Genomic DNA, 70,324 nt, shown 5'->3' on the forward strand with positions numbered 1-70,324 from the left:
GTTTCAGGCTTGTTGCTTGGGCCAGTGGCAGCACAGCTTCCCACGGCGGGTGCCCGTTCACAGGGAGAGGAAGTGAGAGAGGGAGGGCAAGAGGCTGGGATCCTCCCGTCTGCCTCAAGGACACACTCAGTGAACTAGTACCTCCCACCTCGGCAAGGCTGCCACCCTTCCGATGATGCCACAGGCTGCGGACGCAGCCTTTACCACATGGGCCTTCGGGGACTCTCCAGATCCAAGTCTAGCAGTGTCCTGAGGACACCTGGGCATCCGGAACCTGGTGAGGGAGGAGGGGTGGCCCAAGGTGAGGCTAGAGGGTGGTCAGAAACTGCGGGGCCACCGTGGAGGTTGAGAGGGACGCATGGCACTGGACACCAAGGTCATCCAGGGATTTGGAATGCTCCTTTGAGCCAGTGCGAGGGGTACATAAGGAAAGATGCCCGGGCACCGAGCTCAACAGGAGAAGGGCAGCGGCCCGTGGCCCCGGCTCGGAGAGCTCGTTCCTGGCCCTCTGCGTGCCCGGGTTTGCACCTCTGTGGCTGGGGCGGTGCCTGAGTGCAGGTGAGCCAGCTCTGAAGTCGCCGGAGAAAATCTCTCCACCTGTTACCGCGACAGAACAGACGCCAAAAAATATCTCCTGAACTCCTACCAGCAGTCCGTCCTGAGCAATGAACTTGCCAAGTAATACTCTCAGGGCTCTATCCTGAACCCTTTGGTGATGGCTAATAGTGGGTGACCACTTGGCTGGACGTACACATCGTTCTCATCCAACACTTTTCCACCTGTTTTAAAATTTTTTTTCATAAGTTGCTATTTTTTTAAATTTATTTTTATTCTAATTTGTTGTACATGACCGCAGAATGCATTACAATTCATATTACACATACAGAGCACAATTTTTCACTTCTCTGGTTGTACACAAGGTCTTCATACATGTACCTAGGGTAATGATGACCATCGCATCTTTCCTACTCCCATGTCGTCCCCTCCCTTCCCCTCCCTCCCCTGTGCCCTATCTAGCTTCAATGTTTATAGCAGCACAATTCACAGTAGCTAAACTGTGGGACCAACCTAGACGCCCTTCAGTGGATGAGTGGGTAAAGAAAATGTGGCATCTATACACAGAGGAATATTATTCAGTATTAAAGAGAATAAAACCATGGCATTTGCAGGTAAGTGGATAGAGTTGGAGAATATCATGCAAATGAAGTTAGCCAATCCCTCCAAACCAAATGCTGAGTGTTTTCTCTGATTTAAGGGGGCTGACTCATAATGTGGTTGGAGGGCTGCGTGGGGGGGATTAGGTAAACTCTTTTCCACCTTTTTGGAAGGTGTTTTTAAAATGAGATGAGATTTTGGGTAAAGCAAAGGAAGGACTGTCCACTCTGTGTGTGAACCTCAGCCAATCAGCCCAAGGTCTGAAGGGAAAGAGAATGACCCCCTGTTCTCCCCAAACAGGAGGGGCTATGACAGCAGATGGCCTGTGGCTCCAAACTGCTTCACTTCCTGGTTCTCCGCCTGCTGCCTGCAGATTGTGGACTGGCCAGCCTGCCCAGCTGGTTCCTTAAACTGCATCCCCTCTCTCACTTCCTCCCTCCATCTTCGTGTTTCTCTTTCTCTGGAGAACCCTAATACACACCTGACATCTACCCATTTATGCCCATCTGACAGAGGAGGAGACTGAGGTTCAGAGGTGTTCAATACCATGCCCAGGGGCACAGAGCAGTGAGCAGGGAGCCAGGATGCCGGGGCAGGTCTTTCTGGGCCACCACACAGCACAGCTTCTTGTGTGTTCATTTATGAATGAGAACGCAGCAGCCTACCTGTAACACACTGCGTTTCCCATGAAGTACTTTCCTTTTTTAGTGATTCACAAACCACCGTGGCATCTCATGGCGCATGAGAATCGTCAGTGTTAATACCTTATCAACCAGGCAACAGGCAAAAATGCCCGACAGCAGAGAAGGTTGCCCAACAGCACGGTGTGTAGAGGCTTCCCTTCACTTTGCTTAGCATATTTAGGACCCTATAGATGCTCCTTATATTCATAATTTAAAAAAAATACTCAGAGTACCCATATCATTTCATACACATCTCAAGCACCATGAGAGGGAATGACACTTTAACACTTTAAAATGACACTTTAAAATTAGATGGTCACACTTTAAAATTAACCTGTTTTGCTGGGTGCGGTGGCGCACGCCTATAATCCTGGTGGCACGGGAGGCTGAGACAGGAGGATTGCAGGTTCAAAGCCAGCTCAGCAACATAGTGCCCCTGGGTCCAATCCCTAATACACCCCCCCAAATTAACCCATTTGAGAATGAAATTTTATTAATGATTTAAATTAATTAATTGATTGACTTTTAATGCACACATCGAGTCCTGAGCTGCTCCACGTCTTTGACTGTGGGCTAAAGTCCCCTGGTGAGGTCTCAACTTCAAAAGTGACCCCAAACTGGATCCTTTCCATAGGAAAAGTCAGCAGTAAACATTGACCCCGGGATCAATTGTTTCTGTTTAAGTTCCAGACGGTCCTGTGGGAGGGAGCAGTCGGGTCACATTTGACAAAGACAACAGGTCTCAGGAAGGGTTGTCACCCTGGAGCTGCAGAGGGAGAGTCTCTGAATTGAAACCTTCTGCTCACGATGGCGCTGGCCATGAAGGTGCTGGTGATGCTGGCTCTGGGGATGGACCTCGGGCCTTGCTCAGGTAGGGAGCTCGACAGGCCACCTGCTCTTGGGGACACGCAGCCTTCCCCTCTCACGGTGGCCCGTGTGCTTGTGCGTCCAGGTTTCCCCGTGTACGACTATGATCCCTCCTCCCTGCGGGAAGCCCTCAGCGCCGCGGTGGCCAAAGTGAACGCTCAGTCCCTGAGCCCGTACCTGTTCCGCGCCTTCCGAAGCTCCGTAAAAAGAGTAAGTGCCCCTCGCCCGCCTCCTCGCTGTCCGTCCTGCCTTTGGCCAGTTGGCTGGTTGGACTCTGGTTTGTTTTCCTGGTTTAGGAAGGTCACCCCCTTCACACTGATTACTTGGGACAGGGAAAGGATCTCATTACAATTTGTCACAAGGTCCTGGAGTGGCTCTGGGGGCAGACCCTGCTGCGTCCTTCCCTCCGACCCTGCCCGGTTCTCTGCCTGCTGCCCGCGGTCCTCGCTGCTCCTGGGTCCCCAGCGCTGCTCGCTTATTAGCAGTGAGCCTCCTTTCCCCTTCAGCAGTTCTGCTCTGAATGCTTGCAGGAAAAAAAAAACCCAGCTTTGGAGCTGAAGAAATCCACCTTCCTTTGTCAATTGACAGTGCCCTGTTTCTAACAGCCCGAGAACTTTAGTGAGAGAGGAGTTCTCACGGGTTTCCAATGACTGGGTCTGGAAAGGCAAGGAAAAAACCCTAGATGCTCCTTCAGAGGAGACGAGAAGCCAGGCCTCGGGGCCTCCCTCCTTCCTGTCCCCGGGCAGCTTCCCTGTCTGGCTGTCATCTTAATGGGGCTCTGGGGAGGCAGGGACAGAAAGGCCCTCAAGCTAATTTAGGGGGTTCTTTAAGGTTTCCTGTCACAGGTGACGTCTGCGCAGCCAGACTCGCAGCAGCAAGAAGGGAGACGGGCAGCCTCCAGGCCTCAGCTGAGGCCTGAAGCCCTTGCTCTCCCGCTGCCTCTCGGTCCCCTGCTCTCCATTCTGGGGCCCTCCTCAGCTCACAGGAGGCCGTTCCCCCCACTCCACAGGGCACGCGGTTCGTGGATTCCTGGCCCCATCTTCAAACATAACAGCCATCTGGACCTCCTCCTTGGAAACTGCCTCAGTTTCTTTTTTTTCCAAATTAATCGATCTTCCCAGTTGGCTTTTCTAACTGGGTCGTAGGTCATGAAGAGTAGGGCTACGCTTTAGGTGGGTGCCTATCCCAGGCCTGGCGTTCATGGTCAGGCGGGGCTATGTACACCTGGAGGCTGTGCTGAGGAGGCCCTGCAAGGTAGGCTTGGTCAGCCTCTGAGACTAAGGCCCAGCTGCAGGAGGAGAGCTGGGTCAGACCCAGCCTCTTCCTAGTCCACTGCTGCTACATTGGCCCCAAATGCCACATGGAATCCTCGTGTAGTGTTGTGGAATCCATGTCCCCTTCCAAGCTTGAAGATCAACATTTACATTTACTTGTGATTTAACTATTGCTCTCTACGGGACAAAGTTAGTGGTTAATTAAATGAGTCAGAGCACGAGGACACATACCAGGGGGACTGATGAGGAATATCATGGAGATCTGGCCTGCGGAGATGAGCTACTGTGAAGTGCAGTCACCCAGGCACATTCCAACACATGCGCCATCTTGATGTGGCTACACAGACCTGAGCCCAGATACGTGCACCTAGAGATGCATTGTTAGATGATGTGTGTGGTCCCTGCAGGTACATAAGTAAGAGACACCTGTCTGCCACAGTACGCTGCTCTTCCCCTGGGAAGTCTGCCTGTTCTTGCCTGCTCTCAGTCTTTAAGGATCACTCATAGTCATGGGGCAAGCTACATACACCACGTTCTATCTTGGAAAACTCATTTTTTCTCTCCCATTTTAAGAAAGAACCCTCTTCTTTGATCTCTCCTGGTGAGACTTGTCTCCCCTTGGAAGTGCCTCTCGTTTTGCTCTGTGTTGTGTGTGTCAACCATGTCTTTCACAAACACCCTGTAGATGACCCCAAATAGGCCAATTCTCTGTCCCCATTGGGGGAGGGGCATGACTTTAGCAGTGACGTCTTCTTCGCTCCAACTCTGACATCAGATTCACCCAGACTGTTCCCTAAGTGGACACAAGTGCAGAAGGGAAAGGTGGACACAGGCCCTGGGTTGGGGACATGGAATGAAGAGGACAGATTCTCCTGGGGAGGGAGGAGAGGCAGGTCCAGGGAGGGGCGGGTGCTGTGGAGAAGTCCAACAGGCAGCGCCCTCACGAATGCACGGGGCGTTTTGTTACAGCAACAGGCAATGGACTGAGCACAGACTGAGACCACCGCCTACCCGGGCCCACCCCAGCACCTCTCCAGTCTTGACTTCTTCCCTGCAGCCCGCTGTACAGAGCAGCCGGACTGATGGGTGTGGCCAGGCTGGGGCAGCAGTCAGCGGCGAGGGTCTCCATGGAGACGGTCATGCCTGAGACTCACCTGAGTGATGAGAAGTTGAGGCCACGGGAAGACCTTTAGGGGGAGGTTTGGAGGGTGCTGGGCAGAGCCAGGGGGACAAAAGGCCCTGGAGAGACCGGAGCCCTGTGAGCCAGGGAGGGAAAGATGAGAAGGAAGCGAGGTCAGAGAGTGAACATGAGCTGGGAAATGAGGTCTGGGTTTTGAGGCCTTAGGGCCACAGGTGGCCACAGGGAGATTTTAAGTGGAGAAGACATTTGCATTTGTAGATCTCACTCTTAGGCAGCAGGGGCTACTATACCAAAGTACCACGGACGGGGGGAAATATGAACAAAAGAAATTGGCCTCTCACGGTCCTGGAGCCCAGAAGTGCTAGATCAGAGCAGTGCCGGTTCTGGGAGGTCCATCTTGCAGGTTGCAGAAGGCCGGCTTCTCCTGGTATTTTCACATGCAGAAAGAGAGCCAAGCTGCCTCTCTGGCCTCTTCTCGTAGAACACTCGCCGTTCCTGAGGGCTCCCCCCCCAAGACCTTCTTACCTCAAATGCTCCCCCTCCAAAGGCCATCACAAGGGGCCAGGGTCTCCACATATAAATTGGGTGGGAGTGAAACATTGGGTCCACTGCCGTCTCGCTGGCTGCCATATGGGGTGGGGTGCAGGGGAAGAAGTGAAGATTGGGGAGACGTTAGGGTGGAACCCAGGTAGACGGGTGCCTTAGTCTGTGTCTTAGTTCATTTTCTGTTATTATAGCAAAATGTCTGAGTCTTAGTAATTTGTAAAGAAAATGGGTGTATTCAGCTCAAAATTCTGGAGGCTGAGAAGTCCGAAAATCTCCCCAGTGTTTGGTAAGGGCCTTCCTGCTGCGTTGTCACATTGGAGGCATCACATGGCCAGAGAGCAAACACGGAGATGGCACGTTTAAAACAAAGCCACCCCCAAAACACTACGTTAATTTGAAGGGATGAATCCACCCAGGAGGGTAGACCGCTGAGCACCCAGTCATCTCCCCAAAGGTCCCTGCTGCCAACACTGCTATATGGGGCACCAAGTTTCCAAACCATGAATTTTGGAGGACACATTCAAATTATAGTGGTCAGCTTCCTGTTAGACTGCAGCAGAATCCCTGAGACTGGGCAATTTACAAGAGAAGAAATGCATTTGGAGTCACATTTGGAGGTCACACTCAGGCAACAGCAGCGGCGATGGCAGCTCATCCGGGGATGGCATGGAGGAGGGGACAGGTAGGAGCATCCGGGATACACTTAGACGCAAAGCCACAGGAAGCCCGTGACCCTTAAAGTGTCTAGGCTCATTTTGGTCCATTTTTGCCTTTTATTTGATTTTTTGTTTTCTAAATTATTCTCAGCCAGTTATTTCTGTTCATTACTCTTTGTCCATTAATAAGGAATTCACTTAATTCAGGATTCTCCAGAGAAACAGAACCAGGAAGGTTCAATGCTCTTGCTAGGGTTTAAACGTGGTCCCCAAAATTCATGTGTTACAAAAACGTCCTCAGGGGGCTGAGGGTGTAGCTCAGTGGCAGAGCGTTTGCCTTGTGTGTGTGAGGCACTGGGTTTGATCCTCAGCACCACATTAAAAATAAAATAAAATAAAAGTATTGTGACTGTCTACAACTAAAATAAATAAATAATTAAAAGGGTGGATTAAAAAAAAAGAGACCTCAGTGCAGCTGTTGGGACAGGGACCTTCACAAGGTGACAGGGTGGAGGGCTCTGTCCTCACGGAGGGATGGATGCCGTCATTATGGGACTGGCTAGCTGATGCAGGACTGGGCTCCTGATGAAAGGATGACTTTGTCCCTTCCACCTCTCCTGTGGGTGCTCTTTTGCTGCGATGCCTCTGGCGACATTATGATGCAGCAAGAAGGTCCTCACCAAGGGACACCCTTGATCTCGGACTTGGAAGCCTCCAAAACTGTGAGAAAGAAACCTCTATTCTTTGTAAATGACTCAATTTTGGAGATTCTGTGATAATGGTATGAAATGAACTGGTGCTGAGATGGGGGCTGTTGCTGTATTAAATGCCTGACATTTTGGAAGCTGCTTTGGAGGTGGGGAACGGGCGGAGAATTTGGAGATGCAGTTAGAAAAGGCCGAGGTCTCCATGAGTGTAGGATTCGGGGCAATTCATGGGTGGCTGTCCTGCATGGAGAGCCTGGATCTCAGGTCACCCCAGGGGTTGTAACCAGAATGTTGGTAGACAGATGGACAGAGAAGGCCATTCTCACGAAGCCTCAGACAAATGACGATACTGAAGGTACTGGAAGTCAGAGGGAGGCCAAGCTGGTGATTTAGCTGCGAAGTGCTGGGCTGAATCATGACCCTTTCCTAGGACTGAGAGGGACGCAGAACGTAAGAGTGATGAGTGGGAATCTAAGAAGAAATGTCTCAGCAGCAAGGCATCCAAAACCCCGCACGGCTTCTTTTGTCCACTTGCGGTAGGAAGAAAAGACAGAGGTGACTTAGAGATGGAAATCTAGCTGGAAGCTGAACAGAGAGATGGGGAAATCTCCCAGCCCGGTCCTGGAAAGAATAAAGAGGCGGCTCAGGAGAGAATCCCGAGGGGTGGCCAAGTAACCGTTGGATGAAGAGTCCAACGTGGCAGCAAGCAGCCTGCGTCGGCTCTTCTACCTGAGCACCTTCCCAGGGGCTGTGGGACCTAAGCCGAGGGATCCCGGGGTCTCTCCAGCTCATGTGAATGCTTCTCCCCACGTTCGAGCTGCTCCAGCCTCGGGGTTGGCCCTGCCCTGCCCCAGGGAACTGGCTTTTCCTCCCATGATGGGCTCCTTCCCATCCCTCAAGTCCCGGCTTACCTTTTCCTTATTCTGGACTTTTCTTGCACTTTCTCTCTCACGTCGCTCTTCCTCCCCCAGCTCCGTTGCTGTGCGGCTGATCTCAGAGCGCTGCACCTCTCTGGAATGACCTGCTGGTTTCGTCCCAGGCATTCACTGGGTGGCGCTCACTCTGGAAGCTAAGCCGCAGGGGGGGCATCCTTGCTGGGCTGCCTCTGGTGCTGAGCACCCGGGCACATTCCGAGCCGCAGTGCTTCTGTGCCATGAGAACTTCTCAGATTTACCAGGAAGCCTGGAAGATTGCCTCAGGATCCTGTCAATGGTAGAAAGAAGTAGAAAATCGTGTGTGTGTTTTTTCATAATTGGGACCTCTCAAGCAGGAGCCAGGGTTGGACCACATTGTATACAGCAGAGATGCACTTGTTGCTTAATTACTTATTTTAGTAATTATTAAGAAATAATGGAGTGTCTCTTAGGAAAATGACACTTAGAAATCCATACGGTTGATTCACATCATTTGTGGTATTTTTGCTAGCTCCACAGATCGCCATAAACACTGAATTTGCAGATCCTGAATCGTTGCCCCTGGGGGAGCACAGGGGTGAGTTCCTGCAAGACTCAGGTAGCATTTTAATCCACCCATTAACAGGTTACCTTGATTTTGTGAGCTCCTGTTCAGAGCGGCTAGTTTAACATCCACTGCAGAAGCACTGACATTGAACCCACTGCCAAGAGAGCCAGGATGCCCACCGGTGCGGAGCTCATCAAATGCATGTATCTTCCCCACGGGGCACATCCCTGTCTCTTACCCTTAGGAATCCTGAACGGCTTTCAGAACTGGGTTTGAGGGGCCAACATGATCCACAAAAATCACAAACAATGCAACAACAAAATGAAAAACCTGTGACACTGAAGAGACCACACAAAGCGCGTTTGCTTGCGGTATTAGCACTGGGAGAAGAGAGCAGAGCATCCCGGTCTGGGAACATGCACACTGGGACCCTTGGTTTTTGCTGCTCTGCATGGGTCCAGGAAGACTGCAAAAGCACAGCAAGAGTGAATTTTGGAGTTATAAATAAAGTGCAGCTGGTGGGTGAATCCCAGCAGTGTGGTCCAGGAATATTGGGGATCATCTATCAGTGCAAATTTTCAGAAGCCACACTGTCTTGGAGAGGACACACCGTTTTTTGTTTTCTTAGTGGCAATAACATTTTATTGGTTTTGTGTTTGTCGGGAGTATCCTATGATACTGTGGTCTTCACAAACACATCTGTTGCAAACTGACACCTTGTTTTCATGAAGGTCAATGTTCTGGATGAGGACAACGTGATCATGGATTTAGAGTTCAACATTCGAGAAACTACGTGCCTGAGAGATTCCGGAGCAGATCCTTCTAGCTGTGCCTTCCAGAGGGGCCACTACATGGTAAGTGCCACCCGGCCCAGAAACCAGTGTAAAAAAGAGCCTCCTCCTTCCGTGATCTGGGGCTGATTTGTAGTCACAGAATGAGCCTGGCCACCCCTGCCTGGCACCTGGCTGTCCTGCTGTGTGGTCACAGAGTTGCCTGGAACAAGCGGTGTGTTCAGTGTTTGATGACGTGAGCCCCTGAGCTGGGGAGTTAGTGGTCCTAAGTGATTTTGGAAAATTCTTTGGGCCTTGGTGCCTTCGTTTCCTTCTCTTTAAAATGGGGATGAGTTTTTATCATGTAAAGTGAACACAAAGAGGCCATCCCCGAAGTATGACTCAAGACGTGTTTCAAATTCTGCTACAAAACATGCAAACTGTGGCGTGTGCTCCTGGCACGTATTATGTCACCTCGTGTTAACCCTGGTGCACAGCGTCTCCCTACAAGGTCAAGCTTGTGAATCCAGGGACACGGCATGTGTCCCCTGTGATACAGCAGGTACGACAGTCCACCCCGTGGCAGGAATCCCCTCCAAACAGCGACACGTCAATTTAGAGGCTGCTTCCTGCACAGTTTGGGTTTAGACGCCTGACTCCTCCAGGTTGTGGTACTCACAGGGGACTGACTGTTTTATGGTTTATTTCATGAAACTTTCACTGTGACTGTGTGTTAGAAAGGACCCAAGCAAAGTCTCCCAAGTATTCCTTTCTAACAAAATCTGTCTTCACCACGTGTGTGTGAGCATGTGTGTATGTGTGTGTGGGTGTGAGAGAGTGAGTGTATGTGAGTGTGTGTGAATGTGTGTGGGAGTGTATGTGAGAGTGTGTGTGAATGTAAGTGAGTGTGTGAGGGGGGGTGTATGTGAGTGTGTGTGTGAATGTGTTTGTGAGTGTGTGTGGGTGTGTGTGTGTGAGCGTGTGTGAATGTGTGTGGGAATGTATGTGAGAGTGTGTGTGAATGTGTGTGTGTGTGTGAGGGTGGGTGTATGTGAGTGTGTGTGTGTGAATGTGTGTTTGTGAATGTGTGGGGGGTGGGTGTATGTGAGTGTGTGTGAATGTGTGTGGGAGTGTATGTGAGAGTGTGTGTGAATGTGTGTGTGTGTGAGGGTGGGTGTATGTGAGTGTGTGTGTGAATGTGTGTTTGTGGATGTGTGGGGGGGTGGGTGTATGTGAGTGTGTGTGAATGTGTGTGGGAGTGTATGGTGTTTGTGTGTGTGTGCAGGTGAATGTGTGTGCGTGTATGATTGTTCAAATGGGGACGATGCCAGGCAGCCGCTCAGCGCTAGAGCCCAGAAAGCCTGAGTTTCCTGAAATGTGCCACATGTCAAACGCTGAGTCAGTGCAGTCTTTCATTGTTTCTCTTGGGCCTTTAGGAATTTTCGTTCTGGAGAATTGAAATGCCTCAGTGCCTCTCCTTCCTGCTCCCTTTGGGAAGGCCCCAGGTGTGCTGGGCGGGCAGCACCGAGGCCAGCCCTGGCAGGAGCCGCTGGTGTGACTCCTTGTCTGTCTCTTCCAGCCGGTGGCTGCCTGCAGGAGCACAGTGCGGATGTCGGGCCTGCAGGCGCAGGAGGTGTGGGCTCACTGCCGCTGGCCCTCCACGTCCGAGTCTGACAGCAGTGAAGAGGTAGGCCCCTCCCCTGGTCTCCTTCCAGACAGGCCTCCGAGGGTCTGTGTGGCCTGTGACAGGCAGAGTGGCTTGACAGGGTGGCTGCGGTGTCACCAGGCCTGGGAGGGAGGAGCTCACCTGTGCAGCTAGATTGTTTCTGTGTCTCCTGTGTCTCCCAGACTCTGTCTTTATTCTCTCTCAGTCCCTCCCTCTTGCTTTTCCCCCTCCTCCGGGGACTCCTCCACCTTGACATGGGGGCCTGGTTTTAAAGTAAAGATCGGCAGCTCTTCAGTTTTAGACCTGGGAATGTAGTTGGGTGGGCTGTAGAGGGCCATTTCCTGCCCAGTGTTCACAGCTAGCTCCGTGGTCCAGGTCGGGACTCCTGACCTTCACGTCACCCTGGTCACCTGCAGCTTCTTGACCTGGTGAATCCCAGTGATCAAGTCCACCCTGTGGGCTGCTAAGAGGCACCGAAGAGCTGATGCCACACAATCTCAGCTCAGGGTCTGGAGTAGGGTAGAAGGTCAGGGAGTGGCATTGGAAGTGACTTAAAATAACACTATAAAATTAATAACATAAAATTCTGTCTTGAAATTATATTACATGTTTATTTATCTATTTATTTGTCAATAAATAAATACTAGACTGTACCTCTCCTGTGGGCAGGGAATGTTCGTTTTTATCAGCCTAGGACACTGTCTGATACCCAGTAGGTGCTCAGTAAATATTTGTTGAGTTAATGCAACTGGGGAGGAAGTGGTCCAGAATCCAGTATGAAGAGGAGGCCACTTGACTCCAAACCAGGGTAAAGACATCATGTCTTTATAATATATGAATAATGTAACATCACGGTTACATTATTTGTTCATTCAAAATAGGGTAATATTCTTGATAGGTATTCAAAAATTCTCCCACTATTATACAACTGTATCCAGCTAACATATTTCTCAGCACTTGCTATTTTTATTCAACTTTTGAAAATTTAATTCTGCAGTGCAAATTACATTAGAAGAGTGTAAAATCTCTCAAGTTCAGGAACTACACATAAAAGTTTATGTCCTCATGTTATTAACCTAGCCATACTGTAACTATTTTGCCTGGAAGTCCGTTTTAGAATTAGGAAGCAATGAACCTCATATTGCATGGGAAGCTCTTCTTGGTGCAAAGGGGAAATAAAATTCAATTCATAAAATTGAGCATCACCTTATGGGCTGACTCTTGCATGCTGGCAGCCTCCAAGGGCCAATTCCCAGGTCATTTCTGAGCTGGCTTGTCCTGTCCCTTAAGGATCTTTTCTTGGTGTGGGGACAAGTGCCAAGTGGCTCCTGGTGTACACTGTTAAACTCATGTCAGTCTTCACAGTGTCACACACATGGCTCTGCTCACCCAGAAGCAACTAGGACCAAGCATGTCTCCCACAGTAGCTTACGTGGGGGAGGAGGCGGGGAGTGAAGCAGGCAGGTGCTGGTCCTGGTGGAGGTTTTACAGTGACCTGGGGAAGGCGTCCACCATATGGGGATTACTGACTACAGGCAAGCGTCTGGGACCATGTGGTGACAGGAAGGAAGACCATGCATGGTGGGCAGACAGGGCTACCGGAGGAACTATGTCCAAACCAAGAGCTAGTCTGTGGGTGGAAGCCAGAACAAAGGGGCAGGGTGAGCGGGGGGCTTCCCGGCACAAGAAATCATTGGGGGTACCCCAAAGTGCCCGGGAAGCTGATGAGTTAAAATGGACAGAAATCCATGAGGAATGGAATTAGCAAAATGTAGGGGGATGGGCACAGGTGGGGATGAAGAGGAACAGCCGCCAGTGGAGGGGACCTCAGGGTCCAGCCAGGTGGAGGAGGGGCTAGTGGTCATGTCCACCATTCCTGGCCTCCTCCTAATGAACAGGGGATGCCAAAGGATCAGATCAAGAATGGATTGGCACCAGGTGAGAGTAATATGGAGTCCTGGGGGTGGGCACAGAGGGGAGAGGGAATGCTGGCAGGGGTTGGGCTCAGCAGTCAATGCAGGGAGAAATGGATTCTAGTTCATTCCATGGCCTTTAACACAAGTGAAGTTCCTTTAATAAGTGTCCACCTAGCTTAACCCCTCTTCCATCTTTGGTTGGGAAAGTCCATTCTGATTGTGCAATTCTCCACTCCATTCCAACTTTCTAGCCGTGTGGTGAGATCATTCTCTTCTCTTCCAATTCCAGGCTTTAAATTCTGATGTTAAACTATGTCAGCCTCTGAAAACAAGATGAATTTGAAAATAAACTCTCAGGTTTCTTGCTCTTAATATTAGAGGATCATAAAGAATTATAAGCAAATTGAAAAGAAAAGAATTTCCACACATTCAAGGAAGTAGTATAAAGGGAAAAGAAGAAAATTGAGATTTAAAATAATACCTGAAAATCCTGAAATGGAGTTCTTTTAAAATTTTTATTTTAATTGACAAATAATAATTGCACATATTTATGGGGTGCAATGTGATGTTTTGATCTATGTATGTATTAAAGAAAGATTTCTTACACAAAACAGAGAAAAAAGTTAGGAAATAGCCGTCAGCCACTTTCAGTGAAAGTACCTGGTGATATTGCAAACATGAAAGACCACCCACCAGGATGAATTCAGTCACAGAACAGCAAAATCACTGTTAAAGGTAAAAAGTGGAAGAAATAAAACTCAATAAGAAGCCCCAGAATGCGGAAAGTAAAGATCATTTGACAAACATGCGTAGAATACAGAAGAATTTCCAGAGTGGGGACTATAACATCAGGAAAAAGGAAAGCCATGAAAAAGAGTCCCCAAGCCCCAAATGATGACTGATAAAGCCTGAAACCAAGGGGAAACTGTCTGGTGAGAATACAATAAGAGAAACGGTCCTGAAAAGGAAAAGTCTGACCTTTCCCCTGGTCTTAAAAAGAATGGTAACCGGAAAGGAATTGAGAAAAGAAGCTTCTAAATTTGTAGACACTCTCCTCCTCTCCTTAACAAACAGGCTGTGAATTGAGGGTAGTTTCTGTCTTTTTTTTTTTTTTTTAAGTGGAGTCTGTAGCGCAGGTGGGAGAGGAGCACCCACTCAGCCACACCCTGGTGGCAGCCATCTGGCCTGCGCTGCGGGCCCTGCCAGGTGGGCGCTCCTTCTCCTCTCTGGCCTCCTGGAAGCCAGCCTGACCGTAGACACGCCTCTGACTTGGAAGGGGGGCGGGTGAGTTTGGCAGAGCTTCAGCCAAGAGACCCCCAACCATCCAGAAGAGAGGGGCCCCGAGGCAGAGTCACAGCAGCAGCCCTTGGCTCAGGGAAGGAGTGATTGATTTGCTGTTTTTCCATTTCAAAAGATAGAAATTCGAACACTAGTGCAAATCCAAGAAGACAGAAATAGGCTAAGCCAGGAAGGGATGATTCCCTGGATCCCATTCCCAGAAAGGGAGGGAGGAGTTGGCCTCACAACTGACTCACCTAGGTGCCGGCCCTCCTCCCCCTTTCCTTCCCCATCCCTCCTCCTCCTCCTCACAGAAGAGCTTTCTCCTTGAGTCTGGAGGCAAGCACAGGGTGCCTCCAGGTTCCCCACCTGAGCATCTGTTATCTCAGGTTGGAGGACTCTCCTGGCCTCCCTCACACTGGCCTGGCGTGGGTCACGTGTCCCCTACTTTGTACACATAAATTTACTGTTTATTTATTGATTGAGTTTATTTCTGATGTGCAACGTGATGGTTCTTTTTTGGAAGGTGAGAATTGAACCCAGGGCCTTGCACAACCCGGGCAGGTGCTCCACGCCTGAGCCACATCTCCAGACCCTAATGTAGCCCTCAAATAACACCTTTCTCAAGAGGTGATTCCCATGCCACACTATTCATGTCTTTCATGTGCATAGTTTGGTGGTTTTCAGGAGATTCACAGGCTGTCACACTGCCAGCACGGTCTAAATTCAGAACACTTCCATTTCTCTGAAAAGAGACTTCTGGACTGAGTCATTCTCTATTCCTCACTATCCCCCAGCCCTATCATCAGTCACTGATCTGATTTTTGTGGGTGAATCTTTCCATTCTGGCTGTTTTCTGTAGGTGGAAACATACATGACCCTTTGTGACTGACTGGTTTAACTTACCATGTTTTGAGGGTTCATACATGTTGTAGAATGTATGAACATGTTCATATGTAACCTTTACAAAGGGATAAAAGGTACTTTATTTCTTTTTATTGTTGAATAATTTCCCATTGTATGGATATGCTACACTTGATTTATTTGTTCATTGATTGATCAACATGTGGGTTGTTTCTACTTTTTAATTATTATGTATAATGTTCTGAATAGTCAAGTCACATCTTTATGAGGGTATGTGACTTTAGCTCTACTGAGAATTGAACTGCTGGATCACATAGTAGCTCTTTAATTAACTTTTGAGGAACTGCCAAACTATTTCTGGTAGCAACTGCACCGTTTTACATCCCTGAAAGTGGTCCATGAGGGTTCTAATTTCTACATATTCTTGCCAACACTTGTTATGGACTGTCTCTTACTTTAGCCATTCTGGTGGGTGTTAAGTAGAATCTCAATATGGTTTAATTTTCATTTTCCTAGTGACTAATGATCAGCCATTTGTATATCTTCTTTGGAGAAATGTCTATTCAAATCTTCTCCCCATGTTTTAATTGGGCTGCTTATCATTTTATTGTTAAGTTATTCACAAATATTTTATCTTACTTTGTGCGTCTTTTCACCTTCTTGATGATACCGTTTGTTAAGTCCCTTGTTTCTCTTTTGTTGTCTGTGTGAGTCTTACATTTAAGTCTGATCTATTTTGACCTGGTTTTTGTATGTCATGTGAGGAGAGGGGTCCAATGACGTTGACTTTTTCTCGTTGTTTCCAGTTGTACCAGCATTAATGTTGAAAAGACCATTCTTCCTCCACCAAATTGTCCTGGCATGTGCCCCTGCCCAGGGCCACCCACCATGTGGGGCCAGGGCACTCCCCATGCTATGCAGGAAGGAGCAGGCAGCAGGCGGGCAGGAAGGTGGCTTCTTGACACCTGTGTGGACTTTCAGTGGTTTCATGAGAGCTACTTGTAGATGTTAACACCTTGTTCTACTGAAGAAATTGTGGGACCGTCACAGAGAGAAAACTCCAGAATCTGACTCATATTTAGTCTGTTTGCAAGTTGATAAAACGAAATTCCGTTTTTAGTCTGCAACGTTTGGAAGTATGTTCCAAGTCACTGACGGCTTTAGAGTCAGTGTAGACTTCACCCCGTTGCTCCTCCTTGCGTGCTTTCTGGAACAGGGGTTGGGCGTTGCATGGACTCACTTCATACAATATGCATTCTCATTGCATTAAAAAACATTATAGCTCAGAGTCCTCTGGATAATATTTAGGATTTTTTTAACCATATATTTTCTTTTTCATGTGCCGACACCTACTGATATTGCTTACATTTCTTCAGATGATTTTTGGGGACATGATGAGGTCCTATAGGTGGAGAAACAATGATCTACTTGGTAAGTTGAGAACTGTTCTTTTCTCCCCCTTAAACAATCGCATATCACCTTTCTTTGTGAGTCATTTGAAAGTAGAAACACCTAGGTACAGCCTTTGATCAATTGCACTAGCTGCAGAAAATAAGCATTTCTTTTCACTTTGCTCCTTTCTTGTCACTAAGTAGTAGTAGTAATAATAATAATAATAATAATAATAATAATAATAATACAATTATTCCTGTAGGTATTTCTCTATATTTTTTCATAGCTTTTCCATATCCAAGTCCATGTGGTGACCCCACATCTCTGCAAACAGATGAGGCCAAAGCTGATTGCCCCTCGTGAGGGTGCCGTCATTTGAACACCCTTGTTCCCCCTGGTGCACTCTCTGGGTTGCAGGGCCCGGGTGGGCACTGATGTGTAGCTGGGGGGATCAGGACTCACCCACATCTGACAGATGGGGGTTGACCTCTGTAGTCCCCACTGTGCGACTTGAGCTGACATCTCTGAGTCTCCTGGTTGGGGGAAGAAGGGTCTTCTCTTCTGGCCTCTAATTTGAAATGGGGTTGGCTAGTGTTCTGTGACTTAGGAGCCATCTTTATGTCTCTGATGCTTTTTCCTGTTGGTGCTAATGGTGCAAAATTCTTTGGTGACTGAAGCTTCTTTGTTTAAGAGGCATTTTTGTGATATCATTTACACAATACTAGAACATTCTGGAAGTGGGCAGAGGAGCCTCGTCTTATGGCTCTTACTGTGTTACAGGTCTCATTCCTGAGGAACCCAGAAATGAGCAATATTATGATCCGTCGCTTGGTAAGTGGTTTATTTCCTTCTGTTCGACACCATCAGACTCTTTTCTGATCAACCCAGCCTGTGCTAAAGCCATTCCATAGGCGTCAGACACCAACATACAAAATATTTTAACTGAAAATGAAAAGAGTAGTGACGCAGGAGGCTGCTTGGCAAATCAGTGGAGAGGTAACATCGAGGCACCAGCTCATTTGAAAGTTATCAAGAATTGAAATGTTCCTGTGCCACCCCAGAGCAGTCTCTGAGCAGTCCACACTGATAATCTGTTCGTCAGACACAACCCACCTCCTCAAAAGTGGTGAAGCTAACTGGTCCCTTCCCATAGCACCTGCTTTCCCACTGAATCTTTGCAATAGCTCTGCAAACCAACTATGCCCCCTGTTTGCACAGGCGAGGGCATGAGAGGTAACTCAGGGCACGGACTGGCAAATGCAGAAGCTTACCCTACAAATGGCTCACCCCCTTCCCCACCCCACGCGTGGCAGCTCTGTTAACACTTTTTATAGGTGAACAGACTAAGGCGGTGCATCCTAACTTGCTCAAGGACAGACCGCCAGAGTAGGACTTCCATCTAGGCTGCTCATGGCAAACAAGGCTTTGAACAGGTCTGTCTAAACCTGTGTTATTTATTTTCCAGAAGCCTGATGAAGTTCAGAGTCTCCTAAGTTCAGAGTCTCCCACTAAAGTGCTTAACACATGCTAATATTCTGATGAGCTCAGTGTCTGAAGATTAGGCTTATGATGATTTATTTGAGTGCTAGGACTTAAACCTGAAGCTTATTTTTGAAAAATGCCTGTCACTTTGGGAAAAGATGAAGTTACTTTAACTGTGACCACTGCTGAAAATGTTCTTTTAACAGTCATTCGGGAATTATCTTCAGACTGTCTATTGCTGTGTGTCAAAATTTCCCCAAATTTAGCAGCTTAAAATAACAAACTCAATCTCCCAGCTTCTGGGGATCAAGAGCCCAGGGGCAACCTAGCTGGGGGGTTATGGCTTGGGGGTTACAACAAGGTTGAGACACGCTATCAACGGGGACTGTGATCTCAGCCGAAGCTTGACTGGGGGTGGGAGATCCACCTGCCAGTCATGCTCGAGCTTGTAGGAAGGTCTCAGTTCTCCACGGGCTTTGGCCTGAGAGCTACAGTTTCTCACCATATGGGCATTTCAGTGAGGCTGTGTGAATGTCCTGCAAAGATGGCGGCATTTCTCCAGGGACGATGGAGATAAATATATAGAGAGGCGGGGGGAGAACACGAGTATAAGCAAGGGAGGGAATGCTGAGAGGCGCGGTCTTCCATAACCTCACCTTGCCAGTGGCCAGTGATAGATCTTCACTACTCACGAAGACAACCCTGGCCTGGGGGAGGGTGCTGACAGGAAGCAAGACACCAGGAGGTGTTGGAGGAGGACCCCTGTAGATGCCATTTGAAGATGAAAAATATTTTATGGATTAGATTAATGTGACCAATCCTGTTATATATCTCAGATGGGACCTCTACGCCAAATTCTAACCACTCTTGGGCCTTGGGAGCATCACGGATGCAGACTTTGAGCCATCCCAGAGGCAACTGTGAACTGGACAATTCAATTCAGTTCAGTTCAACACATGTGTCTGACAGGACAGGGCAGATCCCACAGAGGACTGAAAGAGAAAGGTGACAGTCCCTGCCCTCGGGTGCTCACAGGGATGACTGAGACAGATCCCAGGAGGTGATGCAGGTCAAGGAGAATCACTCTGGGCTCCGCTCTATCCCCAGGCCACAGGGAGCCGGGGAACTTGATGAGGAAGACAAGTGACGGGGCCTCCGGGTCCTCTTGGCAGTGAGGTGGGGATGCTGGGCACGATCCTTGTCATTAATTTATAGTCCCCTACTCTGTGTCATCATCACGTGACTGATGGGCCTGTGCTTTCTTTTCTATCTTTAGACCTGAGAAGGAGCTTTCCTCCTGGAAATGGAAGGAGCCCACGCTACCAGCACAGACCAAGAGCAAACACTGGCTTCGAGTAACGGCCCTGAGGTGAGGGGGACAGTGAAGTTTGCCTGTAGAAGCAGAGGGGACTCCGAGTGAACGCCTGAAGCAGGCCGCCCCTGCGGTGTGCGGCCCTCGCCACCTGCCCTTCCTCCTCCTTTTACCTCCTCTGGTTACTGCAGAGCAATGGTGTCCTGAGTCCCATGCACCCTCCCTCGCCTTCCAAGCTCCCCCACTCCAAGAGCAAACAGACAAGGAACAGAGAAGACAGCCCCCTCCTCTGACCTGTCTCACCCCCCACCTGCTGCCCTCCTCCCTGACCGCCCCACGCTCCTCGCTCCTCAGCACCATGTGGCCTGTGGCTGCCGCCGCCCCAGTCTCCTCCCTTCTCTGCTTCTTTGCAACCCAGATTTTAATCCTTCAAATCTGAAATCTGATCAGGTTTCCCTTTCTCGATCTGTAATCAATACTGGCGACATTTGAATGAGCTCCTTACCCAGTGCTTCCCTGTTCTTTGGATTGTCATCTCTTCCTCTTGCTTGACTTTAACCGACACTGATGTGTTTTCAGACGTGTGTCTCTTACCTCACTCTGTACAGAAACCCAGGCCCGATGTCACCGAGGCCGATAGGTGCAGGTGCAGGGAATCTCCGTGGCCTCCTGAGACTCAGCTTCCTGCCTAGCTTCCTTTCTTGACTGATGGCCTCAGCAGCCACCTAAATTGGCTGAGGGCCTCACTGAGCTTCTTCATCCTGCGTCTCCTCCTCCCAGCATCCACAGGGTCCAGCACTGTCCATGTCACCCTGCGTTTTCTCTGCTGCTGGCCCTCACTTCTGCACACCACCCCTGAGCCCCTGATTGCTTCTCGCCTGGGGTCCTGATCCCACGCCTTGTGTGCTGCCCCTGTCTTGAACACAGAGGAGACCCGGGCCCTTCTCCACCTACACTCTGATGCTAGCTTCTCTTGTGGAAGAAAGCGGAGGTGTGAGGAAGCCAGATGGGAGCCCAGCAGAGGACGGCCTCCACATTCCCCCGGGGCTGTGGGGAGCTGCAGACAGGGCCCTGCTGTGTCACACCAGAGTCTCACCGGGACCTAAGTTCCCAGTGTCTAGGGATCAGAGCCAACAGAGCTAGGTGCTTTTTAAAGATTTCCAAGTATTAAAGGGGCATCACGAATGGCACATTTGAAAGGAACCTCAAGATGCAATTACAGATGTTGATTCAGTGTGTAGTTATGCTTCCCAGCACTCTCTCTCTCTCTCTCTCTCTCTCTCTCTCTCTCTCTGAACACATACTGGGCAGTTTATATAACACTGCGTGCTTTCAGGCAGAGGTCCAGATGCCCTGGCATGGCCCTCAGTGGCCCGTAAGCTCCAGCATTACTGAATCCCCGCACCTCCTGCTGCTGCAGTCCCCAGATCACCAGCTCTGCCCCTGTGTTCGGGCCTCGGCTCATCTCCCACTTCATGATGCCACAAACCACCAAAGCCAAGAGGATGATGTCCTTCCTGGGGTTTCCATAGCCCTCATTGCAGGACATTGCAGTAGCTTGTCTCCTCTGCCCTTCAGGCTCTACCAGACTCCCCGGGAGCAGGGCTCGGGACCTTCCCCTGCCCTCATCCCTCAGGGCCCTGCACCCAGCCTGGGACACTCAGTACATCAGCGTCAGCAAATATTTTATAAGTGGATGTTGGCAAGCTTCACTTCGGGTTCTTGAGAGTTTTTTGAAAAAAAAAAAAAGTCTATGTCTTTGAGTCAAGCACAGCATAATTAATTTTTAACCACCAGAATTTAAAAGAAGTCAACTGACATTTTACAAAAATAGCAGGAATACTCACCAGCAAGGCCGTCTTAGATAAGGATGCAAGTGGTAGATTTTCTTTTTCATCTATGGCACATGCTAAAAATAAAAACCAGCTTCATACTGAGATCAAGAAACTATTCACTATGAAGAAAAAGTTTCATCATATTTCTTTTTTATAGATGCAAATTGCTGGGGGTTTTTTTTGCCTTGTGGAGCAAGGGGGGGGGGGTAGGATTCTCAATGGACTGGCTGCGTGGTATATTAGTAACATGATTATGAGTTAGTAATGAAGGATATAATTATGCTGGTGGATATACACATACATGTATAGCAACATAAATGCACCATCCGATTTTGGCAAAGAAACATGTCTTTAGAGGTAACACAGACTGAAGACCAAATGTGGCAGTCCTGGCCTGGCCCTTGACCTTGGCTGGAGTCCCAGTTATGTCCCTGTACAGGAGGTCACGACTTTCTGCAGGGCAGGTGTCTACACTGCTCTGGGTCCCCTAGAATCCTAAAATGAGGCTAGTAAGGCCAGCACAGGGGATCCAGTGACGAGGCCAATCCAGAGGCAGGTGGAACCTGGGCCTGGTTCTGAGTCTCTCCTCCCACAGCCACCACCCAGCCGCTGACCCGTGACCTCTCAGGTTTCTTCAAATGTTTGTTACCATGCTTTGTTCATTTTTGTTTCCACTAGACCTTGAAACCCTTGAGGATGCATTACCTTGTTACCTTCATTAGTTATTTTAGTTTCAGAGCAAGTAGAAATACTACATGTCCACATAAAATTATTGACAGTAGCTGTGTCAGTGTCACAATGCTAAGAACAGAGTATCATAATTGGTCAGGGTGAGCGGAAGGAATGAAGGAACACCTGACCAAAAACAAGATTGCTATTTTCAAATTGCCAGTAAAGTTTTTCCTCTGGGGAACTCTCTGGGGCCTGAGAAATGGCTCATTTATCATGAAATCCCCAGAGCCTGACCCAGTCCCTGGATTAAAACAGGAGCTGAGTGTTTCTGTAATTTAATAAACTATTCTAGTATTCCTTCAGGTAGCTAAAAATGATTTGATACATAAATAGATGGTGAAATGCAGTATTTAATAAAATAGTTCAGAAATTTTAAAATTTGAACTCAACAGTAGGAAATATGGAAAACCAGGCCCCAGCTCTCCTGTTGAAGGGATCTATTTGAGAGTGCTGCACTTTCTTGGGGTCTGTAGCTGGAACTGTTCTGATTTATCAGTAACGCTGTGGCCAGAGACCCTCAGTACCAGGTGGTGACATGTGGCTGGCACACCTTCCCCCCCGGCTGTGGTGGGGACCAGCACAATGCCCAGGTGCTGCAAAGCAGCAGCTCTGTGAGGCCATGGTCAGAGTGCGTGGGGCACAGAATCAGCCCCGTTCATCCATTTACACAGTGAGTGCTCATCACATGCACGCCTGCGCCCAGTGCTGGGCCCTCGGGTGTACCAGGTCTGTGTGGGGTCCTCACACGCTGCCTGCTGTACACGCCGGGCAGCACTGCAGAGGAGGCTTATTTTGCCACCCCACGTTACAGATGAGGAAGCAGAGCACTTAGGCACCCTGCTCAGGTGCTGGGATGGGGATCCGGCTTCCCAGGCTGGTCTCCAAATCCGTTCTTCCTTCCTGTAATTATCTGCCTCCATGTTTAGAATGCCATACAAGGGCAGAACGTCAAGGACTGCTTGTTTAAGGTACATCTGTTTTGTGTTGGGTGGAACCAGATGTGTCTTTGCCAACTAGAAGGCAGAGCTGTGACGGGCAGAGTTGGCAACTTGCCTGCCCACCATCAGCCACATAGGGGGGCTGGCCCCTAAAGGCTGGGCCACCCGTGGCTTGATGAGTGATTTCAATATTCAGGGATCAGACTCATCAGTGAGCACGTCCTCCCATGATCTCACCTGGGAGCCCACCCACTGAAGGGAGCCAGGTGCCTCAAGAAGATGGGGAAGATCCAGCCCAGGATCCAGAGGCGGAAGCTGGCCATGGGCCACTCCTCCTATGCTCTGCTCTGACAGTCGATGGCTGCACACTCCCACCAACCACTTCACCAGGTGCAGGCGATTCTCACCATCCACTGGAGTTACTGTCTACAGCTGTTGTGAACACTGAATTAGCAAACGCTGAGTTATTGCTCCTATGGGCAATATGGGTTTAGGCACTGTTGAGCCTCTGGTCACCTGTTCCTCAGCAGTTGAGTATGTGACCTTGTATGTGTGTTTCTGCCTAGATGCCTCAGGTAGCATATTTTCTTGACTCATTAACATTGAACTCATGGGCTGAAAGGAGGTTATCAACACGTGCGTTTCTCCGTAAGGCACATTCTCCATAAGGCAACTTCCCTGCCTGGCAGCACTAGGCAGAACTACACTTGGGCCATTTTAAACAGTAACAGCATCCACAAGGCCACAGACATGCCTAAACCAGCACTAAATAGACCAGGAAAAGGGCTCTGTTTATAGCATGAGGACTGGAACAAGAAAGCCCACTGCTGCCTTGGGTGACCTTAGCTGGGAACAGGTGGGTGGGACCACACTGTGTCCAAGAACGAAGGGAAAGCGGCATGAGCAGCTTCGGGAGACACAGTGAAGGCCAGCGAGTAGGAGCATTCCAAGGACAGAGTCCGGGAACTGTGGGCACTGCCTGGACAATGTCCCCCCTGCATGAGCTTGTCCCTAGCGTTCCCTTAGTCTCTGTGTTCCCTTCTTCCTGTCTTTTAAGAAAAGCTGTCCCCATTTGCTGCACCAGGCCCACGTCACTCCTCTGCTACACACCAACCTCTCCCCGCGTGGTGACCTCCTCCTGGACGCCTCCCCAGCCTGCATCCCCCTTCCTCTGCTGAGCCTCCTGGCCCCGTGGGATGCTGGTGACCACTCCTTTCCTGACATCCTCTGGTCTCTGGGATTTTGTCCCCTCCACTAACTCTCCTCTCTGGCCAAGCCTTCTTCCTGGTCTTCTCAGGTCCCTCACCTTCCTACTGTCCCCCAGTGGTGACAATCACCAAGGTCTGACCTTGCTCTTCTTCTGCTCATTGACTTCTTATCCTGCCCCAGGCACCCCCAGGTGGCGCCCCTCACCTGGTGGCCTGGTTGCTCCACTGGAATCCCAGGCTAGAGTGAACCACTGCTTGCTAGACACCCCCACCAGAATGTTCCTTATAAAGCTCAGAACGGGGTTTTCCCTTGGGAACATACCCCTCCTGTGTCCACTCATCCTCCAGGCACCCGGCCTGAGGCAGATCCATCTAGACCTCCTCCCTTCCTCCCGTGACCCAGTTCTGCTCGTCCTTCCTCTGACACGTTCCTGGCTCTGCCCTGTCTCTGCGTGGTCTGCTCAGCTCAGCCTGCTGGGCTTGCTGTCTCCCCACAGAGTCACCTTGTTCCCTCAAAGGCTCTGTCACGAGTTCTGACACAAGTCCTCGCCAGCTCGAGGGCCCTGCTCACCTGCAGGATGAAGTCTCAGCTCCTGGACGCTGTGGTGCCTGAGCACCTCCCTGAAGCAGTGTGGTCCCTGTCTGGGTCCCTGGCTCTGCCTCCGGTTTGCATGAAGAGTCTCGTCCAGCTCCTGGCCCAGCTGCTGGCACTCAGTACTCCCGCCCCAGCTCGCCCTAAGGGCAGCTTTCTTGTCTTTCCCTGTCCTTGGGATGACCTGCACGCGGGCCTCTCTGGAATTGCATCCACCACCCTGTGCTCTGACTGGGTATTCTTCTCCACTAGCTCATGATGTTTTTTTAGGTGTAGCTATGCCTTTTTGATCCTAGTTATGCCCAATAAACGCTTCGTGCTTGGGCATTTACAGAATGGGTGAGAGGATGGACCAGCATTCCCTTCTGCAGCCCTGGGTCTGCAGATGCCCACAGCGCCAGCCAGCCGCTCCTTTATGGTTGGACCAGGGCCTTCCTTCCCAGACTCATGCCACAAGCACCTCCTTGAGACACGGGCCAGCACCTCGCTCCAGGTGTCTCTCTTTAGGAGAAGAGCTTCCTTTCTGGAGGGAAGTCTCTGTCCCCTGACTCCATTACCTCTTCTTCCCACAGTGTCTCTTGCTCCCTGTTGGTGGTCGGTCAAGGAGCTGGCTGCTTTGCACAGTGGCTCCCATCTCTCGGATCTGCTCCTGGGCGGTCCTGGGAGTCCTGGGTCCTGGGCACCCCGCACAGGAATGTGGCTGCTCACCATTTCTGTCTAACGCTCCCTTCCTCCTCTCTTCACAGCAAAACATGCACAGAGGGAAGAGAGGTTGCAGACAAGAAAGACGCTACAAATCGCATGACTTTCCTCCTGATCAGTGTGGTCTGTAATAAATGCTTTCCTTTCCCCATGAGACTCTTTCTTTTATTGCTAGATATAAAAAATAATATTATAAACTATTAGACTTTTAGAAGAACAACTAAATACATGAGAATATTATTATTAGCTAAGGATTTGAGGAGTTGAAGACTCACGAGGAGACTGTGTAAGCAGTCCCAGGCGGCTCTGTGTCAGAAGAGATGGTGCCTCCCTCCATGTCTAGCTTTAATGTTGAAAAGATCATCCACATACCCCAATAATTCAAGATGTTAGTAATGGAGGAATTCAGGTGGGGCAGGGCATGGGGTGGGAGAGAGGGCAGATGCCAACTCTGCATCCTTTCTGCTCAATTTTCTTATAAAACTAAAACTGTTCTAAAAATAAAGTTTAGTAATAAAAAATTCATTGGGAGGCTAAGGAGTAAGAAGTGTTACAGTCGATCACTGTCCCCACAAAATACTGTCATTACTCTTCCCTTCAATTTTCTTGGTCTAGGAAATCAATAGGGAAGTGATTTTTTCATCAATGTAGGTATTGCTAGGAGGGTCCCACGGGAATGAGGTCTGTGTGCTGCAAGTCACCTGTTTAGAAATGCACCCCGAAGTAGGTAGATTCGTGAGGGGCCGAAGGGTAATGCGAGAGTCTGAGAGTGTGAGAATCCCAGGCTCATTGGGGTCCCTACTGGGACTGACACCACATCCGTTCCCAGGGCTTGGACTGAAGATGGCACTTTCTGGACCATGACGAGCCATGTCGCCACCAGGACCCTGTGCCTGGACACAAAGGGCACTCTTCATTGCTGCCCAGTGGGAAGGGCTTCACACTTTACAGTGGCCGACGAGGCTTGTCCCTCCAACTCTTCTATTTTCCACCCCAGGGTTTTCCTGAGTATTCTCATGCACTTATTTTATTTCAACTTTAAGATCAGATTGTCAACTTATGAAAAGTTATCTTGACATTTTAAATCTAGTTAATTACATCAAATTTATAGTTGATTTTTATGACATTGATATTGTTAGATTTTTGAGTTTTGTTCTGCAAGACTAAGACATACATTTCCAATTATTGGACTCTTACATCTCCTAATAAAGTTTAAGAATTTTCTTAGATGTGTTCTGCATATTTCTTTTTAAAATTGTTTCTTGGGATTATTGTTTTGGTTGTTATTATTGATGGAATCTTTCATTATTATGCTTTATGCTAGAGACTGACTAACCCATTTTAGGTTTTGGGCCTGGTTTCCTGCTGAAAGTTCATAATGTTGCCACTAGTTTTTCAGAAAATACTCTTGAATGATCCATTCACTTAATCATAGCTTTTGAAATAATATTGGTTCAGACTTTCCATTTTTGAAATGTCACCTTTTTCTTTTTCCCATTATTTTTTGGTGAACACATTCCAACAGGCCCAACTAATACTGGGATGAAAAACATCCTTCTCTCATCCCTTGCTTCAACAGCATTCTAAGCAGCATTTGAGAGCTTCATTGTTAAGTACAATGCTGCCTTCTGGTTTAGTGTGCAAGTAGCTATATTTCTAATCAGAAGACTGTATTCTTCTACTGTTAAGTGTTTATGATATAAACACGGATTAAACTTTGTCAGATGTATTATTATTTCTTATTATTTCTTCTTTGGTAACAAGATAGAATGAATTATGCAGAGAATCATTGGGATTGAACCATCTTTGGATTCTTGCAACAGCTCTACCTAGTTATGGTTCGCTGTTCTTTAAAAGTTCCATTGTTTCATTCAGAATGTTTGCATCAACTTTCATTAATGAGATAAATGGGTAATTTATTTTTTGTGCTACTTTGCCTGGATTTTGTATCAGTATTGTAGAATCTCTTCTGCCTGTCTGTGCAGTTTCTCTTCAACACCTTCTCCTGCCCCACTGGTCCCCAACACTCGTCTAATGAAAGACCTTACCCTTAGATATCCTTGGAGGCAGGTGTGATTGCTTTTATTAACTGTATATAAAGTAATTCATATATATTAATTTACATATTTTTGTAATTTTCTAACCTTTTAATTTGCCAGTCTTTCCCAATTTTGCTAGCACATTTCCTGCATTTTCTTCTGAAAACAATAGTAGCAAATGCACCCAAGGCATGAGACAGTCACTTCTTGCTTAGCAGTGATTGTTGACCTAGGAGAATGCTGGGCTGTGTCAGGAATGCCTGGTGACAGGATTGTTGGAATTGTTCTGAAACTTGTGTGTTGGGATTGTGAGAGCCAACACCACCACTGAGTACAGCTCAGGGCACAGCAGACACCCCCGGCCTCCTTATGGAACTGGGTGGGGACATGGCCACATGAAGCTGTTGCCAGCAACAGAGACCTCATGAAGATGCACTGAGGCCATGGGACCCAGGTGCTCTGTACCCTCCACTGACGCTGTCTCCAAGAACAAACATGACCTAATTCCTTCAGGTCAGAATTTAGGTAATTTTTTTGTAAAACAAAGTGAACTTGTGGAATTTATTTTTTTTCTTTCTTTTTTTTTTGAGTGGTACACACCTGCCCTCAATTGTGGGCTCAAGGAATGCTAGGATTCCCTTTTGGCTCTCATCTTGATAGAAGTCACAGTATAAGATAAACACAGTGACAGACATCTCCATAAAAGTGTCATTGTGTGACTGCGATGCTTACAGCAGAAAAATGTTGGCCTCTTTATGGCCCCTCTCCAGAGGCAGGTGTGACTGGAGCCACCTGTGGGAGAGGCTTCCACTGCGAATCAGCAGTAACCAGAAGAACCGAGTGGCATTCTTGGGGCCCCCAGGAATGTGCCCTTGGTTCTATAGACAGTGTTTGCTCTCCTGTCCCTTCACAGCTGGGGATTAAAAATTGCCCAGAATTCAAATATTTAATGTTCTTCTTTGGTTTCCATCCCTGGAGTGTCTCAGTAGGTCTGTTGCCAACGTGTCACATGTCACGTTGTTCCTCCCTGACCCAGGTCACCGTGTGTGGGAAGGGCTGGACGGTCAGTTCTCACAGGGGCTGACTCCACTCTGTTACTTTCCTCTCCAGATTGCAACAAGACGTTTAATTTTGATCACAAGAATGATTTCACAGAGTGTTTTCTCATATCTTAGCAGCCACGGGGTGTTAGTGGTGTGCAGAAGGTGTGTAAGGGAAGTGGACAAGGCAAGCTAGACTGACCCTATAGAATATTTCCTCTGCAGAGTCGCCAAGTTCTAGACTTTTAAAACCAAGCTAGATTCAAAATCTGTTCATTTGCAAATGAACAGATGGGTCAACTCTGAGTTTTCCAGACTTCTGCTTCCTTTCCTACTCTATTTCCTCAACACCCTGCCATATCCGACTGCTTGCAGAGAAGGAGAATCGGAGTGAGGAAGCCGTGCTCCTAGGCATCTGGTGGAGGAGGCCGAGGTTGAGGTTGAATCGAAACACAGTCTGTAGGTGGCGTTGCGTGGTCAGAGGCCCAGACACAGTTGCTATGGTAGCAGCTGCAGCCACCCATCCAAGCAGCTCACAGAGTTGAAGACTCATATTGACATGAACTCCAGGGGGCTCCCAAAGACAGAACAAAACTGATGTTTAGTCCGCTTGTTACAGCTTCTGCTGCTGTAACAAAATGCCATAGATGTGCAGCCTGAACCACAGACAAGTGTTTCTCACAGTTCTGGAGTCTGGGAAGTCTAGGATCCCTGGTGAGAGCTGTCTTCCTGGTGGCAGGTGGCTGCCTTTTTACTGTGTGAAGACACAATGGAGAGAGCAAGTCCTGGTTCCTCTTCTTATAAAGTCACTAATCCCATCATGGGGGCCCCACCCTCATAACTTTACTGAGCCCATTTACCTCCCCAAAGTCCCACCTGCAAATTAGTAATTAGAACTTCAACATGTGAATTTTGTGACACAAACATTAAGCTCAAAACAGGTGCTCATGAGACACTGGAGACAGAGAAGTTGTACCCTCCACCCAGGAACCCCATGAGACAGGGTCACAGACATACTGTAAACAGCTTCCACCCCACAGTCCCTGTCCTGTGCTGTTTCCTCCCTAGAAGAGCAGGAGTGTCCTGTCCACCGTGGGTCCTCCAGTGGCTGCCGTCCTCACTTCTTTCCTCAGCTCACCCTGCAAAAGAATGCGTTCCCCAGGGTAAGGTCCAGTCTTTTGGGAGATGTCAACAGGCCAAAGGAGAGAAGTCACCGGAACCTGCTTGTTGTGGCTGATTTGCCAACCGTATTGATTTGTACAGAACAGTGATAGGTCATGGGAGAAGCCTCAGGTCCTGGACCCCCAAACTTCTCAAATGCTTGGGTTTGCATGTTTACCCCCAGCCCACACCTTCCCCTCATTTGACTCCACCTTCAGGTCCACTTTGCAGGGCCTCCTGGCACCTCACGATCTGGAAAGTGGTTTGGGTGGTAATGTTTGTGTCTGGTTTCCTTCCTTTACATCCTGGCAGCAGATTACTTCAGTTATTATCCTTCGGTGAACCAAATTCACAAAACATCCAACACTTATTTTTCACTATCTCTTTTGCCAGTATTAAAATGAGCTGAATCTTCCCTCTGCTCTCCTTTGGTGCTGTTTGTTATGCAAGTCTAGTTTATTTCAAATGATCTCTACTCACTTCTGAAGTACTGTTTGAATGTGGCTATGCTAATAGAGTTAATGGTCAGGTTTTCAGTCGATACTTGACTTGCCAATAGGCTCACCCTGGCTGAACCCTGGACTGCTGACCAGGAGGAATTCCTTTTTAAAATAAGAGCTCAGATTTTCTGGTCCAACATGTAAGCAGCTTAGAAATTGCCACTCTTCTTAGCAAAAAGTAAAAAAAAAAAAGTGGAACGACTAAAAATCAACTCTTAAATCCATTAGAAAAATTAGGTCACAGGCAGACTTATGTTCCTCAAAGGAGAGAGAGACCAGTGGGTACAAAGAGTCCTGACTCAACATAGCAGGAATCCACATGCTTAGGAAAAACTGAACTGTAATTGACAAATTGCTGGAGGCTTAGGATGGTGAAGTTTGAGGATCAAAAACTCCAGGGACCCCTCATAGGCACAGGTGTACCCCCACACTACTTGTGAGCTTTATCTCCAAACCTCTAACCTCTACCAGGCCTGCACAGTGAACACCCCTCCCTACAACATCATGTCTATCATTTAATGTCAAAGTACACCAAGCGGAAAAAGAGGCACACACACACACACACACACATACACACACACACTTTGAATAGAGTGAAAAAAACTTCAGAATCAGAGTCAGATATTGCAGGGATATTAGAATTATCAGATTTAAGTTTTAGTGGTTTAGTTTTTTTTTCTGCCACTATAACAGAATGCACAGACTGGACAAATTATAAGAAAAAAATTTTTTTTGGCTTATGGTTCTGAAGCCAGTAAGTCCAAGATTGAGAGATGGCATCTGGTGAGGACCTTTCTGATGTATCATAACATGATAGAAGGCAACACATGGCAAGAGATCAGGCCAAATGCCTCTTTTATAACTAACTCAACTTCTGTGATAACAGCTTTGTCTCATTTATAAGGTTGATATTTTCATGACCTAACAACCGTTTAGAGGGCTCATCTCCTCATCACAATGACAATTAAATTTCAGTATGAATTTTGGAGGGACTTTCAAGTGATAGCAAATAATATTTCAAGATTATTATTAATATGCTAAAGGCTTAAATAGAAAAAAAATAACATGCAAGAACAGATGGGTAATGTAATCAGAAAGATGGAAAAATCAAAAAGAAGTGTTAGAGATAAAAATGTTGTAAAAGAAAGAAAAATGCCCTCTATGGGGGCACTAATAGACTGAAAACTACGGAGGAAAATCTCTGAACTTAAGGTATATTAATGTAAATTTCCCAAATGGAGAACCAAAGAGAAGCATGCTGTAGGATAACTATGAAGGTGTCACATGTGCAGTGAGAACTCTAGAGGGAAAAGAGAGTCAGGAGCAAAAGCAATATTTGAAGCAACAATGAATCCCAAAGTTAATGTCACCAAATCACGGTTCCAGGAAGCTCAGAGAACACCATGTGGGAGAAATACCCCAAACAAATCCACCGAGGCATGTCATTCATAGTCACACTTCAGAAAACGAAAGGTCGCTCTGGTTTCAACGTGGAACGTCCACCAAAAGCCAGGTGTCACAGACTCCGTGTCCAGCAGGTAGTGCTATTGCAAGGTGGTGGGACCTTGAGGAGTGGAACTTCAGGGAGGTCTTGGGTCACTGGGAGTGTGTCCTTGAAGGGGAGAGTGGAACCTTAGGCCCTTCCCTTCCCTATCTTTTGCTTTCTGGCCTTAAGGTAAGTAGCAAATAGAATTACACAAAATGCCCAATCAAAATCCCCAAAGGGAAGAAAAAGTGTGAAGACAAAATAGGGACAAAGAACAAGGATAAGAAATAAAAAACAATAGCAAATATGATAGATATTAGTCCAGCTTTATCAGTGATCACTTTAAACATCAGCTGTCTGGATACACCAAATAAAGACCAAGATTACCAGAGTGATGGGAAAACCAGACCTAGTTCTATCTTATCTAAAAAAAAAAAAAAGCCTCTTTAAATGTAAAGGCATAGAGATTAAAAGTAAAGATGTGGAGAAAGATGCACCATGCTAACACTATCAAAAGAAGACAAGAGAAATGTCTTAATTTCAGTCGAAGCAGATTTGGGAGCAAGGGAAGTTGTCAGGGATGAAGAAGGAAGTTACAAAATGGTAAAGAGGTCAATTCTCCAGAGGACGCAACAACCTTTAGTGGGTATGCACCGAACAATAAGCAAAAGACGATGAGAGGAAGAAGGGATAGAACCAGAATTATATGGATCCACTATTATAGTTTGAAACTTTAACCCATGGCAGGTAGAAGATCAGTCTAAGTGCATGGTTAAACTCAACAGCACCTTCAATCAACAGGATGTGATTGACGTCTACAGCCAGCTCCATCCAACACAGCACAGTCCACATTCTTCTCAGTCCACATGGAGATTTTGCCAAGATGGACCACATTCTGGGCTATAACACACACCTTAGCAAATTCAAAAGAGTAGAAGTCATACAGTACCGTTCTCAGAACAGAGAGGAATTAAACTGTAAATTATAACAGAAGGAAGATGGCTGGAAAATCCCCCAAATACTTGGAGTTTAAACAGCATACTTCTAAACAGCACCTGGGCTAAAGAAAAAAATCTCAAGAGTAATTTTTTAAAAAATATATTTTTAGTTAAATAAAGATGAAAATACAACTTATCACAGTTTTGGGATACAGTGAAAGAGGGCTTATAGGGAACTATATGAATATGGCATTGAACATATTTACACAGGAGAAGAAGAAAGACCTAGAATCAATAATCTAAGCTTGGACCTTCCCAAACTAGAAAGAGTTTGGGCCTGGGGTTGTGGCTCAATTCTTCTCTGGAGAATTGACCACTTTATCATTTTGTAACTTCCCTCTTCATCCCTGACAACTTCCCTTGCTCCAAAATCTGCTTCGACTGAAATTAATACATTTTTCTTGTTTTCTTTTGAAACTAAATCCAAAGTAAGCAGAAGAGAAATAATAAAGGTTAGAGCTAAAATCAATAAAATTGAAGACAGGAAATTAACAGAGAAAAATCAATAAAACCAAAAGGTGATTCTTGGAAAAGATCAATAAAATTGATGATCTTATGGGCTAATGAAGAACATCAGTTAGATGACCCAAACTACTAATATCAGAAATGAAAGAAGGGACCATCACTGCAGAACCCTGGACATTAGAGCGATAATAAAGGAAGACTGTGAACAAATCTATGGGTCAGTTCCTTAAATAACACAATCCGCCCTAACTCTCCACACTAATACAGAGAGAACAGGCAGGGAAGCTCTTCTGAATAACACCACAATTGTGGTTACTAGTGCCATATATATTTTTCCAAACCCATAGCATACAACATTAAGAGTGAGCCCCAATGTGAACTATCCTGCTTAAAAGATGAGGAGGTTGGGCCTGGGGTTGTTGCTAGGCAAGTGGTAGAGCACTTGCCTAGCATGTGTAAGGCACTGGATTCAATTCTCAGCACCACATAAAAAAAATAAAATAAAGGTATTGTGTCTATCTATAGCTAAAAAGTATTTTTTTAAAAAAAGACAAGGAGATCAGGACTCAGAAACACACAGGAGAGCCCTCATGCAGATGCAGGGAGAAGACACCATCTATAAGCTGAGGAGGTTGGTCCCAGAAGAATCCTCACCTGCTGACACCTTGATCTTGGACCCCAGCCTCCACAACTGTACGAGAATAGATTTCTGTTGTGAAGCCACTCAGTCTGTGGTATTTTGTTACAGCAGCTGTAGGAAACTAATACAGTAAATACTCACACATCATAGGTGGGGAGGTGGACATCCTGGGGCTTGGGAGAGCATTATTCAGCCTACCCCAACCACCACAGTCAAGTCATCCAAATAGCTGCCAGTTACTGATGCCGTGGGCCACGCGGGCACTTTACCTGTATCATACCATCTGACTTGTTGGGTAGTGGCTGACCAATGAGCATGGCTCCCAGATAACCTTGTCTTATCACTAGTGAGAGATAAATCAGGGCTCCCCGCCCTCAGCTCTCCAATCCTGTCCTCCCTAAAGAAGAAAAGAAATAATCCGTGGAGCCACAGAGAGGAAGCCAAGGGGGTGAAGCCGCACTGTGGGCCTGAGGGTCCTCAGGGTCTGCTTCTCACAGAGCAGCTGCCAGCCCACGCCACGCTCCTCCTGCCCCACAGAACATGCCTTAGGTGGCTCCCTAAGCCAGTCCAGCAACCTGGGTCTCTGAGTGCACACGGGACTCTGCAGGGGGATGGACCCTGTCCAACACCCAGTCTTGCCCGTCTGCTTTGACTTCTCTAAATGGAGGAAGGACCTGGGGTTTTCAGCTCTGGCACAGACTGGCGCTGGGGTACTTTAAGTTCTCCTTTGCCCATGGCCCTGGCATTCTTTATTTGATATCCAAATAGACACTCCCTTGGCTCCCATTCAACAGAAAATTGGCCTTCCTAAAAGCCAAATAAAACCTCCCTCAGAAGGAAAAACAAACCTCATGAACAACAGGACATCTGAGCCTTAGGTGCTGCCGAGGGGAGGCTTTGTGGGTGCCCTGGGGAGGAGGGAGGGGGAAAACAGAGCTGTTTTGCGAGAGTAGCTCCCGAGCGGCCAGCGGGCCCCTGGCCGGGCCAGGGTCGCTAGGTGGCAGCGTTCGCTAAGCACAGCTCAGGGAGCTACCAGGGCCTGGGCTTGTGGAGAGAAGAGCAGCCTGGGCATTTGTGCCAGATCCCGCTAACTAGGTCACGGCTCAGCTGGAAAGTGGGTGCAGTTCTGTGGGCAGGAGCAGGGCTCTGCCTGGTGGCTGCGGTGCAGAGACCACCTGCCCGCCCTGCCGGCTCTGGCTGCCCTCCTTTCTTTCCTTGGCCACCCCATTCCTCCTCCCGTTTCCTGGGGGCATCCTGCAGTTCGACACCCTTGGGCTTCAGGGGACACTGGAGGTCATACCTCACATTCTCGCCCATGCGTCTGTCAGAAGCCTTCCACTCTCAACCCTGCAGATGGTGGCTTCCAGGAGGACGGGACTGAGTTTCAGGAAAACACACTGTTAGAGAAAGCGTTAAATTAAAACCAATAAGTAAACAAGATTAACCGAGATCTCACCACATGTATCTGTCTCTTGTGTTTCCTTTAAAATCTCATGTGGAAATCTTCCTCTGACCCAGAGTGACAATGTTGGCTGGCCATGGTCACTCTCACATAATAACAAGCTCTCTGGCCAGGGTCACCCCATAGACTCAGGACTTTAATTTGGATGATGCTGTGCTTGGACACATGTGTCGTGCACACCAACATATGCATACTAGCACAAGTCCCCCACGCAGGTGGCACCCCAAGCCCTGGGTCGCGGCCCTCTCCTCTCCTGTCTCAGGCACAGGGGGGTTGAGCCTGCCTGCAGGGGGCAAGGGTCTGAGATTCTGCTCTGCATGTGCACAGCGGGGAGAGGGCTGTGATGCTGGAGGCAGAGGTCACAGTTACAGGTCCCCAAGTCAAGGAAGGCCCAGGGCTGCTGGAGTCACCAGGGACCAGGGGGGACGCAACCCTGTCCACCCCGGACTCCACACTTTTGGCCTCAAGAACTGTGAAAGAAAATCCACCTGTCCTATCAGGGCCTGTTTGTGGTCCCTCCCCATGGTGGCCCTAGCAGGTGAATACACTGGCTTGCTCCCTGCCGACCTTGTGGAGTCCCAGAAAACACCCATGTGTCTTTTGTCCCCAGAAGTTCTGAGCAGGCCCGTCCCCCAGAGCAGCCCTCTCCTGTCCCTGCCCCAAGGCCCTTGGACAGCTCTGCTCTGTCTTCTCCATCTCCTGGAGGCAGTTGGCCCCGGGCTCTGTGCTTTTCCTCCTCAGAGCAGACACGAGTCCTCAGTATCAGGTGTCCCCCGGACCTTTCTACCGGGCACCAGCCCCTCCTGCCCTTTCCCAGGGGTGGGCTCCTCCCTCCAAGGAGCTCTCTTCGCCCCCTCCTCCCCGAAGCCTTCCTCCCTCTGACACTTGGCAAGTTCACTGTCATGCCAAGAAGTCCGTGCCTCGGCCACAGGCTCTGCTTCGTTTCCTCCGAGAATTCTGCAGAGAAGGCAGCGGCAGGGTCTTCACGCTCTATCTTGTTCTGCAGTCCCATTCTGTTTGACACCATTGAGATAGGACTGTCCCCCAGGCACTAGGAGACTAATACCTCAATGATATTAGGGCATTCTCCTCATGGCAGCACACCCCGTGCCCTAGGAGGAAGCCTCACACTCCTCTCTTGTAAACGTTTTCAAATTGAGCTATGATAAATAATAAGGAGTCGAGTGCACTTGAACATACATCTTGAGTGTCTGTCTAATAATTTGCTTGGGAAGGTTTCCTAGAGGCAGAATGACTGGGACAAAGGACACACCCTTCATTTTGGCGCAGGACATGACAAAGGTACGTGTGCAGGAAACGTATCGCTCGAAACCTGTAATTTCTGTAACTATTATTTTATACTAGTTGGTACAAGACATAATAACTCTGTGACTCACTTACACAACGGTGATTACAGGTATTCTACCTGGTTCCGAGAACCAGGTGCAAACAGGTACTTAGGCCGTCTGGGTCACACTTCGATATATTTTAATGGTAACTAGGTCACATCCCTCAATTTGGGTGCCAGCCATGTATTCAAATGTGTTTCTCTCTGATTTTTCTTTTATTGGTCTCAACTTTGAAAGTAAATTCTGAGATAGAGCAAATCATCCTGAAGCACTTGGACCAGAAGTGGTTTGGGTCACTTTGCTCCTTTTTTGATGCTTAGTAAGTCAAGGCTGTGGCTGCTGGCCATCCTGGGGCCCCGGGAAGTCTGAGTACCTTGGAGAAGGCAGCAGAGAAAGGTCAGTGAACTCTGTTCCTCAGAGTTAGAGCGTCTGGGCCTCAACTCGTGCTCCATAACGTCTAATTATTTGCTCCTTGGGAATGTTTGAGTGTCACTTAAAGTTGATGACATATTCTGGGCAACAAGGATAGTGGGATAAAGCCCAACATTTCTGAGATCCTATCCTCCTGTCACTGTTCAAATGGCCCATTTGGAGGCCATCTGCCCTCCCATGTCTAAGTACTGAAGCAAGTGCATCTGAACCACATCATCTGGACAAGTCCTGCAAAGTACTTTGCTCCAAAATGGTATCTTAATTGACGACCTTGCCAAAATAATCACCACGAAGATAATAATTACATACAGCAGATATAAGTACGGCTGGGGCCTGCCCATCTTTTTCCATTTGCATAAAACACTTGATCATTATACAAACTTCTATTTTGATACACAAGGTTATAATTAAAAACAATGAAAGAAATCATACAATTATGACTTAACCAGCCATTGTGCTGAGGCACAAATGTGATCACGGCCTGTCATGAACTTAAATTAAGAATCTGTGCAATACTGACACAGTCTAGAAATGACTTACAGAGTTTCATCTAGAAAGAAGTTGATTAGCACCGTCGTTAAAGATTCATTGTTACTTTGGCCAGGGACTATTGACTGGTACTCTTGGATTCTGAGTTAAATGCACACACACATATGTATGTACACAAGCACCCGTGCAACACACTAAAGAACACAAGACAGATGCAGAGCAGCTCTCCACTTGCCTGTCTTTGCACCTCTATCCTGGGGTCTCCCTGTACCACGTGGAGGGGAGGCCTGTCCTAGGGAGATTCCCTGGGAAAGGTGAGAGTTCTCATAGAACATTCCTTTGAAGTTTGGGAAGAGGCAATAGACACTGGTCTTGGAGTTTTACCTGGGATCTAGAAGATCCAGAAACAATTAGCTTAATTATCTGAAATTATTTGTCTTTAAAAAGTGCTTCAATCTTGGTTTCCTTAATATGCCCAAGATTTAATTTGTTTTTCACTTCATAAAGCCTGTGGAGTCTCGCAGTTGGATGAGCCTCTCGAGCTTTCTGCAGCCGAGGACGATGTCTCTCCACACTCCTTTCTCGTGCTCTCGGGCATTGGTGGGAAGACCATGACTGGTTCAGAAATGGCCCGACTCCTTCAGGCCAGGGCAAGCAAGGAAGAGCTGCCGGAGGCGGCTGCGTAATCGTCCTGCTCTCAGGCCTCTCCTTCCTCTACAAGGCTGGAAATAAAGTTGACCATGGCAGAGGGCAGGGCTGGGAGGACCAGAGTCGTGGAACCAGAGGCACTGGACACCCTTAGCCTCAGGCCTCGCCTGCACTTCTGGGCTGCTGCAGTCTTTATTGCTTAAGTCCCGTGGAGCTGCCGGGTAGTGCAGGGGTGTCAGTGTGGGACTGTCACCTTCAACACGTCTCGCCTTGCTCAAGAAACCAGAGTCCATCCCACAGGGCTGAAGGGCTGTCCCAGGTCATGGGCTCCTTCGTGCAAGGTCAAAAACAGGACCCAGTGTCTGATGGCCAAAGCGCTGTCCACCTCACAGCCTCAGGAGCCTGGCAGGTCTTCCCAGGCCTCTCCAAATGTGCTGCCAGAGTCTCTGAGGGTCTTGGGCGCTCAGAAAAGTAGATGAAATCAGGAAGCAGTGTTTGTTTGGGGACCGCCTCTTCACAACCCAAGGGGCCGAGGTCCTTCTTGAGCTTCCTCAAGCCGCAGGTGCGTGTCTGCCAACAACACCTTAGGGTTTGAGTACTTGCTGCTCCTGACTTCCACCCGCCTCTTGCTGTTGTGGGCTCACCAGGGGCTTCACGTTCCTGAGCCACTTGACACACTCACTCACTCCTGCCCTGGCCTGAGCCTCCCAGGAAAGGGCGGACCCCTCCTGTGCCCTGGCCTTTGTCAGATAGTGTGAATCTGCTGTCCTGTTCCCCACTTGGTGGCTTGTACTACCCTTCCTCTGACCCCTCCCTCACAAATGCACTTTTGTTCTCATGATTTCTCTGGGTAGTAGGAGAAAGGGAAAGTGGGCTAAGCACCAACTGGACAGATGACCTGTCTTTGCAACTGGGAACGCCCTTGCTCATCTGCTTGTGGGGGCAGTGATTCCACCAAGCGCCATTCCTGCCCCTGATGCTCCGCAGCCCCAGCCACCTCTCTGTGACCTTTTCAGAGTGACTGGGGCTCTGTCCACACATAGATCTTGGGCTTTTGGCCTTCATGTCTGTGAGTCAAGAAATTTCTAGGACAGCCAGTTGGGGTCCTTTGTTATGGAAGCCCTCGGAAGCAAACACAGTGAAAGTCTGGTTTTCCAAAGGTGAAGTTATCCCCTGGTGCACAACTTGGTTACCGCAAACTCGGCAGCTTAAAACGACATCTTGATTATTTCACGATTCCTGTGGCTCAGAAACCTGAGCAAGGTTTCGCTGGAGCTTCTGCTTTGGGTCTCTCACCGGCGCAGTCCAGTTGGCCAGGGCTGCTGTCTCACCTGAAGGCTTGACTGGGAAGGACCCAGGGGAACGGATGCGGCTGTGCCCCAGCAGTGGGGCCTGCAGGTGACCGTGGAAGCCCAGCAGGCTGCAAGGTAGCAGTGCAGGCTCGTCCACTTGGGCAGCAAGGGGAGAGCTCATCTTGGGCTGAAGAGTTAACTCCTTTAGAGACAAACAACAAGCATGTATTTAATAAAGGTCAGTCGTCACCTATTACCGCTTCTCTGGCAGAGTTTTTATATTTAGGGAGATGTGACATCTAAAAGGGATAGATAGGTGGGGTTAAGCTATATTATCATTCTCTTTTCCTGATATTTTAGGGAAATCTGAGATGAGACTTGGGTCCTCTCAGATGTTGGGACTGAAGGGGGAAAGCAGGACAAGAGCAGTGTGGCTGAGAGCTGGCCCCGGCGTGTGACGGGCAGCACTGCGGTGCTCTGGTGTGTACAGACCTGGCTCCTCTGCAGGGAGGCCTATCAGGACGCACAGGCACTATTTAACTACACGGAACGGCTACTGTACGCCACATGGTGTGCTTGGCCTGGAGGCATGGTAGATAACGAGACAAGTTATTTGGTTGAGGTTTAAAGGGGATAAATAATCAAAGCCACTGTCCTCAGACCTCTGAAGGGCATGACTTAGAAATCCGAGCATCAGTTACCAATGAATCTCCTGCTTTGCAGCTGATAGATTAGAAGCCGTAGTCTGATCCTGAGTCCAGAACTGTTTTCCTACTTGTGCACCAAATTACAGTGCAGTCCCTGGACCTGGAGAGTGTTTCTGCCTGGGCGGCAAGGGTCAGCCCTGTGGTCTGGGGGTGGGCGGGGGTAATAAGGGATGACAAGACAGAGACACAGAGAGGTGCACAGAAGGAGAGACGGACAGACACAGAGACAGGCACAGGAAGGGGTGGGACTCTTCCCTTTTGCTCTCCAAGGAGCAGGAGGACACAGCTCACAAGGTGCCTGTCCTAGATTCGGCTTCTGGTCAGCACCTCATCAGAAATGGGAGGCATTTTTGAGGCGTGGGTCTTTCCCTTGGTCACTGCGGGACGATTCTTAGCCTCTCAGAGGCAAACATATCGCCCCGGGAGACCCAGAGCTGAATGGGATTTAACCACTGAAGGGCCCCTGACTGCAGGCAGGCTATTCTTCCCCACTGACCCTCCGCTGGCTGGCCTTTAGGTTGAGCCGTTAGTACTCCCTGCAGAGGGTTGGGAGGGCTGAGAATGAGCCCTCTGTGGCACGTGGTGTGCAGAGGGTACGCAGCCATGTGGCTCCCCCCCAGTTCCCCCCCCCCAGTTTTCCATTCATTCTGAGCAGAGGTGAGCTCAAATCTTCTGAAGTTTTGCAAGGGTTGGCAGAGTTGGGGAGGGGAGGAGGGTCTTTGGGATCTCGCTTCCTTGCACTGTGGAATCTTCCACAACTGTTCAGGGGTGGTGTGGGAAGGGAGGGGGCCAGGGTGTCCCTGAGTCCACAGACAACCCGGAGCTGGAAGATCACAGGCGGGAATGCCCAGATACCCCCAGTGGTTCTTCATGACCCTCAGGTCCTCAAGGCAACAGGCCTTGGTAGTGAGAGGAAGGCGGTGAGCCTTGTGCAGGCTGAGCTGCTGTGCGAAGGAGAGGACATTTCAGGTGGTTTCTTTCTGTCAGTGGCCGCTGACCAGGAATGGCTGGCTGAGTTACAAGCAGAGACCTGGAGTCAGACAGATGTTCACTTGAATTCCAGTCTACTTTAGATACGTTTCAGCTGAATTTTTCTGAGCAAATGATTTGACTTTTCTAAACCTTAGTTTCTTCACAGGGTCTTTGAGAGGGTCCCAGGGAAGAATTTCTGAAAAGGTGCTCAAAAAGGTGACATTTTTTATTTTGGTAATAAGCGATACAGGCACCAGCTCTCTCTCTCGCTGGCGTCCAGGGACCCTCTCCCTACCTTGAGTTGACCACACCTGCAAAGCTCCTGTGCCACTTATGGGAATGTGTTCACAGCACGGGTGATCAGGGCCTGGGCATCTCAGGGAGAGAGTGGAGGGACTTCCTCTACCCAAACAATGATCTTCCCATTCCTTTCTTGGGGCATGGGCAGTGGTACATATTTCACAAGTGCCTCGCCAGTGGCTCTCACCTGGGGCTCTCTCTCCACAGGCTCTCACCTCGCCAGTGGCTCCCTTTATTGCTGGCTCCCTCCTGGGGCTCTGTATAGAGAGGGCCACTCTTCTCTTTCCTCCCTCTTCCCCGTATTTTCCCAATGAATTGGCTGTAGGGTTTGGAGAAGCGTTCTGAATGGCCAGGAGGAATTACAGTGGAGAGAGGGGGAAGAAACATAAAGACAGGGAGAGACGGAGAGGGAGAAATGAAGTCCAGGGTAGCTGCTCTAATAGTCCAAGGGAAAAGAACAATAACTGAACTGACGAACCCATCCGTGAGAAAACCTGTGGCTCCTGTCTTTAGCCCTGGTTTTAAGGACGGCCTCCTCCCTTTCCCACTCTGTCCCCATTACTGAAACCACTTAAGAGGTCAAATCCCCAACTTCTGCCCACCTCTGCTGACTGTGGAGATGGGAAACTTGAAGCTAAAACAGAACGCACACACCTAAGCCATGGCGTGAGTAACTGTCCCCGTCACCAAGACAAACTCCTCCAGCCAGGGACAACACCCCGTCCCCAGGTCTCACAAGCCTCTTCCATAAGTTTTCCTGGGGGCTTCATTCGTTGACAGATAAGTGTTAAAAAGAAGCAAACAAAACAGAATCTCCACAAAGGCTATACATAAAACCGATAAGAGAGTGGGAAGTGAATATAGCAGAGAAGCAGACCTCACACTAGCATCTGCTGGAGGCCACAGGAGTGTTATGAGCAAACTTACTCCAAGAATTAAAAAGACATCTTAATGAAGGAATGGAGATCTTTATTTAAAAATTGAGTCTTCATAAAGCCAGAGCTCCCGATAAGAGTCCAGGGATGACATGGTCAGATAAAGGAAGGAGGCAGAACACCGTCCGAGGGAGTTCTTGAGAGGAGTGGGCAAGAAATAAAGAATCACCGGAGAGACACCCAACCAGAAGCCGTGCAGAGGGTGGGGGGCTGATGTGGAAAGTCCCCCAGGTCAGGGGTGGCAGGACCGAGACAGAAGGGAAGAGTGCAGTCCACGGGAGCGTCGAGTGGGAAGCGAGACGAAGGAGACCCAACACATGTGTAGTGGAAGCCTCCAAAGAAGGTAGCAAAACCGTAGAAGAAACAGTATTTGGAGATGGCTGGAGAGGTTGGGGGGATGGTGGCCAAGGACGCAAAATTTCATACCTGGAAGAATGAGTTCAAGAGATCTATTGTGCCCCAGGGTAGCTGTAGCTATCAACAGATTATATTCGTGGAAAATGCTAAGAGTGAATGCAAAACGCCCCTGCTATAAAAATAGTAGCTACGAGAGGTCCTGCAGCCTGAAGAGCTGGTGTTCGTCTTCCCACGATGCGTACACCTAAAATAATAGGTGGTGCACAGTAAATGTACACAGTCCTACCTGCCAACTAGAAGAACAATTCCTACTAAAAATAAATAGAAAATAAACATGTAATTTAACTATAATTCCCAGAAATAAAAAAGAAGACTTGACTGTTTATTGTGAAAAATCACAACATATGCCCTAGAGGAAAATATTTAAACAGAACCATCAGTGTGGGGACTCATCTGAGAGACTGAACGGCAGAGGGAGTGAAAGCATCCCTTGGACAGCTAGGGCAAGAGATGGGATCACCTCTCCAGGGGACTTGCCGATCTGACTCCAGAGTCACGGTAAAGCTGAAGTCAGTAGCTGAGGTCTGCAGCAAGTCCAGATAGAGCAGGTGTGTCGGAGCCTCTGGACCAGGTGTGGCCAATACGGAAGCAGAAAAGCACCTTTGGACTCACGAGCGCTTAGGCAACACGGTTCCATGAGCAGCTTTTGAAGAAACTTCCAGAAGATGAAAGTCAGCCGATTGAAAGGTTAATGGAAACACACGTGCACGCGTGCGCGCGCGCACACACACACACACACACACACACACACACACACACCATCAGTGAGCCCTGGATCCATTACAGCATAGGGCTAGGACTGAGGCACCTTGGTTATAGGAGTGTGGAAAGTCTGTCACTAACGAAGACCAGAAGACTGACCAGGGAACCGTGTCCCTGGAGCAAGTAAAGCGGCAGGTGTCCTTCACGATACAGCACTTGCCATTATCTGAATCTTGTCCTACATATGTTTATTATCTATTCCCCCCAAAACTGCATTTTAAAATAACATGAGAGTCACGGGCTGACATCTTAAGCATTACTATTGTATTAATGAGAGACCCGAAGATGAAGGACAGTTCTGTATTCTCTCCATCACACGCAGTGGAGGTAGAGAGAAGTATTCACTCATAGAATCAGCAAAGGAAAGAGAACAAAAGAGAAGCTTGAGAGAAGAGAGTGAAGGCAGGGCAGCATCCTGTGTTGGGTTGGCTGAGCGCCTGGGCGTTTCCTTGGGCATGACCTCACCGATCCTCGATCCTCCCACCAGCACGCCTTGTCCTTGCTGTGCCTGGGGGAGGGCGAGGTGCTGGAGGCGGGTCTGCACCTCCGGGGGCTGTCCTCAGCGGCTCTTGCCATCCCAGAGCCCTGCCGACTCCCCTCTCTTCTCCTGGGTGGTTCCAGTGTGGTTCAGACAGCACCAGCCTCAGCAGCTGAGGAGTGACAGCCCAGGGCGGAGACCTCTCCATCCTCAGAGCCGGCCGTCTCCCACGTCACAGCGCAGGGTCTCCGCGGGCCTCAGTTTCCTGGCCTGGGCTTCTGCCTTACTTTGTTTTCCTGCCTGGCTCCTTCCAAGTCCTCCCTCAAAGGATGGTAGCCGTTCCTCGAGTCCCACCTGGCAGCCAAGACCCTATAATACCCAGTCTGGCCTCTCCCTCCACTGAGTCAAAGCCTCTTCAGTGGGACCCCTTCACTGTCTTTGCATTGTCAAATGCTATTTTGGCAGGAGGTTTGTTATCCCAGACTCTCGACGCCAAGAGGTCTCTGAAATGAAAGGCTCATTGAGCTAGTGCAGATGCTAACCAAAAATGAAAGACCAGCCCTGAGACAGTCCCTGAGCCAGCAGCATGGCCAGCCAGCAGCTGGGGCAATGTGCAGGCGACCTCAGGAGCAAACGTGGGTGAAACGCAAATTGCCCACGTGAAACCTGCGTAGGTCAGTGAACAGGACCTGAAGCAGGCAGAGTCTTGCAATCTGAGGTCCATCCAGAAGAGAAGCTCCTGGTGCTTCTTGGTTGGTTGGGTCTAAAAGCAGGACGGGATGTGGCCTGAGTGGCTAATTTCAGCACTTGGGAAAGGAACATGGAGCTGTTTTTTCTTTATCTTGCTGATTTTACTTCTAATTAAACTTCTCTCTTTTCTCGCTCCTTGCTCTGTAGCTTAGTTCAGGACATCTCAGAGTTCTTCTCCTGTCAGGCTTGGGTGATTCTTAGTGATGGCCAAGGTCAAGTTGTGCAGACCGCTGCTGTAGCTGGGATCTGGAATGTCCCTCAAAGGGGGACGAGGCTACTTGCTCCACAGTAGCCGTGTTGGGAAGTGGGAGGACCTTTGAGAAGTGGGGTGTACTTAGGTTACTGGGGGCATGCCCTTGAAAGGGGATTACGGGTCCTCGATCTCCTCTTCTTCCTCCATTTTGCTCCCTGGGGAGCGGTCTTGTTCCACCATGAACTCCCTCCATGACAGGATGCTTCCCACAGCAATGGGCCCATCCATCATGGACAGAAACCTCCATGTGGCTCTCACATTTTTGAGCCAAAATGAATCTTTTTCTTTTTATAAGCTGATTATCTCCTGCATTTCATTACAGGGATGGAAAGCTGACCGACAGGTCTACCAGAAGCTCCGCTGGGAACCAAGTTCACTTGGCAACCTGCGACTAGGAGGGGCAGGTTTCCTGCAAGCTCTGAAACCTCTCCCCTCTTTCCCTGGCCTCCACTGGAACAAAGCATCCCTGAGTCTTATGCCTGGTCATTTAAATAAGTGACTCGTGGGACTGCATCTTGAATTTTAATGTGCATACGAATTACCTAAGGTTCTTACTAAAATGTAAATTCTAGTTCATTGGATGTGGGGTTGGACCCAAGATGCTGACCATCTAGCCAGCTCTGGAAAGATGACATCGGGTGCTCCTCCAACCTAATCCAGGCTTTGAGTGGCAGGGAATCCATACCATGTCACTGTCATTGATGGGAGCAAGAATGAAGAGTTTAAACGGAACACACTATGGCCCCTGCCCCTCAGTATTTAAAACAACAATTCTTCCTGCTCCAGAGAATCTGCCTCTCTTTGGGGTAAGCGATGAGTCAACAACTTAGATAGTGAGTGGCTTTGAGTCTGTGGACTCGAACTCAATGAGGAGTACTAGGAGTCAGCACTCTGCCACAGCCGACTAGCACCGGCTTTCCTGAGCGTTTGGTCCCTAAACCTTCAGTGAGGTCACACCCTGAGCTGGCTCTCCATTGCATGGGAGGTACAGGGCACAGGACACTTTGAGAGGACCAGGACAATAATTAAAAAAAAATAAGAATAAAAGAACTTTAATAGTTGAAAAATGCTTCACTTTTTAATTGGCCTGGGTTATTTTGTCTTTATCCCCATGTAAACTAGAATTTTTCCTATTTTCTGTGGAGGTGGGCGCAACAAAGGCAAAAGATACCCAGAGCCTGTGAAAGCCGCGATGCAGTCCTGCTCACCTCATAATGGCCGTGGATCGGTGAGGGCGCCACGGGACACAAAGCCGCGACCCTTTTCTGGAATTTTTTTCTCTTTGATAATTAAAGAGTTGATTTTGCACATGATAATCTGCAGTGCGTTGCCCCTGCTCAGCTTATGCACTGGCGGGACAGACCTAGGGCCAGCCCGGCTCTGAGTCAGCTTCCCTGGACCAGAGGAACATAGGGCCACTCCCACCTCACCTCTGTCCCCAGGCGGCCCAGGGCCGCAGCCCCCAGCGTCAGAGTCCTGCTGCCTAGGACAGCCACGCCCAGGAAACCAACCTGAGGGCCAGGAGCTGGGTGTTAAAGCATCTCAAACAGTGTCCAGAGAGGTCTGAGAACCAACGAAGTCATGCACTCCAGGCAGGGACCGTAACGGGGCAGCATTTCACACGGGGCACTCCACAGAACACCAGCCCCTTACAACCTGAGCGAGGCCAGGTGCTAAATCAAAACAGATACTTAGATAAAAGGTTCCATAGTCAGATATCCTTGGGAAACACTGGGTTGATTAAAAGAAAGTCCAGCAGCTGCCTTTGCTGTGGGACTTGAGGGGAGCTGACCCATGTCACCTGAACAATCCTCAGGCAGAGAGTGTGTGCTGTGCATCCTGAGGTAATGGGATCAGAGACTCCCCAGACCTTTTTGAAACGCTCCCTGAGGGATGCTTTGGTGAAGGCTCACCCAGAGTGACACTTTGGTAAGTAAAATTAAATCCCACTGCAGTTACCTCTTCTGGCTCCGGGCTTCAGGGATGATGTGCATGGCAGACCCGTGCAGCTAGATGCCCCCGAAATAGTATCATTAGAGCTGACATTTGAGTGCATGCGGATTAGACAAGTTTTTGAGGACTAGCCTGGAAATCAAACCACCAGGGATGAAGTTGCCCTTGAGGGAGCGTCCACTCATGGTTGCTGCCTGCATCCCTGCAGAATTCCACCTGGGCTTAATTAGAGAGGGCTGCCTGTCGGACCTGTGGAAGCCAAGGTCTTTCTCAAATTCAAAGTCTGCTCCCACTTTTTGAATGACTGAATCTCACCCGAGTGATTCTTACTTATTGTCAGTTTATGTGCCTTGAAACGCTGAGACATGTTCTTTCATGTTGATTTTCTGAGGGATTTTTTTTTAAATCCTGAGTAAATGTCGTACAATTATAATCAACTTTAATGACTTGTTGCCATGGAGCCTAGCTTGGCTACCAATTCCTCATCTGTTGTTCCTAATTCTGCTCAAGTTTCAGCGGCTACAGGGAGATTCTGACTCTAAGGAAAGATAATACATTAATTTTTAAATAGCCTCCGTCTTTCCTTCGGCGGTAGCTCTTCAAGGAGTGCCAGGAAAAGACAACAAGACGGAGGCAGCAGCACGTCGCAAACGCTCTGCTGCAACCTTCGAGAAGAAAGACCTGGGGTGTTTTTGTTTTTCCATGATGGAAATATTATCGTAACAGCTTGAGAACGAGAGAGGAAAAAATTGTCACAAGACCCTGGTAAAGCCCAAGCTGTTCACTGGGAAGCAGGCTCCCCGCCACAGACCTGATGCTCGCTGGTTTTTTCCCAAAGAAAAGAAAGAGTTTAATATCTGCCAACATGATCTTGATGACTTTAGTCTTCAGTTGATGGAGGAAAATGAAAATCAAGCCAGACCAGGTCAGATGAGTTTAGCAAAACCCTTTAGAAGAAAAGGTATTATGTTAAGTGAGAGAAAGATCAGAGTCCAGCAGTGCGTGTCTTTGCCCGCGTCTTCCCACCCGCGCTGCCCGTGGGAGCTGAGCGTTTGCCACCGCAAGGTCCCCTTGACTGTTCTCTTCTGCCCTTGAAGAGTGGACCTTGGCAGTGAAGGTCGAAGTGTTTAGAAGGGCAGTGGCTGTTTCTGGAATTTACTTTGAAACATCTTCCTGTGGTCAGCATGGTGGAGCTGTGCCTCCCAGCTCAGTTCCTGGTCAGGGAAGGCACAGAGACACGCATGGGCAATTCTGAGGGTGGAAGGTGCAGCAGCCATCTGGTGGCTCTTGCCCATCATCACAGAGGAGCCGACCTGCTTCCCCGGCAGGCTGCAGCCACGGTACCTTCCCCAGCCACCCCCCTCAGGTCTCCCTGCTCCTGTCCAGGAGTGTGTCCATAGAAAATAGCCCTAAGGACATGCACTTCATCACAGCTGGAGGTGACGAGAATGACAGCAGGCTGCCAATCATGAGCTTCCCCTGCCCTCTGAAGACCAGCCTTCAGTCTGTCCACACGAGTGGGCTCCAGCCTCCATTCACCTCCATTTTACATGGATATCTTCCTGATCTTGTCCTGTGGACTCCGAGCTCCAGCACCAGACCCTGAGATACACAGATGTGCAGAAGTTCTGCTTCTATCACTGAGCCATAAGGACACTCCTGCCTACCCAGGAGATAGAGGTGCACATATTTACATATGCACCTTACATCTACACATGTGATATATAGATGGATGCTTATGCACTCATGTGAATGGAAATTTACCTAAGCATATATGTAATATTGAAAGAAATAGATACAACAAAGTTTTGATAATTATTGAACCTAAATAATGAGTATGTGAATGTTTATTTTATTATGTTTTTCAACTTTTCTGTATGTTTTAACTTTTCCATTTAAGTAATTTAGGGAAGGGAAGAATGGGTATTAGTAATGAGTAAAGCTTCCAGATTCCTAGTCCAAAGAACTAGGGAGTAATGTCTCAGCTAAAGGATTTTTAAGTGAAATTAAATAATATATTCACTCAGTGAAAACTTCATTACTCACTAAGTACCAGGTGCTGTCCTAGGTGCTGAGGAGTCAGTGGTGAGCAAGCCTGTAACAGCTTCTGCCCTTGTGGAGTTTACATTCTAGTATATTCTTAAATATCTACAATTATTTCTTGGTTCTGGGGATTGAAGACAGGGGCACTTACCCACTGAGCCACATTTCAACCCTTTTTTATTTTCTTATTTTGAGACAGGATCTTGCTAAGTTGATGAGGGTCTTGCTAATTTGCTGAGGCTGACTTTGAACTCATGATCCTCCTGCCTCAGCCTTCTGAGTTGCTGGGATTACAGGCTTGTGCCCAGTACCTGGCAAACACCTATGATTCTCTAGAAGTCTTACAATCTGTCTCCTCATGGCCACTTCCAGCATCAATGAATAATGCAAATGGGAGTCACAATTGTGGGTATCCCTGCTCCCTGAAGGCTAGCTATTAATGGACCACCCTGTGTGTTTCCACTTGAATCTCATCACCTGCTTGTCCTGAGCAATGGATAAATTGCCAGGGACCACTTTGGATATGATCTTTAGTTGTGCCTGGATGGTAAAACTGACCTATGCAAAGGAACTGTGGCCATTCCAGCATACCTTTCTCTGTGCTCTGTCCTGGGGGAACCCACCCTGAATTGCATATCTGGACAGTGCTTCAGAGGGGGCTGTGGTTGGGAATGGTGGAAGACATTGCTGGGCCCCACATACCTCTCTATTCATCATCTCCTTACCTCAGAGTCCAGGCAAGTGGGACCCACCTCTCCCAAAAGGACCAGTGTTCTTGGTAACCTTTAATCATTTTGATTAAAGCTTTTAAAAGTCTTAGATGATAATGTTTGGGATTGTGCCTTTTGCTTTTTTTGGCAAAGCCAACATAGAAAAAGCCTTTCTAGTTTTGGAAGGGAAAGAGTAAGTAAGGTTTGAAATTTTGGTATGGTAAAAGCAATTCAATTTCTACAAGCTCAAAACCAGGGGCGATATTGCCAGTTGTATAATTAGGGTGTGCAGGTGAATTGCCTCCAGGTAGGCATTGCCTCTCTCTCTAGGGACAACATCAATGTCCAGTTACTGCTAACCTCTGGGTTGCCTCCCTAGCTCCTGTTGGGCTTCTCAGCACAAAAACCTGAAATAATATGCATGGAAAAATAACGATAGTGATGAAACATACATAGTGATTTGCATATTCTCCACAAGTTCTCCAGCTCCCACCCCAGGCGCGTGGCTCGCTTCCTGTCCATAGCAGCACTTACAGGCAATGCTGCCATTTTGTCAAAGACAATTTGTATTTGTTGTAGGAATATTTTTACAACCCATGCACATTGATTCTAGCTATTTATTTCTGAAGGAAATAAAAATAAAGACAAGAAAAACATTGTTTAAGATGTCTATGGTAAATGTCAGCTATTAGATTAGCACTTTTACCTTCATTGCACTAAAAAGTAGATTACCATGCAGTACTATATAAACAGAGAAAATATGTCCCACCCACGACCTTGCAGCTTCTGTTATCCTGCAATATCCAGCCTCTGAGATGTCCTCCTGTGATTCTCATCTTCTGGTACTAACACCCTTGACTAGGACTCTCAACCTGAATCTGTGTGCCCCTAGAATATGACAGTAGTGATATGCATGTCTCCTGAGGCTAGGTCATAAAAGGTACTTTAAAAGGTCTCTCATGGTCCCTTGTTCAAGTTTTCTATGTCTTCACTATTTTGGCCTGTTTACTATTTGGGTCTATTTGCTCTATATTTTATTGAAAAAAAATAGAATTGAAATCTCAGAGTGTAATTGTGGATTTGCCAATTTCTTTTAATTTCTGTAAATTTTACTTTATGTATTTTGATTCCACTATTGGATACATACATATGTGGACTGCTTTATCTTCTTGAGGAATTGTCTCATTTATCATTTAAAAATGCATCTGCTATATCCCTTTAATTTGCTTAATCTAAAATTACTTTGACATCAATATAACCACTGGCCTTTCAGCCCACTGAATAAGGCCCACCGGATCACCCAGGTATCTCACTTGCTTGAAGCTGCCCAATTTAATCACAGCTACAAAATAGCTTATCAGCAGCATCGATTCGTGTTGGATTGAAATATGAAACTGTAGCCCAGACAAGTGGACACACCAGAAGCCCATCACAGGGAGGCTGATCATGAGGGACCCTTTACATGTAGAGTAATTATTGGTAGAGTTGAGGCTAAAGTCATCTTCATATTTGTTTTCTATTTTCTTGGTAATATTTTTCTCTGAATTCTTTTGAATTGATGTAGTTTTTATGATGGTTGCTCCTCTTCATTTTTCCCTTCTAGTGGTTCCTCAGGATTTCCAATTAAAATATTTTACTGAATGAGGGATTTTCAGTTAGTAAGATCTTTTTTCTTCCAGCTCTTTAAATAATGTTGCTTCTTTATCTCTCAGTAGTCATAACTCCTGAGGAGTCTCTGTTATTCTTATCTTTGTTTCCCTGCTTAACATGTGTCCTTTTGGGACAGGTTTTAAAATTATTTTCTTTGTGACCAGTTTTCAATATTTTTGCTATGAGCTAGGGAAGTAGCTCCTTGGTTCATCTCTTGACCAGCTTGCCTGAGACCCTGGGTTCAATTCACAGCATTGAAAAAAATATATATAGGTGAGACTACATGACACTCCTCATCACCCTCTGGTCTCCCCCCCTATAATTTTTCTACTTTTTCTGAGTAAGTCCTATCGCACTGTGCTCACGTCCACTGATCTTCTCTTCCGCAGTGTCTAATTTACCCACTACATTTTTCATTTCAGATATTTTACTTTCCACCTCTAGAAGTTCTGTTTGAATCTTTGCAATTGTTACATTTCTCACATCATGTTCATGTTTTCCTACACCTTCTTGAACATATGTGGGCTATTTATAGCAATCATTTATTCTCTTCAGCTATTTAATCACCTCTCACATTTTTAGATATTTCTACTGTGTAGTTTTTGTCATGTTTCTTTGCAAGGTGACTTTTGTTGGATCCAGTACTGTGTAAGCTTTTCTTCTTGCTGAGTGCTAGGTTTTTTTTCTATTCTTTACTAATGTTGAATTTTCTTCTATCACTTAAATTTCTTGAAATCAGTTACATATTTTTGAGGCTTGCTTTTAAGCTTTGCTAGAGTTTTAGTCTAGGGCAATGTTTGGAGTGGTAGCTCCCATCAAAGCAAGTGTCTTCTGAGGATGGCCCCAGGTATCACAAAGTCTTTCTGTTCTGGATGGTGGGACCACACACTATTTCCAGTTCTGTGTGAGCTCGGGGAACTGCTCTGTGTTCTGCTTTCCGGCAGTTCTTTTCCTGGACATAGAGAGTTGCCTCTCATATAGTCACAGATCAACTCTTAGCCAAAGATCTCCTCTCTGGAAATCTCTAGAACCCTCATTCTCTCTTTGTAGTTATTTTCTCTCTAGTATTTTTGCCTTGAAAGTTCTTGCCACCTTGACCTTCCCAGATTTCAACCTCTTTTTCCTCAGCTCAGGGAGACCACGGAGCTCTTTGGATTCTTCTTCCTATGCTGTAGCTTACAAAATGCTTTCAGCCATTAAGCGGAGGCGACTCTTTATTTCTCTTATCTCAGGGATTTTGTCCTTTGAGTTGCCCACTTTCTAGAACACATTAACTCACACATTCAACACTGATTAATTGTTTAAGGCAGGAGGGCTGCTGCTACTCCATCGTGGCCAGAAGCAGGAGTGTGCCATTATTTGATTTGGAAAGAATAGAACATTGTCATAAAATAATCTTTTAATATTGAAAACTTAATGTCACGGAAAGAAGGAAAGAGACACAATTATAACCCCAGGAATAACCTCGGGATTGTGTCTCACATTTCTAACTTTGACGCGTAACTGAAGTGTAAAATCCTCACAGGATAATTAAGTTAATAAGCCATTACCCGTTCATAGGGTTAGCCGCCAAGCTTTGTGTACCAGCGGTGAGTCCTGTGGGCTCTGTGAGTTTGGTTACCATTTCTGCCTGACTGGAGCTGAGTCAGGCACTGGGCCTTGGCAACGCTCTGCCCCCTGGACTTGCTGAAGTATGCTTTTAGGCAAATCAGAATTGAAAATGAGCCACCTGCCCTCAGTGCATTGCTAGGCTAGGTCAACCCCAACACCAGAGTTCTGGCAGCCCAGGGCCTTCCTTTTGAAGACCACGTAACAACCAATGTTACCCAGCTGATGGCAACACACAGTGATTTGGGAGCTTCAAGTACACTAAATTCCTGGGACTGTCTTGAAACAAATCTGTAAATTGTCACACATATTTGATGTTTTTAATTCTACATAGAATGACTCCTTTCACTTAAATGCAATTTTAAATTTTTTTTTCATTTTTTTGGTGTTACCTAAAAATGTTGAAGTTTTGTTTTGTGGTGTCCAGATGTGGTACGATTTCATCCTGCGCTCGTTCTGCGTTAACCATGTTGCCACAGCCACCTTCTGTCACCCCACCCTGGATATTTCATTTCTTCTGAAGGGAAGCCTCTTTTTCCTCTAAAACCTTCAGATGTGGATTCTGGCCTTCTTTACTAACTCCTTCCAAGTTCCTTTGGAAATTCACCATTTCTTTCAATCATACAGATGATGATTTTTTTTCTTTTGAAAAAAAAATCCTCCATTTTACTTTGAAGTCTATTTTTAAAAGTCTTTAACAACCAACTTTTGGTAAAGACATGATAACTTTAATTTTCACCAGTGTCTATAAACTACTGGATTCACAGGCCAATTTTATCACTGAAGAATTGTTTAATTAATTTATTTCATAAACTTCCAATAACTCAAATATTTAAAAATCGACTCAGTTCCTACTGTGATGACAATCTACCCAACATGTTTGGGAATGTTAGGTAGCTTTATTTTGCTTAGTCAATGCTATTCAATTATCCAACTTCGGACAGGGAGATAAATATCTAATAAAAACTGACAGTCGTGGTCGAGATCACCATTTCCTTTATAATGTTGATTCTCTTGTCTTTCTGTAGAGAATCAGAGCAATAACGGTAACGTTAGCCTCTCTGAGCACAGAGGGCCTTTCCAGTCTCCTAAAAGGTGCAGGTGGATCAGGTCCTGATGGAATGGCTGAAGCCAAAATGTTATGTGGGGGCCTTCGAGCTCCTTAGGTCACCTGGCTCCAGCAGAGGCACATCCTCTTCTGCTTCTCTCCCTTCTCCTCCTTTCTTTCCATCTGCAGTTCAGGCTAATGGGGTTCTAGTGCCCATCCTGACGGTAACACACGGGTTGGAAGGGTAGAAAGAGAGGAGGGGTCTGCCCCCTGAGGGCCACGGAGCTGCTCTACCAGCCTTGGTCTCCCACTGGCCTGGTCTTAAAAGGAAAGGGAGGGTGGGGAGGGGGAGAGAGAGGGGAGGGGAGAGAGAGAGGGAGGGAGAGGGGGGAGAGGGAGAGTGAGGGGGAGAGAGGGAGAGGGAGAGAGAGAGAGGGAGAGGGAGAGAGAGAGGGGGGAGAGAGAGCTCTGTTTTATATAGCCACTGCATTATTTTACATTTTCTGATACATACAACAGAAGCAAGTCTTAACTGATTCTTTAATAATAGTGTTATTATTTTGAAAATAATTCAATTTCTCAAAAATCTCAAGTCATGTGCATAAAATATAGGTTTATGGTAGACACAAATATCTACACTACATAATGCCTACCTATATAGCAATGACACATATAGAGCAGGTGGGGTACACTTCAGGAGGTTTCTGAGGTTTCTATGGCGCTTTTGTGGCCCGGCCCCTCTTTGCTAGTGCCATCACAGGCCTCCATTGTGATCTCAGGCTGTGCCACCTCTTTATCAAGTTAGTTCTTATTTTCTGTAGACATACTTTTATAACATGTGTGTTTGTTCCTGTTCTCTCTTCATGAATAATGAAATAGCAACACTGCTTTTATTAAAATGTCCATAAAAAATATCAACCACTGGATTGGCTCCCATTCTTTTGTGGTGCTGAAAGGTATATTATTGCGTGTCATCTCATGTGAGATAATGACGGTCTTATTGTGACACCTGAGTCCTTGTTCTTCTGTAATAACCGACCTCCGAATGGCCCTTGGGGACACTCATCCCCTGTGTTCATATCCTTTTGGGTCTCCATCCACAATGAATCAGTGCTGGCCTTTGGTGCCCAGTGGCAAAGGGACAGGCTGTGACTTCTGAGGCTAGGCCACAGGAGGTATCTGGGCTTGCACCTGTGTCTCCTGGATAGCACCACACTGAGAGGACACTCCAACTGTCCCATGGTGAGGAGAGAGCTTTCCAGAACCAAGCCGCCAGAGCATCACCTCAGCCGTGGGTCCTCCAGCCTCCGCCAAGCCCGGGGTGACTGCAGCCCCGGCCACCATCTGGCTCAGAGCCACACCCCTAATCCAGCTGCCCTTGAACCCACCGGAGGCTAAGAGATGACCACGGGTATTCTGAGCCCCTGTGTTTGTTTTGTGGTGATTTTTCATGTGTGACAGTAAATAATAGCTACACAAATGGTTTGCCTAGAATTTTGGATATTTTTTCAGGAATCAAGATGAGCGCATCCCCAGAGCACCTGTCTCCTTCATCCTTCGGTCAAGATGTAATAACTCATCAGAGCTTTTGTATTTTATTTTCCAGGAAAGTAGAAACAGTACTGCCAATCACAGGTTTCAAAGAAATGACTATTTTCAATTCTGAGTTTCAAGTATATTTTATTCTAATTTTTTCAGCTTGTTTTGAGTGAGTAGAGGAGTTACTCCAAAATTATTATTATTTCATTTCATTTCAAGCACTTCATTTCAAATTTACTAAAAATTTCTAGAGTCATTTCTCCACTCATGAATCTGGGAGTCATAAATGGATGTTTTTTACAGAATTGATTTTCTTATGGGCATTGCAGTTGGTGTGGGTAAAGCGGTGAGACGGTGCCTTCTTGGTAACTGTATTCCAACTCTGAAAATCTGAAATTGAAGGTTATTTAACATCTTCCAGTTGGTATGGCATTGATTGCTATGTTCCGAAGAACATTCCAGTGTCACCCATGGCCCAGCTACGTTGGTCCTTGGGTCCTGATGTCTAGGTTCACTAAACAAATCTAGAATGACAGACCTCTATCCCAGTGTCCAGGTGAACTCCCAGACTTTCTAATTTACTCTGAGCCTACCTGAAGGCCCCTGACAGGTCCTATGGAAGCCACCACAGATACCATAAATAGAAAATTTCATATAGACAGCAAATAAAAATTAAGTAGTGGAGAGGTAGTGACCTCTCCGAGGTAGATGGACGGAGGGAGGTTGGTGGTGTGGACTCTCAGTAGCTAGAGGTTCTAAGGTCTGGGATCCTCTGACTACACAGGGCAAGGCATTTAGAATGTTGAGAGGCTTTTGCAAGGTGAAGTTCATCACGCGGGTGGATGAAAGCCAAGCAGAGCCTTTGTCCATTGGCCACTGGCCATTGGCCATTATGGACAAGGAAGAAGAGAGGAAAGCACAGGGCCTGTCTGATTTTTCTCACTATGGAAAAAGGACCTTCCTGTTGACGAGGCTCTGGGGAAACAAGGGACAGAGTTGAGCCTACCCTGCCAGCCTTGTGCAGATGTGCTCTGTGACGCGGGAGGGCGCCACCACTTCGTGGAAGGTGAGGGTTCCTGCACAGGTAATCGTGGCCATTCCTGTGGACGGACACCAACTGGCTGGGAAGTGAGGCAGATAGAGGGTTGGACAGAGTCACCAACTAGGGCCCTCTGGAAAGATCTGCCCAAACTCACTGCATCTCAGTCCCAGAAGACACGGACATCCCTCAGAGAGTTGTTGTCAGGACTGGGTGGGAGGGAGGCCATTCCTTTGTCCCATACCTGGTGAGTGCACAGAAGATGACAGCAACCATTTGTAGAGATGTGCATTCAGGTGGTGGCAGGGTGACAGCTGGCTTGGTAAACCGATGCCCTGCTCTCTGCTGGGTCCCCCAACCCACTCCATCAAGAAGCCGAGACAAAGACACAAAGAAACCTTTGAAAAACAAAACACCAAAATTTTCTCCAAGAAGGGAGTGAGCCGGGGAAGGGAAACATTACCCGAAGGGGGAACGGGGCAAGACCCTCCCTGGGCAAGAGGATGACAGATCTTCAGCGTGTCCCCAGAGCAGAGTGGAAGGGACATAACAGCCACACAGCCCTCACCTTCCTAGAGTATGGACCCCATTGTCACATCAGGGGACACCTGCTGTCAAAAAGTGTGGCCACTTGTAATCCACCTGGCTGGAGGATGGGGTCAGTAATGGGAGAAAGGCCAGCTGAGAACTGCCCTGTGGCCTGCGCAGGGCTGGACATCTCCCCTGTGCCTTGTCCCGGGTCCCTATCACCTCCTCTGCTGACACAACGATGTTGAGAGCCACAGCCGAAGGGGCCCCAGCAAACTTCCAGCTGCCAGCAAACTTCCAGCTGCCGGCTGATGATTGGCTCACAGCGGCCCCAGCAACATCTAGCTGATTGGCTCCTCTGCGGTGATGCTCATTGGGCTGTTTCCCTGCCCTTTCAGACCACGGAGCTGCTCATTGGGGGACTTTTTTGGCTTCGCCCACGTGACCCAGCCAATGGGCCTCAAGAGCAGGAGGATTGTGGGAGGTGGAGAGAAGCTTGTGTGGGAGAGAGAGGCTTGTGGAAAACCGGTGGTGGCAGTTGAGGCTCTGAGGGTTTTTCCTGAGAGGCTGTTTTGTTTGGCGTGTGTGGTTCTAAAAATAAAGTTAGTTTCTTTTGACAAGTGGCTCCTGATTGTGCCCAGCCAGACTGCGGCATTTGGTGGCCCGTACGGGGGAACCCGCGACCTTGGCGTTATCAGCACCAAGCTCTAACCACAACATGCATGCTAGAAGGGTCAGTCAAGACCTTGGATAAGGTGGCTCACAAGAATTTATAGTTGTGTATTTTGGAAACCATATTACTGACAGATTTTTATTTATAAAAATGATGTTAACAATAACAGAAAACACAACCTTCTCTTAGCAAAGGAATTTCATTCTGATACACACGGGAATCTAGCAAGGGTCACATGACAGTCGGCTTGCTTCATAAGTGTCACAGCCCTATTTCTCTCTTCCCTCCAGGTGGTGGGGCCTGCAGGTGCCCAGTGCATCCTCCATGCTGGGCGCCACGTCCCTCAGGGGCACTGGGCGAAGGTTCCCATTCCTTGGGTTGGCGTCCCTGCTGGTCCAGTGGCGTTGGTCTCAGGAAGCTTCCCTGGGTCACGGTTGCCTCTCGAGTAGTAGACTACAAAAGCACACCAGATATTCAGCTGTTTGGACCATAAGTTAATATCAGCAAAGCACTTAGCTCCTTGTCCAGAACTCGGAACGTGGTGGGGAATGGGGACTGCGTTATTTCTCGTTATTTTAGCTGTAGACCATCCGGCCACTGCTGTCATTTATCCAGGAAGTACTGTTTCCTACTGACTCGGTGACGCGGCTTCAGGAGCATCCCTCGCCTTCTCACACATGACCCGGGGAGGGAGAGGGCATCTCCAACGCATTTCTGGGCGACCTCGAACGTGCTTCACCGTGGCCTTTGCTGAGTCAGGAGCAGGGTCTGAGCCCCACCAGCTTCATCACTCCAGGCGCTGGGCCCAGGGCTCTGGGAGGAGTGAGTGCTGATCACACAGCCTGCTGGGAGGAGAGCCTCCCCGTCCTCTGCCTGGAGACGTAATGGAGGATGCTCCAGCCTTGGGTCCTCAGGAGCCCACTGGATTTTATCTGAAGGGTGACTTGGGGACATCCTTAATTTCTTCCTCTCTCTTCCTCCTCTCACACCCCATCCCTCTTTTCAGATAACAGGGAGATGACTCTTTGAGAGCAGCGTGACCTGCAAGTGGCATGTTTGGACAGAGTCATTGGTGAGAGGGACACGAGGTTGGACTACAGTGTGACCAACGGTTGCTCTTGCCCTTCTGCTTCCATTGTAACGTTGTGGCTTAAGTGCAGATGTTGAAAAGTGCACATGCTAAGCTTGTTTGGGGTGTTATAAAGGTGGGGAACGACTTTCTGTACCATCTCTGTCAAACATCGAAGGCATGGCCCTCTAAAATGAACTACGTGAGCTGGATACTGAGCAGTGTGATGAGTGGAAAGCCACCTTCCATCAGCCTGTGGGAGTGAACACACCCCTGACCTCTCTAAAAGATCAAAGTAGCCCTGAGTCAGGCGTCCCCAGGCCCCAGCCCCTGTCGCGTTTGGTCATGAGAACACCGCGATGCAGATGCAGCATAATGAGAAGGTAGCACAGATCCACAGAAATGGTCAGAATCCCTGGAGAAAAGCAGCAATAATAAAGCAGGCAGTGGGAAAGGAAGGGGTCAGCAGCCTGTGACCGGCAGCGGGCAGATGGCGGGTGCCCTGCCTCACCACACAGAGTCTCTTTGGCTGGTCCTATTGGACCACTGAGAACTCAGTGAGCAGGGGCCGGGGAGATGCCCAGCCAGAAGACAGAGAAAGGAAGCATTACTAACCCCCTCCCAGCCCACGCCGATGTCACCTCCTTAGCTTCCTGATGGGCAGAGGCAGATTTCTACAGCAGAACTAACCAACTCCAAGGCCTCCAAAGAAGCAATTAGAACTCCATGAATTTTAGAGTTTTATTTGTTAATTCTAGACTTTTATTGAGGAATTCATTTATCATAGACTTAACTTGTTAACCAAATACTGACTGAGGCCCCATAGCCCTGAGGGCGAGGAAGGGAATGGAGACAGCCTCTCCAGCTCAGTTGGGAGAAGGAGGGAAATCAAGAGCACGTTTTTAAAGGCTGAGAGTAGTAGGAGTGGACCATTATGCAAAGCAATGGTCATCAGGTGTCCAGCTGACCCTCCACTCTGGAAGGGCTCCCTGTGAAAAACAAGATGGAGTGGTAGTAACAGGGCTGGGGTGAGGTCCTCTGGCCCCTCAGCTGCACCTCAGTGAGCGCAAACAGGCGCTCCACAGAAACACCTGTGCCTGAATCCAGGCAGGAATTCTAACAGCCAGGGCTGTGGGTAGGCTGCTCGGGAATGGAGCGGCACGGTGGCTGCAGGGCCAGGGTCAAGGGCACTGTGGAAGTGGGCATTCTGTTGTGGTAGCAGAGGTCTCCTGGCCTGAGATGGCACACAGCAAAGGTTAAATATGCAGATCAAGGAGTGAGAAGGCAGCTGTGGGAAGCTCCCAAGGCCCCACAGGAGCATGTGGGAGTCCTGCTAATGAGGCGGGGCAGAGCAGAGCGGCAGGCAAACGTCTGGGTCCTCTAGTGCCAGTCCTCTCCAGGTAACAATCCATGGATTCCTGGACACCGTGTGTGGCATAAATAAATAAATAAATGGGCCAGAAATGAAATGCTAATGGTGGTGGGAAGTAATTCACCAACAAATCCCTCTGTCACTCGGGATGCAAACAGCGTCTCTGGGAGAGGCTGCAGCATCTCCACACGTTTTCTAATTACTGATGCTAATGACTTGCGTTGGCATTTGCATATGATCCTGAGGCAGAAGCAGCAGAGAGCCGGGGCTGTAGGGGTTTTATCTTCTTGCTTTTGGGGGTTTGGTTCTGTTCATTGGGAAATGAAGAGAGCTCCACTTATGCAGAGCATGTGCCAACAGACAGGAGGACATCTGGGCAAATTCTGCCCATTTCTGTGTCCTCCTGGGGGCTGGCGGCAACAGGTCAGATTGAGATATGAAGACAGAAGGTAGGTGTGCAGGTAGTAGGATAAATAGTGGCTCGCTAGATGCAGACAGAGCTCTCTAGTCCCCCTTGGCAAGGCTTTCTGGGGACTCCCAGTGCTGGGAAGCCACATGGGCAGTTGAGAAGCCCAGGTCCTGTGTTAGACTCTGACTGGCCGATTGCAGCCTGAGATCTGCAGAGGGGAGGGGCCCTGGGACGCCCCGGCCATGGCTGCCCCGCGGATCTGCAGGGCGCAGGGAGGGTGAGCGCCAGTGCAGGTGATTGTCATTCCTGAGGGCAAGCGTGCACCCTGTCCTGGTTCAGTGGTCATTTGATTTTCTTCCTAAATACACTGGCCGTGGGGGCGTGGGGGTTAGCCTAATGCAGAGCCTCCTCCACCCACGGGCTCCTGGCGCTCAGCTACCTCTGCTGGTGGGAGCCTGCAGAGTGACAGTGGGCCTGGACACGTGCAGGACAGCCGGAGGCTCTCAGGGGACCCGCTGGCCCCAGACTCACCTCGTTCAGGTAACTGTCTGCGGAGCTGCAGATGAACACCTGCCTTTTTTGGCTTCTTGTGTGTTTTTCCAGGAAAAAAATAAAGGCAGCAGGAAACTCTCAAGAACCAGGGTTTTGTCTAAAGCCTACACGTCTCGATGCCTTGCATAGAGTATACTGTGCCACAGATTTCACCTTGAAATTGACCTCTGGCTTTTCCTTCCCACATTTGACTATCTTTATTGTTTTTTTTAAAATGAGAAATGAGACAAAAACATTTAAAATAGATCTCGTCCACCTTTATCATTCTAATTCTGAGCTGTAAGTGTCATTTCTTTGGTATAGTAAATATTTCAAGTTTTTCTGTATATTAAGGTTCACTTAGAGAAGCTTTTCTGCTGGGAAGACGCCTCGCACCTCCAGCAAACCAATTCCTATGGATCACAAGGAGCCCAGGCTGCTCCTGATGGATCCAGAGCCCACCAACCTGCCCATACACCTGGAGGCAAGTGCCTCTGTCTTCCCAAAGCTGTGTGAAAGACTCAAGCTAGCCTCCTGCGTGGGTCACCCCGCCCTGCTTTGCTCTTCCCATGGAAGCATGAGTAAGGGCCGTGGCATCCACCTTCCCCTCATCCCCGTCTTCTGCCTCTGACACCTGGAGTCTTCCCATCAGGCCCTGCGTAGTGAGAGCTACCTCCCGTCTCTGGGACCTGTGAATAAAGTAAACTTTGTTTCCCTTCCCCTCTCTGTCTCCTCTGTGGCCACCCTGACTCACCGTAAGAGAACTCACATCATCTTTAAAAGAAAATGGAAACTTCCCACTACCAAAATATAGAACAATTACAATTACACTATAAATCACAGAGAACAATTATTTGAGATGTGAAATGGGGGATTTTATTAACAAATTAGAGAATCAAAATGTCTTTGTAGCTTGATAAATTATGATTTGTTATATACCGATGTCTGCCAGAAATGATATGCTTGAAGTCTTGTAAAGAGTCCCAGATTGAACTTGGCTGCATTTAATTACATGTTGTTCAGTGAATTCATTACGCTGCACTAGACAATCGCTTTCTAATCCCTTTTCCTACAGGTGTAATAATAGTCCTTGCATTTCTGGAATATATTTAAGCATACATAAATGTTAATCATTCCATGAATCACACATTTAGCCCAATACTCAGTGTCGCCCCATATTAATTTTCCTTTGCTGTCTATCAAATTGAAGCTTAGCAGTTTAAAGCAAGGCGGTCGTCATCTTCCAGTTTCCAAGGGTCAGGAGTCTGGAGGTGACTTGCTGAGGTGTTGACTGTGATGTGTTCTTCTCTAGATCCTCCACTGGAGGGGATCTGCTTCTAAGCCCCCTCTCTTCCCATGGTTGGCTGAACTAACCCAGTGACACTGGGGCTGGGGTTTCTGTTTTCTGGCTGCTACCAGCAGGGGGCACTCTCAGCTCCCTGCCACGTGTGCCTCTCGTGGGCCTTTTACAACACAGTTGGCTGCTTCCTCAAGGACACAGGAGAATCCCTCCTCTCTAGTCTGCCAAGATAGGCTCTTAAATACAGTAAACTACTCAAGAAAGTGACCTTCCCTATCCACCACTTCTGATATATTCTGTTGACTGGAAGCAAGTCACAAGTCCTGGGACCCAGGAGAGGGGATACTGATGAGGACAGGAATCAGAGGTGGGGTCATTGGGACCATCTCAGGATTCAGCCTCTCCTTGACCCTGGGTGATTACATCCTAATGCTTTGGGACTATTTAAGGGGTGTGTGCGCGGGTGTCTATGGACTGGGAAGGATATCATTTTTATCCTATTTGTTTGCCTCAGTTTTCATGTAGTTTGAGAGAGGCGGAAACTGCTGGAGTCCCTATACCTATTGGAGCCCCTGTCCCCCAGCTACATGAGAGCTGGCTCGATGCAGAGACTGTAAAGCCTTGTCCCCTTGCCTCCAGATGGGACAATTCTATGGAGCATTTTATGTTCACACACACACCCCACCACAGGGATTAAACCCAGACTGGACTTTATCTGAGCACACATTCTTGCTTAGCTCCTCCCCTTCTCTGTCCTACATCCTTCCTTTCATACGGGGGTCACCAAAAGGCACCCTGTCCATGTATCATGGGCACCCGAATCCCTGACTCAGGCGTGCTCCTAGGAACCCCACCAGAGACCCCTGCCCTGTTTCGGAAGAGCTACTCTAATGCACCCTGCTGTTCTGGGTCTTCTGTCCCAGGTCTTCCTGTGGATGTATACTCTCATTTTTCCTGGGTAGGGAGCAGGATCACTGGGTCATATAATAACACTTAACTTTTTAAAAAGATGGTTTCAAAAATGTGTGCCCAACCTGGCTAAATTATAATTCCTTACAAATACGAAAAGGTGTTGTGGTCCTTATCTTATAAACAGTGTCCCCGGTGCCATCATTCGTCCCTGCCCTTGCACAGTGCCCAGGACCACGTGTGGATTCGTGGGCACCCACGCGCCTGCCGGCGGCCCCATGAGCAGTCTCCTCAGGAATGTGTTTTGTTTCCTGGGCTGAGCGAGTGTCGTCCTGTCGGAAACGTCCTGCTCTGCAGAAGCGCGTCTGCAGTGGTTGTTTATGGGCCTGGTGCTCTCTATCCTCATGCTCCCCAAATCCCGTGGTCCCTGTGTGACCAGGCTGGGACCACAGGAGCGGAGTGCTGCGGGGAGGCTGGTGTGGCGAGTCCACCTCCTTACTCTGCCTGACGGGAGGCTGCAGCTTTTCTGAGTGGTGTCTATTGATTAGACAGTCACTGGCTGGAAACCTTGAGAATGGCGAGGAAGGCTCTTCAGAACCGTGGTGACAGGTCCATGGCATTGGGACGTCTCAGCCAGGGAGAGAGTGGGCTCACCTCTGAATGCAGCGTGGACAGTGGGGAAGTATCTGAGGGACAGGGTGGGTCAGAGGACAGAGCGCTCCTAAGAGGAGTTGTCGGGAGTTAGGGGGGTGCTGGTTAAGCGGCCTCACAGGTTCCTGCTCGGGACGGGCCAGGGGGTCAGACACCACCCGGGGATGGTGCAGGATGAGGAGCTGAGTCAGACCTTGAGCCGGGTCAGCCACTGGCAGGAGGTTCTTGGCTAAGTGACTTGGCAGGGTTCACGGGAAACTGGATTTACAGGGAAGCACACAGACGGGCCTTGCGAAGTGCACTAGCTAGTTGCTGCCACCAAAATACCCAGCAAGAACCACAAGATGCTGTTCCTTTGGGGCGACTGTTTCAGAGGTTTCATCCCCTGGTCGGCCAACTCCGATGCTCTGGGCCCGAGACGAGGCAGAACATGTGGCGAAGGGCTTGAGAGAGGGTGTCTACTCAGCTGACGCTGGCTGGGAAGGGGAGAGGGAGGAGCCAGGGACACAGGACACAGTCCCAAGGGCATGACTCAGCCACCCACCTCTGCATCCACGCCCCCCTGCCCATGGTCACCACCCAGCCCAGGCCTCCTTCCAAATTACTAATCCACCAAATGGATTAATCCAGCAATCAGGTCAAGGTTTCATAGTGTGATCGTTTAACCTCTGAACATTGTTTTCACATAGCTTCTGGGGACTCTGTATATTCAAACCATATACAGGAATGTCCCGAAGGCTGACTGGAGTCTGGCCACGGAGACCATCTTTGTCATTACCAGCTTGCAAATCGTGAGACTCACAGCCCAGAGCACACAGCCTACAGGTGGGCAGCACAAGCTCAGAAGGTGAGAGGGACTCTCTTCTGGAATCCCCCAGGCCCAGCAGGGCTGCTGGTGACCAGGGGACACCAGGGGTCACAAGGACACTGGTGGTCCCCACAGACTGCACAAGAAAGCCCTAGTACAAAGGAGACCAGCTGGCTGTGTCTGCTCTGCCGGGGTCACCTGCACGGTATCTGGGTCATGGCGCTAAGCCTGGCCACCACGAGAGCCAATTCCATGTCCCTAAGTAGGGCATGGCCTCTTGGGGTTGTTCACATAGGACCGGAAATGCTCCGTGAAGGAACAAGTAAGTGTGGAGGAGAGACCTCAACACTCCATCCAGTACCACGGGGAGTCTGGCTCAGAAGCTGTCTCCAGGTCACCAAGTGGCAGCTTCTTGGGTCCCTCTGATGTCTCTGAGGTCCCGGCTCCTCACCTGGAAGTGAACGTGAGCACTCCCCACTCCTCCTTCACACCTGGGTAAAGTGGAAGAGGGCTCACGGCAGAAGCAAGCCTTCCTGTGGCCAGCAGCGTCGAGCTGGGCTTCCGAACCCTCTCAGATGATCAGAGCCCCCTGGACAGATGCACCGACCCCCAGCCTCACCCTGAAATGCTCTTTCAGTGGGACTGGTCAGAGCCTAAGAGTCTGCACTCTAGAGGTCACCTCAGATATTCTTTTCTTTGGGGAAACACTGGTCATCCTGATCAGTGGCCTCAGTCTCAGTTGCCCATTGAAATGATCTGGGGGAATGGAATAAAGAGAAAGACTCCATGTTATGGTTGGGTACATGGCATCCCCCAAAAGTCAACACAAGGACATCCCGAGATGACATGATTGGATTACGGGGTTGTGAACCTGATCCGCTGACGTGCACTAACGGGATGGTCAGGTAGCCAGGCGGGCTGTGGCTGGAGGAAGTAGGTCACTGGTGGTGTGCTTTGGGGTTTTATCTTGTCCTTGGTGAGTGGAGCATTTACTCCCTCTGCTTCCTGGCTGCCGTGTCCGAGCTCCTTTCCTCCTCCACGCCCACCTGCCATGATGTGCTGCGTCACCTCCGGCCCAGAGCTATGAGGTTGGCCCAGTGTGGACAGAACCTCTGAAACCATGAGCCAAAATCGACTTCTCCTCCTCTGTGTGGCTCTTGTCAGGTCTTTTGGTCACAGCCACAAAAAAGCTGGCAGACACAGTCCACTTTTGATGTTTGGTACTGGCGGCTTTGAACCGCCCTCCCCCTCCCACTGGCCCACATCAGGCAGGGGGGATGAGAACATGGCTGGCCCCTCCCTTGGTGCCTGGGGGAAGTTCAGGTCCTGGCCCATGTGCAGGAACCCCCAACCTGGCTCACTCCTGAGAGCAGCAAAAGCCAAAGTGGCATCCGCTGCCCCTACCTTCGCTCAAGAACCTGGGATGGATGGCACCATGCTCATCTCCCTGAAAAGTCCCAGGCGGTGGTCTTGACATCCCCCCAGATTCAGGGGTGACTCCACCCTCCAGGTGCAACCACACAACAGGAGCCTCTGCAGCACTCGGTGGGCTGGCACGGTGCTGGGTTTGCAGTCTGGGTGGCATCCTGGCCTTTGGGTTTAAAGCTTCCCAGGCCTATCCCTCCCCACCACCCAGCAGTTGGCTCTACCCTTCTCTTTTTCTGGCCTGGCCTCTCTCCTGTGGGGAGGAATCTGTATTATTGTTACCTTTCCATTTCCAGATATAGGACGTGCTAATAAACAGACAAGACAGGACGATGGACGCCTGGCGCGGTGACTCCTCACCAGCCACACTTACACCAGAGTCAGGCCCAGCCCTTCTCTGTCCCTTATGTTGCTTGCTGCGTGCGGTTCATCTTGGGGAACTCTGGGTGAAACGTCATGCTAGGTGTGCAAAGGCCTGGACTGCCACGGGGAGTAGGGCTCTCACATGTAGAGTTGTCCAAATGCAGCGAGGAGTCCCAGCTTGGATCTGGGGCCTTTCGAAGGGATTCCTCAAACGGGCGCTCTGAGGCTGGACGAAATCCGCGTCCTCTCCTGGCCTGCGTTCCAGGAGGCACCTGCTGTTTGCAATGGGGGACATTCAGTTACTCTTTTTGAGCACTAGATGGCGACCAGGCATCAAGAAGGCCCAACAGCCTTGGCCTGGGACCTGGGCTTGGCTTGTCTGGCCCCCTCTGCGACCCTGGGTGGTGGGTATTATCATCCTGGTGGCCCACGGGAGACTGGCAAGGCTCTGTGGCTCAGCACTTCACCAAGATCACCACGTCCTCAGGCTTCTCCACGCCTCTGGCTTCGGATCCATGCCCAGTGGCTGGTGGCCACTGTCAGCCTCCTCGCCCTTTCCTATGGGGCATGGACGATGAGCAAGGGCGAGCAGGGAGGGGTGCCAGGAGCAGCTGCAGAGGAGGGGCAGGTTTCTGCAGCTGCTGGAATCTGTCCCTCTGGCCTCAGGGAGGCAGACCTTTGAGGCCCAAGAAGGGCCTGCGCTCCAAATGCTCCCCCTCGGAGTTGAGGAGCTGGGGCTGAGCCGTTGACATACTTGACTGGTGCACACATGCAGTGCCACCGCAGGCGCTGGCTTGCAGGAGGGGCCGTCCCTTCCCTAGGAGGTTGCAGGGGCGTCTGCGTGAAGGAGCGTGCTGGCCGTCATGTCTCAGCAGCCATAAAATCAGCAAGAGCTGCGCGGTGGCAGCCTGGGGCAGTCGGCGATGGCACTGCCGGGAAGGGCTCCTCGGCCAAGCTCCACCGCTCACGTAATCTTTAAGGCCGGGATAAAACTCCAGGCCTCCTGGGGAGGGAGCAACTGGAAAGTTTCCCTCATGGAAAGTTTCCACAAAAGCCATTCAATGGCCACACCTTGGTTCTTGGAGAAAGTAGAGAGAGCTCAGCCCCAGTGCCGGCAGGTGACTCTTGCCACCAGTGATTCATTTCATTCAGTGAGCTCTCTGCCCCAACGTCCTCCCGTGTTTGACACCAGATGGGTCTTGGAGGGAATTTTGAATGAAAAATAAAAAGGATCCCACAGCCCAGGACAGTTGAGTCAAGTCCTTTAAAGCCCTTTAACTCTGGTCAACCCTCCCCCAAGGGGATACTGTGTGAGATTCTCCCCAGGCCCCTGGGGCCAACTCAGTGGCAAAGTCACACCACCCAGATGCCCCTGGCCACTAGCTGGACACTCTCACTTCAGTCTGGCTCCTTGTCTCAAAAGCCCCTGATTGGCCCGAGGGGACTCGGTCCCCACAGGTTTGGTGCTTTCCAGGGAGGGCAGTTGGACAGCAGCATGGGGCATTCTCCTGGGCCTGGCCTCCACCAGGAGACTTGGGCCTGAGACTACGATTTAAACTCGTTTCTTATGCTGTCGGTGTTATTAAGATTCAAAATATCTTCTGTTGCCAATTAGGTTTCTGAAACAGTGAGTTTTGACTACTGGCGGGAGGGCATGAGACCTGGTGATCAGAAAGGCGCGGGGCTCTCCCCGGACCAGGGGAAGCCCTGCGTGAACAGTGCCCGGCCCCTGCCTCTCCACCCTGCTGTCCAGCTCTTCAGCGACAGCCTCACACCACTGCCTTCCTTCCTCCACAGCTACTGTGGACTAACAGCAGGGACGGTTTGTGCGTGCCCCTGCCCTCCCCAAGACGCTAAGCCCCACGCTTGGTTTTGGACAGCAGAGTGGCCAGGAAGTGCTCCAGATATCAGCACTTGCTCTACTTAAAGATAAATAAGTAACAAAAGCTAATGAGGCGTCCAATTAAAGAAAGGAAGAAAAAAAATCCCAAAGAAAATACCCACACAGATAAGGGCCTGTGACATGGAGGATCGGCTCACTACAGGATGGCATCTGAATCCAATGTCCTGTGACACCGTCGCTGAGATTCACAGTGTGGAAGTCTGGGTTGAGCAGGAAGGGCGTGCGCTGGACACCTTGTGAAATACACAGTTTATAAAGCCATCCGTGACTCCGTGAGAAATACACAGATGTGCGTGAGGAGTGTGCCAAGTCGAGTCCTCAGATTACTGGGAGTGAGCCCATCAGCAGGGGAGCAGGGGTGACAAAAACTGCCGACCCAGACCCCACGTACTTCCTCCCCTCTGAGATCCAGGGGCTCACGTTGGCAACCTCGCCTGCAGGTGCGCTGGGCCTGGACGGCAGCGCAGTGGGAGCTGGGCAGGGTCAGTGTGCAGCGTAGAGACGGGCGCACTCAGAGGCCTCATGCTCCATTCCTGTCAAGCCCAGTGCTTGGGAAGCCACTTGGTAAAGGTGGCCGAATGATCAGCAACCTGCATTTGTTCCTTTGCTGAGTAACTGTGTGGTCCAGACATCTGCACATGAACCTAAGCCCAGGTCGGATGGTGAGAAGTGTCTCGGAGGCTGTTTAGGAAGCGGGGGTGGACCTAAGGGTTGGTCCAGCTACAGGCAGGGATCTTGGACGTTGGTGGGAGGTATTCCAGGGACTCAGCCTTTCGCGCCTCTTCCCAGTGCATTGCTCTGACGGGTCATCATCCCCTTGAGCAGGCTCTATTGCACCTGTCCACCGTCTGTCTTTGCCACCGGGGGTAAGCACCCATTCCACGACCTTCCAAGCGTGTTCATCTACTGAAGTTGCCTTGTTTTGTAAGACTCAAACCCAAAAGTTTCAACCTGGTATTTGATTTTAAGTTCTCTGGACAGGCTGGATGGGCAGCTCCTGGTTTGGAAAGGTGTGGCCTCTTTCTTCCTGGCCTGCTCAGGAGCACTCAGGAGGGAAAGGGAGAAATCTGCCCTTCTGTGTCTACGTGTCCACTGGCTGTCCCTTTCTGGTCTCTCCCTTCCTTGGCAGCCTGCCCTCCGTGCAGTCCACTAGATTCTGGTCTGCACGCCTCTCTGTCACAGGCATGTGCTCTGACTCTCACGTGGGGACAGACCCTGGGCGTGGGAGATCTGGCCGATGAAGCCCACTCTGCTCTGGATAGTGGCGGATCCTCCCTGTCTCCGACACTTTCTTCCGTAGTGGTGGACTGCAGCTGGCTTGGACCAGCCCTTATTTTTGAATTTTCAGGCATTTTGTGAGCAGATTGATATTTCCTTGGTGACTCAAAATATGCCATGGAGGGAGATTTTACACTACAGGACTTGGCCAAATCCCCCCACTGGGACTTTTTCTACCTGGGGCACTGTTCAAAATCGTGTCAGCACATCGCTGGCTTTCTTTGTGAGACTGGAGCTCAGCTACTTTCAAACAAAAGGCAACCTCCGCTATTGAAGTAAGACACCACCAATCGATTTCTGAAGCCAAAAGCTGAACTCACTGGTCTCTAAGAAAGGAGGGCTGTGCATGCCCGACGCCCGAGTCTCTGAGAAGTTAGCTGCTGATCTTGGATCGGGTGGGAGCAGTGTATCCTCGGGGACTAGAGGACTTGCAGGGGCAGCCTCCGTGGTCCTTGAGCTGTGGGCTCTGGTCACTGGGATTTAGTTGTTACCGGCTTTCAGAATTGTGGCCCCGGGGTGAGCAAGATGTTGAGGGATTGGAATGTGTTTAAAATGGACAGTGGTGGAGCGTTCTTTCCCTTTCCTGGATTTGGATGCAGGAAGCAATGCTCACCCTCCTCTGCCTTGGTGTGCCGTCCTGGATCTTAGAGGGAGGGAGCCTTGGAGAGGCCGCGTGGAGAGATGAGAAATGACCTGCGGCTGTCGGCTCTTGGATCTCGGTGTTCTCTGCACCAAAGCCATCCACCTTGCTTCTCCCAGCCCT

General features: G+C 48.9%; 1 protein-coding gene and 2 long non-coding RNA genes across 7 annotated transcripts; 1 reads left to right on the plus strand and 2 right to left on the minus strand.

The window, feature by feature from the left end:
- The first annotated feature begins 2,528 nt into the window (after positions 1-2,528).
- Positions 2,529-25,328, plus strand: Spp2 (secreted phosphoprotein 2). 3 transcript variants are annotated; one of them, XM_046439729.2, is made up of 8 exons: positions 2,529-2,709; positions 2,791-2,915; positions 9,222-9,344; positions 10,840-10,947; positions 16,361-16,415; positions 17,157-17,207; positions 19,135-19,227; positions 25,222-25,328. In XM_046439729.2, exons 1-7 carry the CDS (start codon positions 2,646-2,648, stop codon positions 19,215-19,217), a joined length of 609 nt encoding a protein of 202 aa, XP_046295685.1. In that variant the 5' UTR covers positions 2,529-2,645; the 3' UTR covers positions 19,218-19,227; positions 25,222-25,328. The 3 variants fall into 3 exon arrangements, with proteins under 3 accessions (XP_046295685.1, XP_046295686.1, XP_046295687.1); XM_046439730.2 differs by lacking the exon at positions 25,222-25,328 and adding an exon at positions 20,507-21,120; XM_046439731.2 differs by lacking the exon at positions 25,222-25,328 and adding an exon at positions 19,779-20,410.
- LOC124089585 (uncharacterized) lies at positions 2,561-9,255 on the minus strand. Of its 2 annotated transcripts, none has more exons than XR_006850802.2 (4): positions 7,941-9,255; positions 5,646-5,743; positions 4,211-5,544; positions 2,561-3,027 (listed from the first exon to the last, which is right to left on the minus strand). It is a non-coding gene; the product is annotated as an uncharacterized LOC124089585 (long non-coding RNA). The 2 variants fall into 2 exon arrangements; XR_009226283.1 differs by having other exon boundaries at positions 5,646-7,650.
- Positions 25,329-27,237: 1,909 nt separating the features above from the next.
- Positions 27,238-34,887, minus strand: LOC124089584 (uncharacterized). Of its 2 annotated transcripts, XR_006850800.2 has the most exons (4): positions 34,807-34,887; positions 33,648-33,903; positions 29,274-29,395; positions 27,238-29,010 (listed from the first exon to the last, which is right to left on the minus strand). It is a non-coding gene; the product is annotated as an uncharacterized LOC124089584 (long non-coding RNA). The 2 variants fall into 2 exon arrangements; XR_006850801.2 differs by having other exon boundaries at positions 27,238-29,395.
- Positions 34,888-70,324: the final 35,437 nt, after the last annotated feature.

This window comes from Marmota monax, unplaced genomic scaffold (genome assembly GCF_021218885.2).
Source record: "Marmota monax isolate L192 unplaced genomic scaffold, Marmota_monax_Labrador192_F-V1.1 WCK01_AAM20220418_F8-fsc00041, whole genome shotgun sequence".
Classification (NCBI taxonomy): domain Eukaryota; kingdom Metazoa; phylum Chordata; class Mammalia; order Rodentia; family Sciuridae; genus Marmota; species Marmota monax.

Bases quoted from the DNA above. Each gene is read 5' to 3' on its own strand.
- Spp2 (XM_046439729.2), top strand. From the start codon at position 2,646: ATGGCGCTGGCCATGAAGGTGCTGGTGATGCTGGCTCTGGGGATGGAC. The intron at 9,345-10,839 runs GTAAGTGCCACC...TGTCTCTTCCAG, and splicing joins TCCAGAGGGGCCACTACATG to CCGGTGGCTGCCTGCAGGAG. The intron at 17,208-19,134 runs GTAAGTGGTTTA...TTCTATCTTTAG, and splicing joins ATATTATGATCCGTCGCTTG to ACCTGAGAAGGAGCTTTCCT.